This window comes from Adiantum capillus-veneris, chromosome 23, assembly GCF_014529385.1.
Source record: "Adiantum capillus-veneris isolate H3 chromosome 23, ASM1452938v2, whole genome shotgun sequence".
In the NCBI taxonomy this organism is placed as follows: Eukaryota; Viridiplantae; Streptophyta; class Polypodiopsida; order Polypodiales; family Pteridaceae; genus Adiantum; species Adiantum capillus-veneris.
The window spans coordinates 146,240,522-146,312,610 of NC_140953.1; the positions used below are offsets into that span (position 1 = coordinate 146,240,522).

A 72,089-nucleotide genomic window follows, 5' to 3' on the forward strand; every position below is an offset into this window, starting at 1 on the left:
AACTTTAAATACCCTTCTGTTGAACTCACGTGATAGGTTACATTTTTAATAGGTGACCTCCCCGGGGTCGGATCGGCACTACACCTCTGTTGAGTGTACAGTTACACCGACAGGCCGTTCTTCTTTGAGACGGACTAGGCGTCATTCGGGTGTCTCTTCTTCTAGCGGTGGTTGTTGTGGTAGCGGCGCTACCGATGCTTCCACACCACCGAGAGTGCGTCCACATCTCTCTTCAGTAGATATTTCATCAACGGGCACACCATGTACACCTTGGGGATCATATGAGCATGATCCTAGCAAGGTGTATATCACCAGTGATGGAGCTGTTGTCATGGATACAATCGGAAAAGCCATGCGATAGAGGATACGACAGCTCTGTACAGTGCAGTTTGGCCACTCTGTGATGGAGCATTGGGATGCTCAGGATCAGGAGAGTACCGACCGGCAGAGGGGTACGATCCAGTTTCGAATGACTGGATCTTGAGCGTGGTGATTGCCACCATGACACTGTCAGTCAGAGGCCATAGACAAGTATAGGAAAATGAGCCAAAGCCGGCATGGTTGGAAAGGAGTGGGCAGCGATTGCACGGGAGACGACGGACCATCCTGAGAAATTTCAGCAGCAGAGAGATGCAGCCATAGCACTTTTGGAGTTGGCTGGATCATCACACCTTGGGAGTGGAGGTTGCGACACTCTTTGACACGATTTTGTAAGTATCATAAAAACGCTTTAAATAAATGGATGTGTATGTATTATTTTCATATTTATTTATGGTTAAGTGTTTGGTTTTGCAGGAACTTGCTATGAAGAGTTTTCCTACACATCGAGAGGGGAAGTATGGGTACAAGCATGGGCTTGTGACTCTCTTGGCCCAGCTTCAGGAGGAGGGAGAGTCCGTCGACTGGGAGGCCTTGCCTTGAGGGGCATAGACTTCATAGTTGTTTTTTGGTAGTTTTTATGTTATTCATGATTGTATATACTCTGGCATTTACAATTATAGTTAGATGTTGTTACTTCTTATTATATGTTCATGATCGATTAGCAGCTGATATGGTTATGGTCATGTAAATCAAGTTATGGTAAGCTTGTTGGTTATGGTTTTGGCTTGTTGGTGCAATGAGGTTTTGGTATGGTCATGATTTAGGATTGACAAATATTTGGTTATGGAATATCTTTTTCATTGCGCATTTGTAATAAGATTATGGTATAAATGCTTATGGTTTTGACAGAGAAGTTCTTATGTTTATGGTTTTTCTTATATGGTTTTGTAATGTTGAATTGGTACTTGATTATCAATTTTTGAATTCGCTCTTTAGCGAAAAACGCAGTGGTGGAGTTCCGTAGATTTTGCACTCCTCTTTTGAGCAAAGAGAGTTGGTTTATGCTGCTTCAATACATGTAGCAGCAACAACCAATCTTCTCTACACATAAGTGGAGTGCAATTGCTTTTACACTTCTCTTTTGGGCAGACAGTGCTGGTTTATGCTGCTTCAATACATGCAGCAGCATTTAGTACTTCTCTCTGTCCTAAAATCGAAAAGGTGGAGTGCGGTTGCTTTTGCATTCCTCCTTTGGGCAGAGAGGGTTGGTTTGTGTTGCTGAAGTACATGTAGCAGCAGCAACCAGCCCTCTCTGCCCAAAAAAATTTGCAGGTTTTGATGTTGGTACTAGCGTCGGTACTGCCATCAGTACCATGTGTGTAATACGCGTCAGTACAAGCGTCGGAATACGCTTCTGAACAAACATCTAAATAAATATCGGTAAACGGTTTTTATTTTCAACGCACATTTCAACCTATATACCGACGTCTTTTAAGATGTGTATACAGACAGTTAATATATCGATGCCTATACCGGCGTAACCGTTCCGATGCTTATACTGACGAATATTATGAGGCAGCTCAGTTTAAAAACAAGTTCATTTTCGTCGGTACGCGTGCCGGTATTCGCGCGACGTGTTGTAGTGAAAAAGGGGGGGGGGGGGGGGGGTGGGGGACACTATCCGAAGCTCAAGTGAGAAAAACAAAGGAAGAAACTCACTATCATGCTCCTACTGGCTATTTCAGCACCACAAGACAAGGAGGAGGTGCCGAGAAAGCCAACAGTAGAGGACATAAAGATGGGTCAAAACAATTGCATCCAACCATTGTAACATTTATATGAACCTGCAAATATAAATTTCCAAGTGTATTATGTAAGATTTCTTGGTGTGGCTCAACAACTTCCATAAAGTTTGTGCTCATGTCCAAGGGCTTTCATGCTAATTGCTTACAAAGATTAAAGCTTCTAAATTTTAGCCTTTTCTCAAATCCTATGCAAAGGCCTTGCATGATTCAGACATATAGCTAAAAAGTCTAAATTCATCAAAAATTTCTATGCAGTACCAAAATTTCTATTTAAGGGTTCTTTAATTTATTTAATATTGCCATCCATTTTCAAAGCCTTTCATAAGTTTTGTAATTCAAAGCTTCAGAGTAATATATGTTTAATTTAATGAGAGATTGCTCCCCATTGTGGAATCAAAAGTAGGAAGCAAGAGTTATAAAAAGGAAGTTTATTGTATACAACATGTGGTGACGATCTATAAAACCATGATCTAAGATTGGAGTGGACAAGATTTTTTTCTGTTATGGCCATAGAGTTCACTCAAGGGGTACACCTCAAATAAATTAGTGTACATGCGTTCAAAAAGAGGAGCCAAGAGCCTGTGTTTTTGCCATTTTCTGGACAACACCACTCCCATGGCACTTAAAGCATGACTCTGACAAGAATGATAAGAAAGCTAAATACTTACATTTGGAACTTTTGGCACAAGGCACAAATGTCACAAACCTAGCCTACGACGCACAACATGCAAATGTTTGAAATTTCTATGACTTCCTGTAGTTGGGCATCTGTCACCAATATCAGAAGGGCTAGCAGTGCAAGAGCTCATCCAAGGAATGCCAATAGCACAAGTCAATGTGATGAGAGAAATAACAACACCATGAAATATTTTCGTTGTTGCTCCGTATTTGCAGAGCACCAACATAATAAATGTTACTTCACATGCCACACTAAACTACTCCATTTCACCACATTACGTACCTATTATGCCAGCCAGAGTATACCAGAACAATCTTGCCGTCAGGTATATGTCAATGCACTACCCATAACTCCTCCAATCAGGCCCAACATGATTACAGAAACAAAATCTTCAATACATGATCAAGCCACTGCTGATCCCGTACAAACCACAACTACGGCCACTACAAAAATTACTAGCTATTCCAAACACAATAGCAACCATTGCTGTTGCAAAGAACACGCTCCATAATAGATAGCTTTTCCACTTGCAAAAAGCAACCAATCAAGTCCATTTTGGCTTGCAGACAGCATTTTATGAGTTCAACCTTAAGGAAAATACCATGATGCCACCTCTTCTATAGCAAACAAAACTCCAATAACAAGTGCCCTAAAAGCTGCCGCAACCCAAGCTGCAACTCCATAAGTAACAAGATCCTTGAACATTTTGCAGGCATCTCCATGACAAATGATAGTGTTTAAAACCACCTTGATTCCGAAATGCAGCCATACGAACTCCTATATGAACCAATGACCCTCGCTTGCCAGTAGCAAGGCCCCCTGCCACAGATCTTTCAGTCCCAAAAATCTGTACACGGACACAGATGCAAGAATCTTTCAGAGATTGATCTGCCAGGATAGAGTACAGCCATGGTACATGTAGAATTCATAATAACTTAGCAGGCCATTGCTCAATATCAGTAATGTGGATTTCATATACACGCCAATTTGCTACAGGTCAGTAGACTTTTAACTTTCTGCCCCTATTATTATTTGCAAACAGCATGTCTCTGTAGTCATAATCCCTTCTATATAAAGTAGATGTCATGGCTCAACGGAAAAAAAGAAATAGAAGGGTGTGTGCAAGCACCTTAGGTATCACAAAAAATGATTGCGTGCTCTTTCAACTACGATAGCTCCAACATGCCACGAGAGTAATTTGCAAAGTAACGTACAGTAAGAGAAATAATTTAAAGGATAAACCCCCTATAAACAATGGATGGTCAAACTTGCATGCCACCCTCCCCACCCCCGCACCTGAACTTTTGGTGCTTAATTAAAAGATGAAAGAAAATCTAACTAGCAGCAGCCTAAGTTGTCATGAATCACTGTGGATAATGGATAATCAGAGAGTTGTAGTAGACACCAAAATGAAATAAAAAAGTACCACGTTTATGGATGATTTTGGTGAAGAACCTTGAGAACATGAGAGAAGAAGCAACTTGATTTATAAACCATTGAAACCATAACTTCACGAGAAGCGGGGTTTTAGGACCAGAATATCAGGCACATTAACCCCATTGAGATAAGCATCATGCATTCCAAAACTAGCTGTAGGCAGGGGCAATGTATTTACATGATAAAGTAGAGAATAGCACCAGTATGAGATTGCTCGAAACTAGAATGGCGTAGGCAACATCCCACCTGCAATCCCACAATTCAAACCTCAACGTTGGTCTTTTTCTGTATCACAAACACATTCATACCTTTTAATTTCCATATACTGAGTTATCTTCAGAAACTTGAATGACGCGATGTTCTCCATTTCTAGATTGATCGGAAAGCCTGTGATGTCGATTAGTAGCATCCACTTCACCAGTTCAAGCTGAAAAGATGAAATCTGTTATCCTGCTTGTAAGTGCTTCTTGTAGACTTCATTTTCTACAATTCTGCCACAAAAAAAGAAAATTATTTACATGAGTTACTTTTTTTAAAAGTTGCATAGATGTGTGCTACGGGGGGAGATCCACTCCGTCAAAGTCACCTAGGATTCGGATCCAGTCCCTCCATAGGTCATGCACACGTTCTCCTGAAAGGTTGCCCAAGCCTTCCAAGGATAGAATGCTTTTTATAAAAAAAATTGGCATGCAAGCATAAGTCAATCAAATGGCACACACAAACAAACAAAGATACACATGAGGCCATAAAACACGCAAAGCAAGCATATGAAACAAGAAAATGATACAGTATGCACACATGTAGAAACGTGCAACAATTCAAAAGCAAACAAAGCATATGAAACAAGCAAATGATACAATATGCACACATGTAGAAACATGCAACAATGCAAAAATAAAAAAGCCTACCGTCAGATCCAACTATTCCTGCACAAAACACACAGAAACAAGTTACTTTGATTTGTCCAATCAATGCACACATTAAGATCCGCACTCTCAATTTTGCACGATTTGCCTATTGAAATCTGTATATAGTGACGTGCGCATCCTTAGGCCAACTACATGCTGACGCGTCATCGCGCGCCACCTCAAGACCTCCTCCCCATTATTGGGCTGTGGGTCAGTTTACTCCAAAGGCTCCGGTTCACTCTTCAATTGCACATAATTGTGTAATATGCAGCAAGCACTAATAACCAAGGGAGCAAAGGGAAGATTGACATTGAGGTCGTAGAGGATGCGCCATCGATTTTTCAATTTACCAAAGACATTCTCAACCTTAACCCTACCCTTTGCAATGTGTCTATCAAAAACATTCTTTTGTGGCAGGTCTTGCCCACATTTGGATTTATAAGCTTTGAAAAGAAAACTCGTTGGCTTATATGCTGAATCCCCCACAATATACGGCCTCACTCTCAAGCTGCTCACTTCCAAAAGAGGCGTATTCAAAACCTCATTCCGCTTCATTTGAGCATATATTGTAGACCCCTTGAAGACTATGGAGTCGTGTGTGCCTCCTGGTGCACTACAAACCACATTCCAAAATATTTTTTGGAGTCAACGATGCCCTGAAGAAGAATGTTGTGGAATCCATGGCGACTAACATACTGTGCAAGAAAAAAGTCACCCTGAGGCTTGCATGCAAGCTTTATGTAAGTGCCATCAACTGTACCACACATGTTTGATAGGTTCGTAATATCTTGAAAATCTTCTATGATCTTTGCTAATCGCCTTCCCGAAGGCGTCTTTAAGTGGGTCCGGACAAGCATCTCCTGAGTTTTGAGTGCTCTAATGATAAGGGTGGTGTACTTCCTAAAGGTAAAATCTCCTAGTCCAAATAATTGACATAATGTTATTGCGGAATGGCCATGTGCAAGTCTCCATAGCACACAACCAAGTGCTTGAGTGAGCTTGGATGGGCACCCTAGACCATCCATACACATCATGACACGGGGGATGGGGCAGGATCAATTCTTTCAGCTCATGAAATGCTTTGTAAGACATCCTATAATACATCCTAAAAATAGCTTGACAATCTACTTGCCCTGATGTCCAAATAGCCGAGTGGATGAAATTTCAAAATGTCACCTGCCTAGGGAAGCACCACCACATCCGTGGCTCCATCCCAATCAAACCCTCCTCTATCAAACCAAACATGGATGCAATGCAACAAACTACACAACCAATCAAACAAACATACATAGACCGCATTCTATGCCTCCTATGATCCTGCCATGGGTCTTCCTTACTAGGGTAAACAAGATGCAGATTTAGCAACAAGACAAGAAGCAGTTCAGTTGCATCAACATCATCCATCCTACATCCATCCTACATCAACAACATCCATCCTACATTTCCAAAAAACAAAATAACGCATTAAAGAATAATACCAAGTAGAAGTCTGATTCCATTTAATTCCTCCCTCCCTCTACACAATTTTAAATTGATTAGTAAAGTACCTTGGATTTGGTGACAATCTTAACGAGGTCCAGTTGAAATTTTATGTACATCTCCATTCGTCGAGCCTCCTCGTCCATCCTCAGCTTCAACAATCTTTCCTCTTGGGCAGCCCGCTCCTTCTCGCAGTTTTTCATTGTTTGGGCCATCCCTTTGATCCCCTCCCCGAGCACTTTGGTAGTAGATCCTAGAAATGTGTGTTTGGGCTCTTTCACTTTTTGCGCTTTAACTCTTGGAAGGTCTTGGACATGAGGATCCATGTTGCATCCCCTGTATCCACTATGCCAACCACACTTGCAGTCTCCTCTACAATAGTCTCACCATCGCCTCCATCCTTGCCCCCTGCCTCCCCCCCAATCTCTCCCTCCCCCTCATCCTCTCCATCATTGCAACCATCTCCCTCTTGAATTCCCTGACTCCTTGCATGAATGCTTTATGAGCAAGCACTATCAAAGGCTCCTGGAATCCCCACACATCGTGGAGTGGATGACCACAAAGTGTTGACCACCTCAAAGTATTCCCATGTGGACCTTATCCCCCCCCAGTGGTTGTTGTTTTGTACTTTTCTTTTTTATAATTTTTTTCTAAGAGTGTCTATGTAGTTCCTGACCTGCTCTGCTGTAAAGGTGCCAGTGACCTCATTGTTTATTTGCAGTGTAACTTCCTCCCAGTCTTTCGGTCTCAAATTGCCTTTGTTCACATGAGACCATCTCTCTTTGAAGTGTTCAAGCAAGGTCAATGTTGTGGTCTCGTCCCACATTGGTATCGTCACACAAGGGCATTTAGCCCCCTTGGATGACTCATTAAATGAGGTCACAAGAGGACGCAATGGAACAATAGATGGGGCAGTGGGTAGAAGAGAAGGCCTAACATTCAATGTGGGCATTGTCATAGAAGCCCCCATGCGAGGAGGCCTTAAGCCTTAGGGAATCAATGAGGAAAATGATGCAGGTGGGGGGCTTGGCCTTATGAAGGAAACACCCAGAACAACACTCGGTTGGAGAGGGATGGTCGGCTTGCTCAATCCTATGTTCTCAATTGATTGACCCTCACTCAATTAGCCCCCCCCAACCATCCTCCTGAAGCAACTGCATAAACCCTAGGTCTTTGTTCAATTGGGTTTCAAACATTGTTTCGTTACCACCCAACCCACTAGGCTCTCTCGAAAGAACGCTCTCTTGAGGACCACCGGGGCATTTTTTCGCTCACTAGGAGGTTTTTTCTCTCGTGCATTGTATATACGTATATCGTTCTAGGGATATCTAATCTTTCCATTTCACAGTAAGCAATACGCTCTCTATTGGGTGCCTTGAGCTTCTTTTGTCTTCTTCAATCTATGTGCGTTTCCCTCCAACCCTATTTCCAACAATTGGTATCAGAGCAGGTTGTGTCCTCCTGAACACTGTTGCCAGCATCGCCACCACATGCTTGCTCACTTTCTCACATCCCAATGATCTTTGGTGAGCATCGGGAGGTCAACATATACTTTGAGTAATCTCGTAGAGCTTGATCTACTCACATTTTTCATTTGGGCTCATTTCGGCCTCCATTTCCACTACATACTATATTGTGCAGGCTATTTTGTCATTTTGTGCAATTTTTTGTCAGTGCCATTTTTTGCATAACAGGTTACTTACAGTCCTCTTCGATTTTTGATATATAGCATGTGTTCCCACTTTGTTTCTACTCTTTTAAGGCAGTTTACACATCAGGTGCAGGCATTCACCATGGCTGACAACAATACAGATGTGTTCAAGATGTTTGCTGCAGAGGAGAGATTGGATGGGGACAATTACCCTATGTGGGATTATATGATGCAACATGTCCTTGTGTCAAAGGATATTTGGAACATTGAGCAGGGCATTGATGTACATCTTTGTTCTGTGGATACATGCGATGCTGAGATGCATTGTACATATTTGGGATCAAGAAGAATCTTTCGTCTGTATTTGCACTTGTTAGACTTGGTCTTGTAGTCAAATTTGTGGATGACAGATGTACAATACATGATCTAAATTTTGGTGATGAAATTTTTGCATCTGGCATTTTATGTTGTGGCTTGTATAAGCTTGCTTTGTATCACAAGTGTGGGAAAAATTTTACAAACACTATTGTGGATTCAAAGGCTGTTTCAAATGCAAAACTTTGGCATGCACATTCTGGGTATCTGAATTTTCCCAGTTTATTGCATTTGCAGAAATATGGTATGGTTGCTTCCTTGCTATAGTTTGGGTAAGATGCAATGTTTGAAGTTTCCAAATAATGGTTAAGTTAGGGCCACATGCAGGTTGCAGCTTGTGCATAGTGATGTTTGTCAACCCATGCAAACTCCATCCTTGGGCAATTACCTTTACTTCGTGACTTTCATTGCTGATTACACCAGGCATGCATGGATGTGTCTACTTAAAGCAAAGTCCGAAGTGTTTATGTGCTTCAAACAATTTTTGTCTATGGCTCAAAATATCTTGAAATGTATTATGGACACCCTTCATTCACATCGAGGATGTCTCGTGAATTTAATGCATTTTTGGCTAGTTGTGGCATAAAACACCAACGTATAGTGCATTATACGCTCAAAAAAATGGTGTTACTAAGAGGAAAAATAGGTCACTTACGAAAATGGCACGATGTATGGTCAAGAGTCAAGATTTGCTGCATTCGTTTTGGCTTGAGACCATCATGTGTGCCACTTATGTACTTAACATGTGTCCTACAAAAGCTTTGCAATGTATGACTCCATATGAAGCATGGCATGATAGAAAGCCTTCTGTTGAGCACATCCGTATCTTTGGCTGTGTGGCTTCTGCTTTGGTGCCACAAATGCAATGCAAAAAAATGGTTGTTAAATGTATTTTTGTTGGTTATATTTCCGAAAGCAATGGTTACAGGTTGTACTATCCGCAAACAAAGTGTATCTTGGTTTCACGGGATATTGTGTTTATGGAATATTCTGTTCAACCCTTGTTGTCACGTACTAGAGACAGTAATGTACGCTCACAAGACATTTATGACAGTTTGTTGGCTCTTTTTAGTGGTGGAAGCTTGAATGTAAATTCAAATGAGCCAAACGTACAACCTATGGGGGTTCCTAAAAGTGTTACAGATCAGCCTATTACTGTTGTTAGAGGTATACCAAAATAGTAAGTGCATTCTTTGCATGACAATAAAGTGGATGCATCTTTGTCTAGTCGTACCCATATATCTTATGTATCAGATTGGTATGCTTTGGATGTGTCTAGCTTATGTGATGTTGGGGAACCTCATGTTGGTAAACTTGCAATTCCCACCTCTCTCAGTTTTGCCACCACAGTATATGCTACATAGTTTGTAAGGCCCCCATATGAGGAGAAGCCAATGGTGCACATATATTTGGTGGATTCCAGCTTTGCACGCTGACGAGATCTCTATTTGTAATCGTGGATGGTACGAAGCAAATTTAGGGCCAACTTTTTGTTCCTCAAAATATTCCTTTCACCAAAATATCTTGGTTGAATGACGATTGAAAGACAATCGAAAAATGGACATCCGGTGGCCGATTGTTCATGGTCTTCCGTCGGTGTTCTTTGGTCAGTGGTCGGATTTCCTTGGCCGTGGCCAAGTTCTAAGAGGACTTGTCTACCCAAAAGCGGCTACACATGGGCGCATGGGAGAGTCCTATTTGGACTTGGTTATACAAAGGCGGCCACATACATGGACACATGACCGAGTTCTACTTGGACTTGGCTATCTAAGGGCGACTACACATGGGCGTTTAGAGGCTCCCTTAGATCTATATAAGGAGGCCTTCTCATGAGTAATTTGGTAGAATAGTGCGCACACTTGACGCACACAACACATCCTTGTTGAACGATTGTTAGTCCCTTGCATTCCTACTTACTCTAGTTGTCTAAATCTCCATCTAAGCTCTACCTTGAGAGCGCATTGGTGGATGATGCCATCACTTTGTAATAGTGTGCTAATCTAAAGTTTTTGATTTTTCACTAATCTACTTTGCTTCACATCTCTCTCTACTCTCCTTGCTACTAGATCCTTATTGTTTTCCACATTTCTTACATGCTATCAGAGCACCAGGTGCTCCTAGCTAAAAAAGTACAAGAAGTACTTATATTACTTTGCAAAAATAATTATGTCGGTGCCTTCAAGTACTGTTGCCAATGCTACTCCGCTTCGCATTTGTCCACCAGCATTTACCGAAGGAAATTTTGACTGCACCAACTATACAATGTGGAAATTCAAAATTTCCGCAATTCTGGATTCATATGAATGGTTGGATACGGTGTTGGGGCCAAATGGTGCAGACCCAGAGCCTCACTACAACAAATGATTCAACAAATCCAAGCGTTGTTATTCCCCCAGATGCTACTCTTCTACGTGCCAAGAAAACAAGGAATGCAGATGCATTATGCGCCATTGTCATGTATGTAAGTGATTATGTCCTCACTTTGGTTCATCATACCACTAAAGTACATGAAGCTTGGAACATATTGGCTCGCCAATATGAGGCGCACAATCACACTAGAATTCAAAATCTGGAAAATCAGCTTGCGTGGAGGCCTTTATCAAGCGGATTAAGGACCTCCAAGATCAATTAGCTGCTGTTGGTGTGGCTATTTCTTTGGAAGATTAGCCCGGTAATGCATTCACATACTTCCAATGAGATATGGTGGTCTTGTTACGGCATTCAACACTCAAGTTTGTCCAGCCCCTCTTATGTTTAAAGAACTGAGTGCAATGTTGCTTGAAGAGAAGCTGCAAATCAAGACCAGGGATGGTGGAGGCAATACTGCCTTCACAACCAATGCAAAAAGCAAGGGGACTATGTCAAATGCTTCTACGAAGAAGCCCAATAATAGAAAATTTTCAGGTATCGATTTTTACTATGACAAGAAGGGTCATGCTGTTAAAGACTTGCGAAAGAAGAAAGCAGACGAGAAGAACGGCACTATGAAAGCTTCTTGAAAGGAAAGATGCCAACAATGCTGAGATAGACCTTGAACTATGGGCCGTCATAGAGAAGAGGTATGCTCATCAGCACAAACTCCGCTTGTTGATGGTTGTTGGATTCTAGATAGTGGTGCATCCCGACATATGACTAGTAAGAAAGACTGGTATATTTCTTGGAAGCCTCTATAGGAACCCATAACTGTAATTGTTGTGAAGGATCTGGGACAATTTCTTTTTTAGCAGCTACAGGTGAAACTAAAGAGCTCTCTAATGTGTTGTACGTGCCTCAAATCAAGAAGAACTTGTTGTCCATTCCTGCGATCACTGATCATGATCTTGAAGTCCGTTTCAAAAAAAGTGGAGCAAAATCCTTGGATTCTAAAGGCAGCATAGTGGGAAAGCATGTAAGGTGCAACAACCTCTATGAACTTTCTCCACTTACTGTCACTACAAAAGAGCTACAACTCAATTAGATGCAAAAATATGAAAGAAGTTTGAAGCTTGCATGATGGGCAAGCAACATAGAAAGGCATTTCCACAAGAGAGTAGTAATCGAGCTTAGTCTCCTCTAGAGTTGGTACACACAAATCTCTATGGTAAAATGTCTACATCCACCTTGGGTGGATCTTTCTACTTTTTGCTGTTAGTCGATGACTTTAGTAGAAAGATGTAAGTGTATTTCATTTGTGAGAAGTTTGAAGCTTTTGAAAAGTTTAAAATGTGGCAAAAGCTTGCAGAAAATGAAAAAGGAAAGAAGGTGAAGAAGCTTCGCACAGATCGAGGAGGAGAATTCATCTCAAATGAGTTCAACAACTACTCCAACGAGCATGGCATAAAATGCCACCTTATTATAGCTTACAAATCACAATAGAATGGAGTTGTGGAGCGTCGCAATCGAATGATGGTAGAAATGGCAATGTGTATGCTCAAAGCCAAGGGTATGCCATATTCCTTTTGGGTGGAAGCAGTAAGTACAGTATTGTACAGTCAATCGAAGCTACACAAAGGATTTGAAAGGGAAAATACCTCAAGAAGCCTATTGTGGTAAGAAACCTTCGGTCTTGCATTTCAAAACATTTGGTGTTTTTGTTATGCATATATTCCTGATTCACAAAGAACAAAGCTAGAAGCCAAAAGCAAGAAGTGCGTAGTTCTTGAATACAATGAAGAGTCTAAGCTTATAGACTCTATGATCCAAAGGCAAAGAAAATAATCTGTCAAGATGTGGTATTTGAAGAAGGGCCACATGCGGTGGAGAAACCAGGTTCGTCCACTTTCTCATCAAATGAAGAAATAACTCACCATGTACCACATCAAAGTCAGGTAAAAAATCAAGAGGAGGAGTTGTCTCATGATGACAACTCAAATAAATCTAACCAACCTATTGCAGCATCATAGGAAAACCCACTACCAAAGTGGGTTCAAAAAAACCTTTTTGACACTCAAAACCCACAAGTTCACAATCCTCATGAAGAGGAGGGGGGTTTGTGACGGTCAAAGAGAATAGAGAAGCAAAGGAGAACCTCCAAACACATTGTGAATGTGTCTCTCATGATAGAAATTGTGGGCTCTATGAAGGAGCCAGTCTCCGTCGATGAGGCCATGGATGATCCAAAGTAGAAAAAAGAGATGCAGTCTAAATACGAGATTACAAAGAATGACACTTGGGAGGTAGTGGATCGGCCTCCAAAGAAGAAAGTCATTGGCACAAAACGGGTGTACAAACTCAAGCATAAAGCTGATGGCTCTTTGCAAAAGTACAAAACCAAGCTAGAAGCACAAGGATTCTCTCAAGTTGAAGGATTTGATGTCAGTGACACCTTCGCTTCCACAGCTCAAAAAACAACTATTCGTCTTGTGCTTGCTCTTGTTGCTATCTATTTATGGGTTGTTCACCAAATGGATGTTGTGTCTACATTTTTTAATAGACTTTTCAAGGAGGTGGTGTATATTGAGCAACCACTAGGTTTTGAGAAATCTCATTCAAAATAGAAGGTTTGGAGATCGAAAAAGGCTTTATATGGCCTGAAACAGTCTCCAAGAGCATGGTATGTCAGAATTGATAAGTTTTTAAAAAAACTTGGCTTAGAAGAAGTGTTCTGAAGCGAATTTATATGTCCTTAGAGAGAATGGAAAACAAGTCATTATTATCTTGTATGTTGATAATCTGATAATCACAGGTGACCACAAAGAACTCATCCACCAAACTCGTGAGAGTTTGAGATTTGAATTTTGAATGACATGCTTGGGTTTGTTGCATGGGATTGAGGTTTGGCAATCCTCAAAAGGTATCTTCATCTCTCAACAAAAGTATGCAACAGAGATCCTAAAAGCTTTTGGCATGATGGATTGCAAACCTATGAGCACTCCAATGGAGGTAAATGCAAAACTCTCCATGAAAGATTCTTCTCCCTTACTTAATTGACATTAAAAAGTACAGAAAACTTATGGGAAGCTTAATTTTCTTGTGGAACACAAGGCCAAATACTTCTTTTGTAGTAGGTGTTTTAAGCACGTTTTCCAACCAACCAAGAGAATCTCACTAGAAGGCACGTATGCAAGTTCTTAAGTACATCAAAGTTACTTTGGGCCATGGCATTTCCTATGGCACTGGCATAAATACTCTTAGTGGGTATTGTGACTCTGATTGGGCAGGAGATTGTGACTCTAAAAAGTCAATTTATGGATTTTGGTTCTCACTTGGTTCTGGAGTGTTTTCTTAGATCAGCGAGAAGCATCCAACTGTCGCATTTTCTTCAATGGAAGCAGAGTATAAAGTTTCTTGTTTTGGACCTTGTGAAGTAGCTTGTCTAAGGCGAGTCATGGATTTAGATGTTTCTCTTGATTCAACAACAACACTTCAATGCGACAACAAGAGTTGCATGGCGATTGCCAAGAACCCCGTCTTCCATGCACACACAAAGCATATTGAGGTTCATTATCATTATGTTGAAGAGCTAAGTTGAGAATGAAATTGTGGAGCTAGAGTATTGTCCTACTGAAGATAATTGTGCAGATATCTTCACCAAAGCTCTAGGGAGAGACGAGCTACTTCGACATCTTCATCAACTTGGAGTTGGCACACGACCAACATAGAGCATCTTTGGGTGTTCATCGAGGGGGGTGCTGGTATACTTTCAATGCCCACCTCTCTCAATTTTGCCACCACAATATATGCTGCATAGTTTGTAAGGCTCCCATATGAGGAGAAGCCAATGGTGCACATATATTTGATGGATTCCAGCTTTGCACGTTGATGAGATCTCTATTTGTGATAATGGATGGTACGGAATAAATTTAGGGCCAACTTTTTATTCATCAAATATCTTGGCTGAACGATGGTTGAAAGACAATTGAAAAATGCCAGTCTGGTGGTTGATTGTTCGTGGTCTTTGGCCAGTGGTCGGCAACCGGTGGCCAGATTTCCTTGGCCGGTGGACGAGTTCTAGGGGGACTTGTTTGCCCAAAAGCGGCTACACATGGGCGCATGGGAGAGTCCTACTTAGACTTGGTTGCACAAAGGCGGACACACACATGGACATATGGCCAAGTTCTACTTGGACTTGGCTATCTAAGGGCGGCTACACATGGGTGTTTAGAGGCTCCCTTATGTCTATATAAAGAGATCTTCTCATTAGTTATTTGGTAGAATGGTGCGCACACTTGACGCACACAACACATCCTTGTTGACGCATTGTTAGTCCTTTGTATCGTACTTGCTCTAGTTGTCTAAATTGCCATCTAAGCTCTACCTTGAAAGCACATGGATGAACGATGCCATCACTTTGTAATAGTTTGTTAATATAATGTTTTTTATTTGCCACTATTCTACTTTACTTCGCATCTCTCTCTGCTCTCCTTGCTACCATATCCTTATTGTATTTGGCATTTCTTACACGTATCTTTTTATGAAGCAAAATTCAAAAAATTGGTTGGCTGCCATGCAATCAAAATATGATGCACTTATACCAAATGACACATGGAATTTATGTGATTTTCCTCCTGGCAAAAAGTCCATTGGTACAAAGTGGGTTTAAAGGTAGAAATGCAAGCCAGATGGTGAGATTGATCGCTATAAGGCTCGACTTGTTGCAAAGGGTTATGCACAACAAAAAGGCATATATTATGAAGAGACTTGCTCCCACTTGTCGTATGAATACTCTATGTTTTCTATGTGCATTGGCAACTCATTTGGGTTGGGATGTACATTAGTAAGACATTGTTACTGCTTTCTTGAATGGTGACATATTTGAGGAAGTTTATGTAACACAACCTCGCGGTTTTATCAAGAAAGGATAGGAGAATAAAGTGTGTAGATGTAAGAAAGCTTTGTGTGGGTTGATGCAATCTCCTCGTGCTTGGTATGAGAAAGATGATATTCATTTGGTCAAACGAGGATTTTGTTATAGTCCAACAGAAAGCACATTGTATGTAAAGCTCGAGGGTGATGTACTTCTCATTGTCATTCTCTATGTGGATGATTTGCTAATCACTAGACCAAATGAATGAGAGACATATTGTTGAATTTAAGGCTGATTTAACTTGTACTTTCAAGAAGAAAGATTTGTGGTTGCTGCATCATTATTTGGGTATATAGTTTAATCAGTGTGATGGTGGTATTGCCTTTTGTCATACAAGCTACATAGAAATATTGCTATGTAAGTTTGGACTTGAGGATTGCAAACCTATTGCCACCCCCATGGAATAAGGTTTGAAACTGAGTCTTCATGATGCTCGTGATTCGGCGTGTTAGGTAAAGGCAGCGTGCATCATCGTGCTTTGCCCGTGTCCGCCGGTTGTCCACATTTATATCCTTATTCTTTATACATACAAAGAATAAGGAGCTCTCACTCATTCTCACATTGTGCTCATACAATGAGATTTGGGAACTCCACCCACATCCTGTGTACTCTCTCTCTCTCTCCCCTTCTCACTCTCCGCACACACACCGCATTAGCTCACTCACAATTGGTATCAGAGCTTTGGCAACGTGCGTGCGACGGCTTCCCGACGAGACGAAAGCGATGGAGATCGGCTATGGCGGCTTGAGCTCGACGGAGGTGGATATAGCTCGACAATGTCAGATCTCAACTTATGCATGTATATTCAGCTTGTGTAGCAAGCCATTGCTGAATTTTGCAAAAAAAAAGAGCAAGAACAAGAAGTGTTGTAGCTCGTTTTTGCTATTTTTGGCTCTCGAAACGATGTTTTTTGCATATCTGCTTCACAAGGAGTCGGATGGATATGATATAGGAGTCTAGGTTGGGGTTTTGACACATTTTGGACGCGATGTGATGTCCATTTTTTGAAATTCTACTCTAAATTACAAAGGTGCAACAACAACAAGTTTATGTTGCATTTTTGGGCCGAAAACAGATGTTTTTGGCATACACCCGGACTCAGATTCATGTGATCCAGGAGTCTATCCCGGGGTTTTGGCACATTACACACGTGCTGGTCATATAAAAATATTTGAAATTCTGAGTGCTGAATTTTTTGTTGCAGCTTGTCAACAATCTCGACATATCGAGGTTTTGCAGTTTGATTCCTACAGTGTAGAGAGTGATGCGGTTTGTATCTTTGGCTATGTATGGCACACTGTGGTGCTATTTGAGAGAGAAATCACCTTGTTTTTGCGTATACAAGTGATACTTTGGGATGTAACTTTTGGATCGTTACACATCGTGGTTTCATGCGCATTGTTTGACTGTGTGGGGCATTTCATAGAGCTTTTTTAGCACAATCTTGTGCAGTTTCATGCTATGTATGCATTATGCGGATACAATTTGAGCTAGTCATAGCTCGTAGGTAGCAGGTTTGCAGTGTTTTTTCGACAGGTACACATTCATAGAGCTACTCGATCAGGAGTGAGCCGGTTGGCTAGGCTTTTGGCATTACATGTAGACCATTTGTGGATTTTTCTACCGAGACAGTGTCTATCGTCATGCGTATTTGGTGAGATTTTTTGAGTTTTTTCTCAATTTCCAAGGGAAACTCTATTGGATTTTTCCCAAGATTTCTTGCCATGATTTGCGTATTTGCAGTTTTCTCTCTGATGGTATAGTGGTCGATATATTCCCACTTTGATAGTGATCAAGTGTTTACTCTCACTTTGACAGGTTTTGTCAATTTGGACACAGTTTGGTGTTCTTGTACCCACTCTCGCAGGAGTGAGGATTTGCGTATGCTTGTCTGGCTATAATACAGGCTAGTCACAGGTTTTTGCAGATATTTGTTGGTACTTTCTCTTGTGGGATGTGTTTTGAACCAGTTTGCTCTTTACTTGCGTATATGGTTATGCGCTTTACGCTTGGTTGAGCAGTCTGTCCCAGTTTATGCTTGCAAAGTTTGCAGATTGTGGAGTTGTTTTACGCATATGTGAGCATCAATTTTGATGTGACTTGTGCTTTTGAGCGTTGTGTAGTGGTCGAGTTACGTCTCACTTTGTTTGCCATATATTTGACATGGATATGGAGATGCTTCAGGTTAGAGGCGGTTCTTGATCACAATCGCGACTGACATGTTTGCATTGCGGCCATGATGGGCATATTAGTCACCATTGCTTCAGACATATAAGGCAGCAGAAGAGGCAGATGCGTGGTGCTACTATGAGGACATATGCTAGAGAGTATGCATGTGACGGACATGCCACTTTTGAGTCTAGCTTGCCTTCAGACTACTTTGTGTCTTGGGATAGCACATTGTCTACTCGTTTTCTACTACATGAGCATGCAGTCTTTCACGTGACGCCACATCGTGATTTGTTTTGCTCTTTATTTAGTGGGAGACTTGGTTGTGTGCAGTTTGTTGATGGTTCAGCATATGACATAGAGGGTGGTGGAGATGTATGCATGTCTTTACCTAGCGGTGCATTGCTTACGCTACGAGGTGTACGTTATGTACTAGGACTAAGAGAGTCTCATTTCAATGCGTCAGTTGAGAGTAGTGGATATTGTGTATTGCTTAGAGAGCAATCATTTCATATGCATAGGGGATCACTAGTGATAGCTAGAGGTGTTAGGAGTGGTCTAGTATACCCTTTGCATATTTCTGACACACAAGGTGATGTAGTCTCTATGTATTTGCAGCCATGTTTGGAGCGAGAGACGAGGCGTGTCTCTTTTGAGGATGTGCTGCATGGAGAGTAGGTTGTGCATTTGTCTTGTGGTGATGTTCACACTGGCATTGGTATCTTTGGGATGCACAGCTCTGTCGGTCATCAGTTGAGGTGACATCAGTTGAGCCAGAGACCGATGCATTGTTCTATGATGCATCTGATACGTTTGAGGGTGACAATGTCCTTGAGACAGCTGTGTGGGATTGCAGTGGTGCTGATTTTTTAATTTTGCATTCATTCTCAATAGTTATGCCTTTGCCAAATGATGCTGACATGCTAATGCATAGTCAGGTGGTTCCTGATGAGGATTCATATGGCACTGACATTGCTGACAGGGATAGGTTGGCATACATAGTGCATATTTCGTCGGCTTTCAGCTCTCTCATGTCTGACCTTTTGGTCTCGAGACCTGATCTTGCTTATGCAGTTGGTGTATTTGCGGTGGGACTTGTCAATCATGTGATGATTGACACTCGCATTGTGCATTGTGGAGCCATGCAGGTCGTCACTTGATACCTGCATCAGGAGTGTCATTTTAGCTCTAGCCCTAGTGGTATGCATATTGCATCTACACTAGAGCGGTTACAGAGTGAGCCAGTGGGCATAGGTTGAGAGCCGTCTTCTCTCACCTCTTGTATATACTAGTTGTAGGCTAGTCTTCTTGCCACTTATTGGCACACAACCTTTAGTGGGAGAATGGTAGGTAAAGGTGGTGTGCCTCACCGTGCTTTGCTCGTGTTCGTTGGCCAGTGTCGGGCCGCCCACATTTATCTTCTTATTCTTTATACATACAAAGAATAAGGAGCTCTCACTCATTCTCACATTGTGCTCATACAGTGAGATTTGGGAGCTCCACCCACATCCAATTTACCCTTCTCACTCTCCCCTTCTCACTCTCCGCACACGCACTGCATTCGCGCACTCACACTGTCGATGTCACTCTTTAACAAACTATTGTTGGCTGCCTTATTTATGTATGCAACACGGGGCCGGATATTCAGTTTGCAATCTCATAGGTTATCAGATTTATGCATAGCCCAACGTCTAAGCATTGGCAGACTGTCAAGAGGATTTTTTGATACTTGAGTGGCACTTTACATCTTGGCTTGTTTTATCCCAAGGGGGATCATTGCCGCCAAAATTAAATGCCTTTTTTACGGAGATTGGGATGGTTGTTTTCACACGTGAGTGTACACGAGTGATTTTTGTTTCATGCTGGCATTTCATGTATATCATGGTTGAGCAAGAAGCAACCTATTGTGACCACTTTTAGTTGTGAGTCTTGAGTACAAGGCAGTCTTCACAACTATGGTTGAGTGTGTATGTCTCAGACACGTTATGACTGATTTGGGTGTTAGACATGACAATGCCAACACTATCTACATTGATACTCAAAGCGCATTGGTAGTTGCGAGGAACCCATTTTTTCATGCTCACATAGAGCACATTGAAGTGCATTACCACTATGTCAGGGAAAGGCTCTCAGCAGGAGATATTAGCTTGGCTTATGTTCCAACACAGGACAACCTTGCAGATCTTTTCACAAAGGCATTGTCTCATGAGAAGTTTGAAGCTTTTTGAAAAGCTTTGGGCTTACTCCCCTTTGTGGACTTATCATGTACTCAAACATGGAACTTCCGTATAATGTACGTGCCAACTCTCGTTCACCACATCACTCCCAGGGAGATTTTCTTACTATATACTTAGGACCGTTGAGGTATTTTCTCCCTCAATAGGAGGTTTTTCCCCTATGCATTGTATGTACGCCCATCACTCTAGGAATATCTTATCTTTCCATTGTACACTAAGCAGTACACTCTCTGTTGTTGCCTTGTGCTTCCTTTGTCTTCTCCAAGCTGCGTGCATTTCCCTGCAGCCCTATTTCCAACAGGAAATGGAGCCTTTTTTTCCTTGTGAAACCTGTAGGAAGTTTTTAGATGTGCCTTGTATACCAGAGGGGCGTCAATAAGCCCTCTTCAAGCTAGCATTTACAAACTTTGATGCCAACATAATCATTGATTTTTGAATCTTGTTTTTGTGCAAGCATTGCAAAAAGGCTTATCACCTAGGGTGCGTGAGGCACAACGTTGAATCCTTCACACCATTGAAAAAGGCATGGATATAGGGTAATTCCAAACACTATGCTACTCTCCTCTCCTCTCCTCATTGCAAACCATGCATGTTTTTGTGCAAGCACTGCAAAAAGGCTTATCACCCAAGGTGCCTGAGGCACAATGTTGAATCCTTCGCACCATTGAAAAAGGCATGGTTCTAGGGTAATGCCAAGCACCATGCTACACTCCTCTCCTCTCTTCATTGCACACCATGCATGGGAAAACAATCAATGGTGAAGGAGAGCCTTGTTTCACGTGTGATTTTGTGCAAACTACATCCATCAGAGAACTTTATTGAAATTGTTTCTAGCTCTTATGCTTGCCTTTCCTTTTTCCAATAGGATGATTGACATTTCTGCTCAAAGTGCTTGAAACAGCTTAGACTTTCTATGTTGTGTGCCCCAGCTCCTTTTGCTCAAAGTGCTTGCCCATGGTCATTTCTAGCCATTGTCGGAGGAAGCTAGCTTCTGCGAGAGCTGCATTTTTCTCATCGAGTTGATCAAACATCATCATACCTGAAAGAACTTAGTATTATCTATATTTTTTGCCAACTTTTCACATACACTTCTAGCTAGATATTCAAAACAACAACTTTTACCAACCATTGATGTTGTAGAAAGTGTCGGAAGTGCCTTGCACATGAAAAAGCTTTTGGATATAAAGACTTTTTTCTACAAATTTTTCTATTAGTTCAGGTTACCCTCATCATCAATAACAAGAGCAACCATACCTCACCTTCCCTGCACCTTGACACTTTGCTACCCCTAATGGCTCAACCTCAAGGTGTGGTCAATCCAACACCTCTTCCTATTGACAAGACCAGCTACAAGAAGATGACCATAATGATTGCCAACAAGGACCTTTTTTCGCACTCAGCAAGAGACAACTTGCTCAATGAAGTCTCTTCAGTCATTTTCAGGCTAGGTGCAGCCGAGACCCATGCAGATTGTGGGAACCCCAAACCCCTACCAATTGTTGAAAAGCATGCATTCCCTTAACTATCAAATCCACCACACAAGTCCCCAATTGTTCCTTACAACGCCTTTGACTTAAGGACACATTTGATTAAGAATTATGTCCATAAACTATATGAGAATGCAACCAACAGTGACAAGACTATTAGTTATGCAGGTCCCAATCGTTAACAGCTAAGCATGGATTGTTAAGACAAGAGAAGGGCAACCTCTATTTCATGTCATAGTTCTCCTTCTACTATCCCAAGCATCTAAATTGACCTCTTAAGAGCTTTGTGCATCCCCTTCAACTCTAGCATCCTCATCCGCTAAATGCCAAGAGTAGAGCATCCTCTACTTCATATTAGAGTTCTCCTTTTGCTACCCCTAGCATCTAAATTGACCTCTTAAGAGCTTTGTGCATCCCCTTCACCTCTAAAGTCCTCATCTGCTAAATGCATCTCCGCAATATCTACAACCTTTGTAGCTAGATCACCACTAACCACCTTAATCTCCTGCACTTTTATTCCCACAGCCAAACAGTTGAATGCCTCTAATATGTTCTCAGCTACCATGCCTTCTTCATATACAACTCATGAAACTCCCTCAAGAACTTCAACTTGGCCTGCAACAAGCTCTAGGGAACTTTCCAATAGAAATTGTCATCCATTTTTTTCTTGGAGAGCTTGCTTCTCACCTTCAATTCCTTCATAGGCCCACTCACTGCAATGGTGATTGCAAATTTTGAGCACTTTGAAGGTTCTGGACCGGGCTCCAACAATTATGCTCTACGTCCTCTACCTTGAAGAAATTGATGCTCTCCAACGATGGGTTTGTAGGAGAAATTCCAGCAGTCCTCCCTAATTATAGCAAGCTCAATGTGTTGAACCTTAACTTCCATCATCTACATGGTGAGATACCTCGTGAGTCGGGTGCCTCTCAAACCTGGAGACCTTGTCAATGTGGTAGAGTTCATGGGGCATATTTCAAATGAGATACGGCGGTTGTCCAAACTGAGAGTTCTCATTCTAAATAACAACTTACTTTCTGGTATGTTACCTACTAAGCTCTAACACTCAAATGCAATGGCTCATACTCTCCAACAACTAGCTCATAAGGGGCATCCCCACTTTTATAGAGAGCATGCAGCAACTAACAATGCTAGAAATGGGCAAGGCCCTATGTAACCTACTGAGATTCCAAATGCCACCAAATTTCTATGGGTCGATCTCAACAACAAATCCTGAGCAAGCCTATCCCTCGAGGGACTAGATGCCATGTGAATGGGCTTGAAGATTTCCTCCATGGTGAAGTGTTTACATTCATGAAAATTCATGGCAGTGGTTGTAGACCGATATTGGGGACTTTATTGGAGTTTGCAGCCGTAAATGTAGAAGCTCTCACCCCCACTCCATTAATGAATTCATGTAGCTCCTCTAGCTCTATGCAAGAGACCTCTTAAACGATGATCCAACTCTCAAAAGCATATAGGTATTGAACCTCTATTACAACAGAATGGTGGGAAACATGTCCAAAGATATTAGTTATCTCACTGTCCTAATGATGTTGATCCTAGGGCTAACTTGCTCCTGGGTGCCATCCCTCCCAAGTTCTATGCGTCTCAAAACCATAGGAGTTTCAGACCTCTTCTATAACAAGATTTAAGGAGGCCTTTGGTGGCCCAATCCCTTCAATTGGGCAGCTCAACATTGCTTCTTCAGTAGGTTTTGAACACAAACCACGTCTACGTGGTGAACCACTACCAACGTGCACCAATGTGTCAAAAGATAACAAGACATCTGGAAGATACATCAACGTTGCTGCAGGTGGATTATGAATCAATCTTACTAAATTTACTATGTTTCCATGGGCCAATAGCATTGCTATGGGAATTTTCATAGCTACTACACTCATGTGTATGTTGATAGTGTGGGATGTCATGTAGAGGAATAAGAAGGGACAACTAGATACTAGTTATGTACTCAACAATTTTCATGGTGAGAGCTAAGAAGGGACAATTAGATATTTGAGGTGTGCTCAACATTCTTCATCTAAGATCATGCTATGAAAATAACAAGGAGGGGAGGAGAATTCGACATAAATGTGGCTACCTTTGAGAGGCCTCTTAGAGAGCTTACTTTTGTAGAACTCATAGAGATGACAAACAATTTTAGCCAAGAGAGACTAATTGGGATAGGGGGATTTGGCAAGGTGTACAAAGTTGAGTTAAAAGATGGGGCTACAACTGATATCAAGAAACTACTGCATTCATCTATCCAGGAGAAAGAGATGCCTCTAGGAAAGACTTAGCATAGATTAATCTTGGTGCCCTTGTTACGTTTGTTGCAAGGTGGGAAAAGAGAGGTTGTTAGTTTTTGAGTGCATGGAAGGCAGAAGCTTACATGATCGGGGGCATGGAGATGAGAGGGTGAAACAAAGACTAGCATCGCAACACTAGAAGTAAATTGCCCATGGGACAGCTTGAGGGCCAAGCATTCTACATCAAGAGTGGCCACCCCATATAATTTACAGGGATGTAAAGTTTAGCAATGTGTTGCTTCACAAAAATCTTGAGGCTAGAGTGTCTTGACTTTGGCATGGTAAGGCTAATAAGTGCACCGGATACTCACTCGAGCATGAGCACGTTGGAGGGTCACTTGGCTACACGGGCTATGTGTAAAAAATTGGCTCGCTAGCCACCATGTAGGTGGAAGTGGCCAACATGGTTGGTTGCCTCACCTTTTCGTGGGTCACCGATGATTCTCTACATATGTACTACCGTAAATGTATCCACTTCAAAGCACGCATGCCAGCGTAGTGGTAGAGCATTGCAATCCTGAGCAAGAGGTGTTGGATTCGATGCTTGCGTGTTGAATATGTGTTGAATTTCATTTGGGATGACCTTGCTACAACTCCTCGGATCATGGGGGCAATCAATGTAGAATCTTGCAGTACTTGCAAATCACGTGCAATTGTGTTCAAGACAATATCTTGATCTCAAACGAGCCCAATGCATGATCGATAGTCTCTATATGCAAGTTACTGTTACGATGTGATGATCATGGAGGAGGCAACCATGTAGAACTCAAATAGGGATCCAACTTGTTGGAGCTTAATTTTAGAAAATAAGTGCACAGTGATGAACACTGATACTTCTAAAAACTATGGCGGTTGTAAAAACCAAGTAATTAGATACACTTGTATGATGCATAGTTTGTTATTTGGTTTTCAAGACATTAACTGGTTAATATAGTCTACTCATGCACACACTTGTAAAATAAGAGATCAAAAATCTTGCCAAAAAACTTGGCTTCAGCTGCTTTGAAGTGTTTCGAGTTGTCTCGTACGTTCTTTTCCGTTGGCACACGGTGCCTTCATGTTACATTGATATCAGAGCTTCAGGCGTGTGCCTTTCCAAAAGCATACCGGTCCTTCAAGAGCAGTCAAAGCAAGTTATCAAAGAATCTTCGTGTCCCTACTCCTACCTAGCCACTCCCACCCTTAGTCTATCGTGCATGGAGCGCGCTCCCATCTTCATCGTTGTGTCTTAAGGGGCATAAGCGGTACATAAGCCATAAAGAACCCAAGACCACATGGTGTTTATGGATTCGGCAAAGTACCTACTCCTCGACAAGCTTCTCGACATTCTTTCACGACACCCACAGTATCTCCTAAAAACAAATTGTGAAGACTACGTAGCTAGAAACAAGGGAAAGACAAGGGCACAACAATCTAAGCTAGCTTCACCCAAAAAAAAAGGTTTATTTTTGACAAATACTCTCCTCAATGTACAATGAAACAAAGGATTGATAAAATGATAAAGCAACACATCGGTTGATGCTTGGATGAATCAAAGTTGATGACCTTTACGATAGTGCACGGTACTCGGTGCTCTGAGCATCGTTGGAAGTACTCAACTTGCAAGCAAAATTCGGTTGGAGTAATGCAAGTGTTAATGCACTACTTCTGTAAGTATGGAATGTGGCTTTTATATACTCTCTCCCTCTCTCTTTATGGTGTTGTCTTCTAGGAATTATACTAATACGTATGTTTGTTGTAGTTTGATGGGAAAAATGTTTCCGGATGATCACCAATGCCTCCAGATCATCGACGAGCTAGATCGTATGTCATAGCACTTGGAATGGACTATGAGCGCATCCATGCGTGCGTCAACGATTGCATGCTATACCGCAATGAGCAAGCACATGCTACCACATGTCCCGTGTGCAGGGAGGCACGATACAAGAAAAGTGTGAGCAGGGCACACCTACCCCACAAGGTATTAAGACAATTTACATTAATTCCTTGCATCCAACACATGTTTAAAAGAAGGTCCATCGTGGAGCTTCTCGTGTGGCACGGAAACCATCGCTCAAATGATGGAATGATGCGTGTCCCTGCCGATTCACCTGCATGGAGGCACATCGAAACTCAATGGCCAGAGTCTGGGTTGGAGCCTTGACACTTGAGGCTTGGGTTAGCAAGTGATGGTGTCAACCCCTTCGGCACTAAGTCTACTTCATGGAGCGCTTGGCCTGTGGTGATCGTCAACTACAATATTCCACCATGGAAGACAACCAAGAAGAGCGATTTATTTCTTTCCTTGCTTGTGCCAGGGAAGTACAAAGTGTCAAATATGGAAATTTACCTCGAGCCCCTCATTGAGGAGTTGGAGGAGTTATGGAGAGGCATTCCTGTTGTGGATGTCTCACTTGCAAAGGGGGGGAGAGAGGCTCAAGTGAGGGGAATCCTTATGTGGACTATGCATGACTATCGTGGGCTTGGAGAGATTTTTGGTAATCCCCTATCCTCTATGTCTCTCTCTCTCTTTCTCTCTCTCCCTTTAGCTCCCTTTAGCTCACTCTAGTTCACTCATCTCTCTAACCATATGATATGTATGCAGGGTTGTCCACATTGGGCCACAATGCATGTCCTACTTATGGGGCATCGTCGGTGACAGAGAGGCCAGACTCCTTGCGCAAGGTAATCTATCCAAACAACCATCGTTTCTTACCCCAAGGGCATATCAAGCACAAGGCTCATGAAAATGGGAAGGCTCCTCTAAAGCTCACAATGGTAGATTGGGCAACCATTTGGGAGGAACACCATGACAAAAATTGGGCTCCGTGTCCTCCACCAAAAGGTATGTTGAGGTATTCCATATTTGTAAGGCTTCCATATTGGAAGGACTTAAAAATACAACACCTCTTGGATCCCATGCACATATTCAAGAATGTAGCCCAAACACTATGGGACCACATTATTGGCAAGAAGGACTCTTTGGGTGCGAGGGAGGATTTGAGGCTTTTAAAACGTCTCCCTTCCTCTGCCACTCCACGGCGTGCCCCAAATGGAAAGACTGTGCTTCATAAAGCACCATGGATGCTAGCAAAAGAAGAATTAGACAAGGTGAAGGGTACCATTGCCTCTATTCGCACAACAAGAGGATACATGAGGTCACTAAAGGGAGATTTCACAAAAGCGAAGAAGGGTGGAAGCGTTCAATTGTATGGGTTGAAGTCCCACGATTGGCACAAGATGCTTTAGGTATTCTTCATACTCCCTATTCTATCTATAGTTTGTGTGTATGACTATCACTCACTTTTCCTTTTCCTGATTCACATTGTAGTTCATTCTGCCGGTGAGTGTGTGTATATGTTGGGACAAGAAAGTGAGGAATGCTATTTTCAAATTAGGAGAGCTAGTAAGGTACACCACAAGACTCCACTCCACTACACCTTTTTTATGTACACAATAATCTCAACTAGCACTTAGTGTATCCTTGTGTGTTTTCTTGCAGATTTGTGAGCTCCAAGGAGATCAAAATATATGCTATCTCTGCTGCTCAAACACTTGCAACAGAAAGTGTGTGTGCCATTGAGGATGCATTTCCTCGATCGGTCCTTCTTACTCAAATTCACCTCTTGGTTCACGTGGTGGAGGAGATAGCTATATGTGGAGTAGTGCATGCATGATGGATGCTCTTCTTAGAGAGGTTTTTAAAGACTCTCAAAGATTTTGTGTGGCTACGCTTTCAACCAGAGGCATGTATGGCCGAAGGGTGGATTGGTCAAGAGGCATTTGTTTACATATCAAAGTATTTGGCACAAGTTGATCCTTCAATGCCTCGCATGTGGTCAGACGAGGAAGATTCAAGGATGACTTCACACTGGACAAGTGGAAAGAGGAAACTACTTAACATGGATATGAATCTATCCCGAGTGGTCGATAACTTTTTCATTCTCAATGCAAAGATTATGACCAAGTGGGTGGACTTGTGGACAGTGGCAAAGTCCAGGCGTTTGCAAGAGAGGGAAGCATGAAAACAAGCACATGGAGGAAGCAGGACACCCGCAGTGCCTAGATACCTTTCTTGTTTCCCAGATCTCATTAGTGCAGAGTGGATTCATGAGAGAATGACCGAGACAAAAGTGCTCGGAGAAGACATCACCAACAAAGAATGGGAGTATGCACGAGGCTGCGCACCAAAGGTAGAGTACTCATATACCTAAACCATATTGTCTTACTATTTGTTGAAATTATCTTTAATATGTATTTGATAAATTAATATATTTTTCTATTTTGTAGTGCCTTTTCTTTAACTCTATATGGTCAAAGGGTCGTCACTTTTGTACACGCTACATTGACGAGCGTAGAACCACCATGGATTGCGCCATCATGGTAACTTTGACACAGACGGTGATGAAGCCAGGTACTGCGGAACTATTGAAAGGATACTAAAGGTTAATTTTAGAACCTTTCATAGCTTCATCTTCGCGTGCAATGTGTCTAGACGACATGAGAATGGCCTCTACATGGTGGACTCTAGTGTGCGTCACACAGGGAGGTATGACAATTTAGTTTTACCGCACAATTGTGAGCAAGTGAGTGACATGTACCTTTTTAATTCTTATTTACTTGTTGTATCGTTAGTTATACCAATGTTACTCACTTTGAGCTTCTATTTTATAGGTCATCTATATCCCAGCACTCCACCAACCAAAACTTTGGTTCATAATTCCTGTAACAACTCGAGGGAGAACCATTTTTTCCACTAGTGAAGTGGAGACTATTTTCGACCCTCTTCCACCTCCGACTTTGGATGAGGTGGAAACAGAGGAGAGGGAGGTCGATGAATCAAGCTCGGCGGCAGCAAGTCTTAGCGAGGATGATTGTCATGATGATTCTCTTATTGAATTTACACCTTCTCTCTACAAAACGCGATAAAATAGCGCGGGAAACACTTGGAGATTTTCATAGTGTATCATTACCCTTGTTCCCATTTATTCTCCCACATTAAATGATCAATTTAATATGAGAAAATCATTTGGGTTGGTTAGATATTAGAGTTTATGACATTACCTCTCTCTTGAAATCATATTCGTCCTTAACTATGAGGTAGAAGAGATAAAGCCTTAGTCATTAGTCAATCTTACTTAGCGGGTAGAAGATCCCTTTTTTACCCTATGACATCTTTCCAAGATGGATGACTAATCCATTTGGTGCTTGGGAGACATAGCTCCCGCAAGCACGTCTTCTCTTTATTCCATTTTATTCTCCCAAAGTAGAGTGACAAATTCTACTTGGTGTTTGAGAGACCTCGTCATCACAAACATGATTATAAGCATGCATACTATTTAAATTTGTGCACAATTAAGAAAAGAACTAATCTTATAAGACAAAAACATGGGTCATTTAAAAGAAATTTGTACATTTACTTACTCTAATGTAGCATTGTAAGCATTGACAAGGTTCATACTATCCTTCAGCTGTATTCCTTGCATCCATCTAGCATCTTCAAAAGGATAATTTTTGAACTTAATAAGATGATGTTGGATAATCTTACCATGTCGTACTACCTTGTCTTCATGCTAAAGGATATCTACGAGTTGTAGCACCTCTTCTTGGTCTTCAAATTCGGGAGGGTCTTCGATAATTGGTTCACTTGGTGGCTCTCCTTTGTAGGGCATTGTGTTTGAGCCAATGGTTGGGCAACTTGAGTTGGTAAGTTGTCTCATTGATGGGCTTCAAGATTTGGAAAGGACCATAGTATCTTTTTGCTAGCTTAGCATAATACTTTTGATGGCCCATAGGACTTTTGCATGTTGTTTGCCTTAATCGAGCCTTAGGAAACTTAAGTAAGACCCAATCATTTCCTTTGAACGTTAAGGCCCTTCTGTGCTTATCAGCAACAGCTTTTTGCCTTTGTTGAGAGATGGATATAACCCTCCTTAATCTTTTGGAAAGATTCTTATAGGTCACGGCTATACTCATCGACGGCGAAGATCTTCCAATGTACTTTGAGTAGCAAGGGACTTTTAGGTCTTCTCTCAATGATCTCAAAATGTGCTTTTCCCGTAGAAGTATGTGTAGTATTATTGTAGGCATACTCTACAAGAGGTAAGTAATTTTCCCATTGTTGAGTGTTGAGCTACTTTGATAACATAACTCTTGAGTAGATCAAGTATCGTAAGATTGGCTATCTCACTTTGGCCATCTGTTTGTGGGTGATAGGCCAAAGAGAAATTCAATATTGTTCCTAGATTTTCAAAGAGACCTTTCCAGAAATTGTTGGTCATTCTAGGATCTCTATCTGACACAATGGATGTGGGTAATCCATGGTGTTTGAAAATCTAAGATATGAAGAGAGTTGCCATTTGATGTGCATTAATAGTCTTTTTGACAGGAATCAAGTGTGCTGCTTGCTAAAACTGTTGACTATTGTCCATATTTCCATATTCCCATGGATAGACTTGGGTAATCAAAAGATAAAATCCATGGATATACTCTCCCATGGTGAATTTGGGATATGCAATGGCTGGAGTAATCCAAGTTGCTTCCCTCTGTCGTACTTGGTCTTTTGGTATACTACACATTTTGAAACATACTCTTGTATGTCCACTTTCATGGTAGGCCAATAGAAGTACGCCTCTACTCCTTGGAGAGTAGGTTGAATACCTCTATGCCTCGCATAGGGATGAGCATGGGATTCATACATAACTTTCTCACGAAGGGAATGGGTAACACATAGCCTATTGCCGTGGAGAAGATAACCATCCTGCAAGGTGAATGGTTCCTCTTTCTTCCCCAAATCAAGCAATGATATTATGTCTCTAGAATCAGGGTCAGTAGCATAATCATCTATCATAAACGATAAATCATTGTGAGTAGCTATAGAGACCGCATTCACTTTTGGTCATTGTGAAAGTGCGTCGGCCACTTGATTGTGCTTACCACCAATATGAGCAATGTGAAAACTAAATTGCGAAAGAAAATTTGCCCATTTCATTTGTTTGTTGCAGAGCTTGCTATGCATCATGAAATACTTGAGACTTTGGTGATCGGTTTGTAGAATGAATGGAGTCCCCAATAAGTAGTGATTCCATGTGTCTAGAGCTTGTAGACCAGCTAAAAGCTCTTTCTCATAAATGCCCAAGAATCGTTTATCAGTATTGAGCCTTCATCTCTCATATGCTATGGCATGCCCTTCTTGAAGCAAAAATGCTCCAAGGCAATCACCACAAGCATCACATTGGAGTTCAAATGGTTTTGAGAGATTGGGAATCATGAGGACTGGTTGAGGGGTAAGAATTTCCTTGAGCTTGTCAAAAACTTTTTGCTCTTTACTAGTCCATACATACTTAAAGTTCTTCTTAGTTAAGTCATGTAGAGGTCCTACTATTTGGGAGAATTTTGCTATGAAGCTTCTATAGCATGCGCACATACCAATAAAGCTTCTTAGCTCATGTAGATTCTTTGGATTAGGACATGCTTTTATTACCTGTAATCTGATGGATCCATACGGATACCATCTTGAGAGATAATATGACCTAAGTATTGAATTTCCTAAAGAAAAAAATTGTTTTTCTTTTGGTTGAGAAAAAGCTTGTTCTCCCTCAATGCTTGAAAAATCAGTTGGACATGTTTCTTATGTTCCTCCAAAGTCTTGGAGTAGATGATGATATCATCAAATAACACTCTAGTGAATTTGCGGTAAGGTTTAAAAATTTTCTCCATTAGACAATTGAACATAACTGGTGCATTAGTCAAGCCTATGCCTTATGACTATATATTCATAAAGACCAAACGTTGTGCAAAACGCGGTGTTTAGGATATCTTCATCCACTATCTTTATTTGATGATAGTCACTTTTAAGGTCAATCCTACTAAAGTAGGTAGAACCTTGTAGCTTATCAAATAGATCTTATACACGAGGCATGGGAAATCTGTTTTTGATAGTGATATGTTTTAGTGCTCGATAGTCCACACACATACGGTATGTACCATCTTTCTTTTGCACTAAAAGGACTAGAGAAGAAAAGAGAGAGGAACTAGGCCTCACCATCCCTTTGTCTACCAATTCCTATACTTGCCTAATGATCTCCTCTTGTTGAGCTTGCGACACTCGATAAGGAGGCTTGTTAGGCAGTGAGCTTCCTGGAAGGAGCTCAATGTGATGATCATCATCTCCTCGTTTTGGAGGTAAGTCCATAGGGATATCATCGATGAACACATCTTGGAATACTTTTAGAAAATTAGAAACGTCTAACTCTTCTTGATTCCTACCATTCATAATTGATGAAACGTTAGGATCTTTTAGAGACTCTTTGACAAAAATCATGTACGCAGAAACCGAGCTCTTCATTGATCTATCAAAAGTAGAAGAATTTACAAGTGGAATGGTGCAACCATGCTCACTAGCATCTATATACATGTTCTTTCCCATGTAGGTGAAGTAGATTTTCCTTTAAGGGAACTTCATATTGGTAGCCATGCGATCAAACAATGGCGCCCCTAGGAGCATCCTCATGTTGGAGAGGAGAGATGAAAAAGTCTTCTTTGTCTACATAGCTTTGGACATGAAGACTCAACTTCCCAATCAAGGGAGTAACGGAGGCTTGTTGTCCCTTGAAAGTTGTGAAAGCTTGAATGTCCAACTTGGTGGACAACTCCATTGATATGAAGTTGTGAGTAGAGCCAAGGTCAAACAAGATGAAGGCATCATGCTCTCTTACCTTTCCCCAAGCATAGGAAAGTGATGATCCTTTGCAATAAACATCCTCTTTTGGAGCTTCAATGGTGGAAGCCCTAGGACTCTCATTGCGAGCATTCTTCTTGGGGCAAGAACGATAGCCATGTCCTTGCTCCCCACACTTGAAATACTTATGGTCCGTGCAAAAAGCTTCATGCTCTTCAGGAGAGAAAAATAAAGCTTCCTTTATTTTATGGCACCTTGCCACCCAAATGAGCACCTTTATTTTTGACCTGCATAAAACAATGAGAAATCAATTGTTTTTTGGAAGAGTATAAAAAAAAACCAAAGAACTGAAATTGAATTTAGTTTACCTTGACAATTAAAAATATAGAAGATCAACTATTTAAGAAAGTTACAATAAAAAGTAAATAGTTGTATATACATTGTGCCACATTGGGACTTTACGAAAGTTTTGACAAACATTTTTCTATCCAACCCTCCTCTATCTTGTCGTTGTACAGAGGAACATATATTGGATCACTTTGACTCTACATAAACCCAAATCAAATTAAACAATTATCATCAGCTCAAAACAATTGATACAAAATTACTTGTTTAAACTTACCACTTGTAGTGGTCTGACCGCCACGTCGAACTGCTCACGAGAGATATGGTTTTTTTAGAACAACCATCACCAAGTATCAAATTCTATATGTCGCTCCCGATACTTGACCATCTCTCTGGTTGGTTGAGAGAGTGTGATATTTTCCTAAGCTAAAAATAACAATACCAAATCATCAATTACAATCTCTATAATCACTGATCGATGTTATAAATCAATGAATCTTACATATTTATCCTTCCAAGCTCCCTTGCCTCCTGAGCCTTAGTGCGTGGGAGTTTGTCTTGTGCGAGCCCGTCACAGCTTGATCGCTCTTCTCTAGAAGTTTCCACTCCCACTCCGCGTCTACCATGTTGCCACCGCGGTAACTGTCTGAATCTCTGACCTGGTTGGCTGCTGCGCCGCACACTGGACTGCTTGTTTTTTAGAAATGTCTTTATGTAGCCCTCCAACCATTGTTGTGAAAAACGTTGATCGGGGGCGTTTGGAAATCTAGCGAACAGAGAGTCCTCAATGTACCGTGCATTATCAGGCAGTTGGTCTCTAAACTTTATAAAACAGTTCTTTTACATTGAATGTATAAGAATTTGTAGATGGCCTCGAAATGCTCTATGCTGTGCTATGCCGAAATCCACCTCCCCGCCATATTTAACCCTGTAGTAGCACCCATGCGTGTCTGGTATGGGTGCGTTAGTATCCTCGTCCTTTGGGTCACGGACGGCACGCTCTGAAAGTGGGGAATCCGTTCTCCTGCCACTACCAAAACATGCAAAACCACAAGATATGCTCCCGCTTTGTCTCTCATGGTGCTCGCTGCCCTGAGACGAGCGTCAACGCGCGCTGCCAGAGGAAGTCCGTCGACGATGTTCTTGTGAAACAGGAGTGGAATGGAGTGGCATAGGACCCTGTGATGCCATGGGAGTAGGACCCTGCAATGCAAGGGGAGTAGGACCCTACGATGGAATAGGAGTAGAACGATAGGAAGGGAGAGTAGAGGGAGGTGCCGTCTGTGTGAGGCTTTGTAGGTAAGGAGTCGCTCCCTGACTCTCCCATGGTGTAGTCTTCGAAGAATGCCATAGGTTGCAAGCTGCTGCGTAGTGTAGTGGCCAAACTAATCCTCCGTCGAATGGAGGTACTGCTCTCGTAAAGAGATAGCCCGCTGTAAGTCAGGATCTATGACAGGTGGAGGAACTTGAGAAGGGTAGGTGTAGGATGGCCATGCCTGCAAATAACAAGAAACATTCTTTATTTCTTTGCTTGTTCTCACCGACTCAAGAATCGGATGCACTGGAGGTGATGTCGACCCCGGGTGGGAGCCCACCTGAGATTTGAACCAACCAAAAGAAGAGCCAGCTGGCTGCTCCTCACCGGTTGGTTTCTTGTCTGACATCTATATTACAAAGAGAAATATAACATTAAGCTTTCCACCCTACTCACTCATCTATAAATACGTACACAAGTATATTAGCAGACAAATACGTAGATACATATACATACTAGTAGACCTAAGTAGAGGCTAGTAGTGCCAAAGGTCAACTGCACCTCTTTAGATATCATTGCAGTCTCAACCATGGTAAAACCAAAGGTACATTGCGGTAATCCATGCATGAGTGGATCAATGACCGCAACACTGCAATTAAAAAAGGACTATACCCAAGAGGAAGTGTCTAACCTTCAGGTGCTATGCTCCCGTACTTAGCGCCTACATACATGCATAAACAAATATATATGTACACACATATTTATGTTATGCTTGTAAATGTAACCATCGTTTTGTGTTGGATGCACCTAGATTCAACATCTAAGTGATCAATTGATCCTAACATTACAATTCTCTCCCAGAGGATATATATATTAGCACACAAACACATAGATACATATACATACTAGTAGACCTAAGTAGAGGCTAGTAGTGCCAAAGGTCAACTGCATCTCTTTAGATATAATCACAGTCTCAACCGTGGTAGAACCAAAGGTACATTGCGATAATCCATGCATGAGTGGCTCAATGACCACAACTCCATAATTAAAAAAGGACTATATCCAAGAGGAAGCGTCTAACCTTCGGGTGCTATGCTCCCGTACTTAGTGCCTACGTACATGCATAAACAAATATATATGTACACACAATTCTAATGTAATGCAATAAGTAATTCTATTTCTCTCATTGAGTCTCTCTCTCTCTGTCTCTCTCTCTCTATCCCTCTCGCTCTCCCCTTCTTGGTCTTGCAATTGAACTACAAATCGGAAGCTCCATCCCAATGTCATGCCTGTGTCTCCATGTAAGCAAGCACTTCGTTCAACAAAGCGTCCTCGCCTTGAAGGTAATCTTGGTGCTGTTTTCTCAGGTATCCCTTTGGGGCCCAATTTTCCTCTCTCCCTCTTTCCCTCTCTCCCTATATTTCCCTCTTTCCCTATCTCTTTGTATTCCTCTCCTTCCCTCTCTCTATTTACTCTCCCTCTCCCTCTCCCTCTCTCTCTCTCTCTCTCTCTCTCTCTCTCTCTCTCTCTCTCTCTCTCTTTCTCTCCCTCTTTCCCTCACTCTCTTTCTGTCCCTCTATATCTCTCTCTTTCTCTCCCTCTCTCTCTCTCTCTCTCTCTCTCTCTCTCAATCTTTCTCTCCCTCTTTCTCTCTCTCTCTCTCTCTCTCTCTCTCTCTCTCTCTCTCTCTATTTACTCTTTCTCTTTCTCTTCCCTCCCTCCCTCTCTCTCTCTCTCTCTCTCTCTCTCTCTCTCTCTCTTTCTCTCCCTCTTTCTCTCTCTATTCCTCTCTTCCCCTCTCTCTCTCTCTCTCTCTCTATTTACTCTTTCTCTCTCTCTCTCTCTCTCTCTCTCTCCTCTCTCCTTCTCTCTATCTCTCCCTCTTTCCTTCTCTCTCTTTCTGTCCCTCTTTCCTTTTCTCCCTCTATCTCTCTCTCTTTCTCTCTCTCTCTCTCTCTCTCTCTCTCTCTCTCTCTCTCTCTCTATCTATCTATCTATCTATCTATCTATCGCTTTCTCTCCCTCTCTCTCTCTCCCACCCTCTCTCTCTCTCTCTCTCTCTCTCTCTCTCTCTCTTTCCCTCTCTCTTTCTCTCCGTCTTTCTCTCTCTCCTCTCTCCTTCTCTCTATCTCTCCCTCTTTCCTTCTCTCTCTTTCTGTCCCTCTTTCCTTTTCTCCCTCTCTCTCTCTCTCTATCGTTTTCTCTCCATCTCTCCCCCCCCCCCCCCCCCTCTCTCTCTCTCTCTCTCTCTCTCTCTCTCTTCACTCATCAGCCATACACATACTACATCACATGTAACTTTGGTCCCATAGGTCATATTTGACCTCCAAGGACGATAATAAAATCTATCTATCTATCTATCTATCTATCTCTCTCTCTTTCCCTATATATCTATCTCTATCCCTATCTCTCTCCCTCTCTCTCTCGGAGATCTCTCATGAAGAAAATGTGCCCAAGGAGGAGGCAAGTCTCTCAAGCAAATAGGGATGCGTGACCTATGAGACCGAGTTACAATTGAAAATATGCTTTTCGAATTGTAATGGATACCCATGGAATGCGGGGGTTGGCATTGATGAACTAACAAGCAAAGCCGATGTTGTACTTCTTGTTGAAACTTGGGAGCATGATACACAAAGGATTAACGGCTTGGAGGATTACAATGTACATTCATTGATGTGGTCAAAGAATCTCAAGCAACGAAGAGGACAAGGAGGGTTGGCATGTATGGTTAAGAAAGGATTGGAAGATTTTGTATCAATTGTGAAAGATGACAAGTACAAACGTTATGTATGGCTGAAAATTATGACACCAAAAAGAGCACCCATTTTTGTAGCCGGTTGCTACATTCCTCATCATGATTCTCCCTTTTATGCTTGCATGGATAGAGATCAACCATTTTCTGATTTGGAAGAGGACATTGCTTATTTCAAAGGTGAAGGTGATGTTATTGTATTTGGGGATATGAATGCTCGCACAAAAACATTGCAACATGATACTCAACAATTTGATATGCCATACATTTCAAGGGAGTTGGAGGAAGTTCACTCATATGATCGTACTTCAATGGATGAGAAAGAGCCGGATCACTATGGAAAGTTACTTTTACACATGTGTAATAGCACGGGTATGCTCATTGCCAATGGTGTATCTTTGTGGAGTGGAACCAATGGATTTACATGTAGGAGACATAATGGGGATAATGTGATTGACTATATGCTACTCTCTGAAGCCATCATGTATCGCATAAAGAGTTTTATGTTTGGTCAATGGACCCCGGAATCCGACCATCGCACCTTATGTATTGACCTTTCATGTGGAGAAGCAACTAAGCATGATAATCTCAGCCAAAGGAAAGAGAAGTTACCACTATGTATGGATTTCAAATGGGCACCAATGTACATTGAAATGGTTGAGCAAAAATTATGGATGACAAAGCTTCAATGTGATGCACCATTGGAAACTAAATGGGAAGCTTTCAAGAAAGCTATTTGTTCTTGTGCGGAAGAATGCTTTTCCATAAAGCATCTCCATGGTATCAACAAAGATAGATCACGCAAAAGGTGGTTTGATAAAGAATGTCAAGATGCTCGAAAGTCCTTGATAAAGCTTGATGCAACTATGGATAAAGACAACTATCAAAGTCATTTGCATACATACAAGGCATTGATTCAAAAGAAGAGAAGAAGATGGGAAGTAAAGCAACAAGAATTTCAAGTCCAAGAAAAGGCACATGCATGTGGAAGATTTTGGAGAAACTTGAGAGGCAAGCGGGTTGAGAATTTTGGTAACTTGAGTCTAGTGGATATGTACACACATTGTAGGCAATTATATGAGCAAGCAAATACTAAAAAAATTCCATTTTATGGTTCACTCCCATGTATGCCGTCTTTTTTTACTATTGAGGATGTATGCGGTGGGCTTGAAAAGTTGGCCACTCGCAAAGCGGGAGATCTTCAAGGTATCAAGCCGGAGATGATCAAATGGACGGGAGATTTTACCCATGAGTGGATGTGTGATATGTTCAACCTTGCACTTCAACATGGTATGCCTTATGATTGGAGTACTAATTGGGTTAAGCCTTTGCATAAAGGAGGGGATGTAAAGAATGTAAGCAACTACCGGACTATAATGATTGGGTCTCTTATGGCAAAGTTGTTTGGGTGCATAATGGAGATGAAATTGAGTGATTGGGCTGAAGAGAATGACAAGCATGCAAAGGGACAAGCGGGTTTTCGTCGATGCCATAGCACCATTGATCATCTTGTCACTCTTCATGTTCTCATGGAGGAAAGTCGGTTGAAAGGCGAGCGATTGTATTGTTGTTTTGTGGACTTTAAGAAAGCCTTTGATATGATTCCACGTAACAATTTGTGGAGAAGGATGGAAGAACTCCAAGTGCCAAGTGAGTTTATGCTTGCGGTTTCTCGAATCTATGAGAAGGTGATTTGTCAATTGCACATGGGAAGAGAAATTTCAGAAATTTTTGTAAGCACTATTGGGGTTAAACAAGGATGTCCATTGTCACCAACTCTCTTTGGTCTATGCATCGATCAATTGGAACAAATGGTACTTGAATTTATGCAAGAAGAAGGCATTGAAGAGGTCACTATTTGCAATGCGGTAATCATGCTTTTGTTGTATGCGGATGATGTAGTGCTTCTAGCACACACTTTAGAAGATGCACAAAAGCTTATGGTTGTCCTTGAGAACTTTTGCTTGCATAGTGGGCTGATTGTAAATGAATCCAAAACAAAGGTTATGCTTGTGAAAACCAACCATAAGGAGAAGCCATGCATTGTGAACAACAACGAGACACTTGAAGTTGTTGAGAGCTTTAAGTACCTTGGCCTTGAGGTTCCATCCAATCACAAGTGGCATGAATGTGCTATGCGTCATTTGGAAGCGGGAAAGAGAGCATATTATGCATTTGAGAACATGTGTAATGCGGGAAACATCAAGTGTTGGGTTCTCAAGAAGTATCTTTTTGATGCATTGGTGACACCGGTTCTTCTTTATGGAGTTGAAGTGTGGGGCGGGAGCATCTCAAAGTCTACTTGGAAAGAGTTTGAGAATGTCCAAAAGCGTTTTCTTACAAACTTTCTGCAAGTTAAGACACAAATACCATATATGCTCCTACTTCTTGAGTCGGGATCTCTTCCAATTGAGGTTATGGGCATGGAAAGGGTTGTGGAGTACATGATAAAGATGCGTCAAAACCCCTCACATCGACTTCCTACAATTGCATGGGAAGCAAGCAAAAAAGTTCAAAAGACGCATAAAAGCAAGATCTTGAGCACGGGATGGATGCAAGACATAAAGAAGTGGTTTGGGAGATGGGATGCATTACACTTGCTACATGATGCTTCAATTGACTCTCAAGTGAATGAAGCTTTTCTACAACGCCAATATATTACGGCTTGAAAGAAATCCGGTGGGTCACGCTTCATACATTACACCACCTATATTGCCCCCAACTACAAAACCATGTTCTTCGCTGAGAGAGGAAACCGTACTCACACTTACATGCTTGAGCCTATTCCCTTGTCCGCGATACGCACTATCGCAACAATTCGGCTTAGCTCCCATTTCCTTCGATGCGAGATAGGGCGTTGGGGCAATGGAGAAGAGTCAAATCGATTGTGCACATTATGCTCACTGCAAGTTCGAGAGTCTGAGTACCACACACTACTAGAGTGCTCAGCTTTTGATCACATCCGAACTTGCTTCTCTCACATTTTCAGCCATAACTTAGACCTACACACTTTCCTCTCCCAGCCAAAGTGTGGGCTCTCCATTGCGACTCTCATCACTACAATTTTGGAGCATCGAGAGTCACTCATCAGCCATACACATACTACATCACATGTAACTTTGGTCCCATAGGTCATATTTGACCTCCGAGGACGATAATAAAATCTATCTATCTATCTATCTCTCTCTCTCTCTCTCTCTCTCTCTCTCTCTCTCTCTCTCTCTCTCTCTCTCTCTCTCTTTCTTTTCCCTCTTTCTATATCCCTCCCTCTTTCTCTCTATCTCTCCCTCTTTCTCTTTCTCTCTCTCTATTCCTCTCTTTCCCTCTCTCTATTTACTCTCTCTCTCTCTCTCTCTCTCTCTCTCTCTCTCTCTCCTCCCCCCCCCTCTTTCCCTCTCTCAATCTTTCTCTCCCTCTCTCTTTCTCTCTCTCTCTCTCTCTCTCCCTCTTTCCCTCTCTCAATCTTTCTCTCCCTCTCTCTCTCTCTCTATTCCTCTCTCTCTCTCTCTCTCTCTCTCTCTCTCTCTCTCCCCCTCCTCTATTTACTATTTCTCTCTTTCTCTCCCTCTCTCTCTCTCTCTCTCTCTCTCTCTCTCTCTCTCTCTCTCTCTCTCTCTCTCTCTCTCTCTCTATTCCTCTCTCCCCCCCCCCCCCCCTCTCTCTCTCTCTCTCTCTCTCTCTCTCTCTCTCTCTCTCTCTCTCTCCTCTCTCTCTCTCTCTCTATTTACTCGTTCTCTTTCTCTCTCTCTCTCTCTCTCTCTCTCTCTCTCTCTCTCTCTCTCTCTCTCCCTCCCTCTCCTCCTCCCCTCCCCCCCCCCCCCTCCCTCTCTCCTCTCTCCCCCCCCTCCCCTCTCCCCTCCCCTCCCCCCCTCCCCTCTCCCTCTCCCTCCCCCCCCCCCCCCCCCCCCCCCCCTCTCTCTCTCTCTCTCTCTCTCCCCCCCCCTCTCTCTCTCTCTATCCTCTCTCCCTCTCTCCTCCCCCTCTCTCCCCTCCCTCTCTCCTCTCTCTCTCTCTCTCTCCTCCTCTCTCTCTTCTATCCATCCCTATCCCCCCCCCCCCCCCCCCCCCCCCCCCCTCTCTCTCTCTCTCTCTCTCTCTCTCTCTCTCTCTCTCTCTCTCTCTCTTTCCTATCCCTCTTTCTCTATCTCTCTCTCTTTCTCTTTCTGTTTCCTTTCCCTCTTTCTATATCCCTCCCTCTTTCTCTCTTTCTCTCCCTCTATCTCTCTCTCTCTCTCTCGTTCTCTCTCTCTCTCTCTATTCCTCTCTTTCCCTCTCTCTCTCTCTCTCTCTCTCTCTCTCTCTCTCTCTCTCTCTATATATATATATATATATATATATATATATATATATATATATATATATATAGAGAGAGAGAGAGAGAGAGAGAGAGGGGGGGGGGAAGAGAGGGTAGGGATAGAAAAAAAATAAATAAAAAAAAATTAAATATATATATATATATATATATACATATCTCCCTCTATCCCTATCCCTCTCTTTCCCTCTTTCTCTTTCTTTCTCTCTCTCTCTCTATCCGTATCCATCTCTTTCCCTCTCTCTCTCTCTCCATTTATCTCCCTCTCATTAATTCTCTCCCTCTTTCACTCATTCGCTCTTTATCTCTCTCTCCATTTATCTACGTCTATCCCTCTTTCTCTCTCACTCTCTTTATCTATTTCTCTCTCTCTATCTAACATTTCTCTCCCGCTCTATCTATTTCTCTCTCTCTCTCTCTCTCTCTCTCTCTCTCTCTCTCTATCAAACATATCTATCTAACATTCTATCCAAACAATTGTTTTCAAACGTGCTTAGCAAAGCAACCATTTCCTAATGAACGAGGTATGTTATGGATTCTTTATTTTCTCTTTTTTTTGGATTTATGTATGTGTGTGTGTGTGTGTAGTAGTAGTAGTAGAAAAAGGGAAGGAGAGGGGATGTGCTTTGTGTTTACCTCTTTCTCTGTAGCACGGTTGAGCTTCCAAAGACGATGGCAACATACCCCCTTCGCCGAAACCCTCTTCGACGAAACTTGGGAAGCTTGGATAAGGAGAGAGGGGGAGGGAGAGAGGGAAGGGAGAGGTGGGGAGGGGGGAGGCTTGTTGAAGGAGAGAGAGGAAAGGGAGAGGGGGGGTGGGGGAGGGGAGAGGGGGGGGGGAAGCTTGGGAGCGATGGCGGAGAGCAAGAAAGAAGGGTATGCTGCAAAAACGCAGCATACTCTGCCTTCTTGCCTTTTTTAGGTGCCAGTTATTACAGCGGATATTACCGCACCTATTATCGCGATTATTACCGCCTCTATTACCATGGCTAGTCATTTCAAACGGGTACATACAAACCAACCCCTCTACCCTTAGCTATACATTATCTCATTTTCTAGCCTTTTGAGTTTTTTGATGAAGATTTTTAATTTTTTATAGATACTTTATTTTGTAGTACTTTTAAATGCTTATTAATTTCAATTTTTAAATTCTCTTTTAGTTAAAAAATAATTTTAACACTCATTGTCATATATTCCCTTTGACTTTAACTATATGTATTTTTTCTAGAATGGAATTAATTGCTTTTCTAATTGTTTATTTTTTAGGACATGTGAACAAATAAACAAGGGGAAATTACCAAAATACCCCTCTAATTTGAGGAAATTCCCAAAATACCCTTGTATCTATTTTGGTTGGAATGTTCAAGATTTTCTAATCTTCATTCGTTTTGACAATTGAGATCCGTTTTTTAGTGCTCAGCATGTAATTTGTCACCAGTTACGATCGCAAAAAAGGCAATTATGTCTAAAAATAATGAAGCAATTCATCTCCAAAGCCTACGTAACCAACTCAAATTGTAGTTTTAGCATCTTGTACGATAGACAATCACTCTTCTTGTGAAGACCTACAGAAAAAGTTATTTTTTGAGAAATTTAGTCTCACAACCAGGGGTATTTTGGGAATTTTGGAAAATTTGAAGGGCATTTTGGGAATTTATGACAAAATATCAGGGGCATTTTGGGAATTTTTGAAATTTGAGGGGTATTTTGGGAATTTCCTCAAATTAGAGGGGTATTTTGGTAATTTCCCCAATAAACAACTTTTCGCGTGTGAAGTACAGCGACTGGGATGATCATGGTCCTCCTGGAGACCTAGAGTGATATCGTTTGGCTCAAGGATAAACTACATTGTCCTTGCGCCAAGTGCAAAAGGGAAATCCCTCGCTTGAGACGCATTGCTTTGGAGCACATGGAGAACGAAGGGCTTTGGAATCCTTGGAAAAGCGCTCGGAAAGAAGATAGCACGACTCACCCTTCGCTTGAGGAGGTGCCCCATTGGTCCGTGTTCGGTGGTGGTGCACCGGTGTGGAAGGCCGAATGGCAGAGGCAAGAGTGACTGGGCAATTTGGGTGCATCGCAAGGTGATCCTTCCGTTGGCTCTACGTCGGCAGCTCCTATGGCATCTTTGTCCCACTTTGAGGCGAGGAAGAGCACATGTTCGACATGTGTGATGAGTTACTAGCTCATGAGCGGGACGTGTGCGAGGAGGATTGTCAGCCCTGCACTAAATGGGCTACCAAAATGGAGGATATATTGATGGTGAGTGCTCGAACACCTCTTTACGATGGTGCACGGTACTTGGTGCTCTGAGCATCGTTGGAAGTACTCAACTTCCAAGAAAAATTTGGTTGGAGTAATGCAACTGTCAATGCACTACTTCTGTAAGTATGGAATGTGGATTTTATATAGTCTCTCCCTCTCTCTTTATGGTGTCGCCTTCTAGGAATTATACTAATACGCATGTTTATTGTAGTTTGATGGCCAAAATGTTGCCAGAAGGTCACCACATGCCTCCACATCATTGACAAGCTTTATCGTACGTCACTGCACTTGGAATGGAGTATGAGCGCATCCATGCATGCTTCAATGATTGCATGCCATACCGCAATGAGCATGCACATGCTACCTCATGTCCCATGTGCGGGGAGGCACGATACAAGACAGGTGTGAGCGAGGCACACCTACCCCGCAAGGTATTAAGACATTTTTCATTAATTCCTCGCATCCAACACATGTCTAAAAGCAGGTCCATGATGGAGCTTCTCGCGTGGCACGCAAACCATCGCTCAAATAATGGAATGATGCGTATCCCGGCCGATTCACCTGCATGGAGGCACATCAAAACTCAATGGCCAGAGTTTGGGTTGGAGCCTCGACACTTGAGGCTGGGTTAGTAAGTGATGGTGTCAACCCCTTCGGCACTAAGTCTACTTCATGGAGCACTTGGCCTGTGGTGATCGTCAACTACAATATTCCACCATGGGAGACAACCAAGAAGGGAAATATATTTCTTTCCTTGCTTGTACCAGGGAAGTACAAAGTGTCAAATATTGACATTTACCTCGAGCCCCTCATCGAGTAGTTGGAGGAGTTATGGAGAGGCATTCCTGTTGTTGATGTCTCACTTGCAAAGGGGGGGTGAGAGGCTCAAGTGAGGGGAATCCTTATGTGGCCTATGCACGACTATCCTGGGCTTGGAGAGATTTCTGGTAACCCCTTGTCCTCTATCTCTCTCTCTCTCTCTCTCTCTCTCTCTCTCTCTCTCTCTCTCTCTCTCTCTCTGTCTCTCTCTCTCTCCCTTTAGCTCCCTTTAGCTCACTTTAATTCACTTAACTCTCTAACCATATGATATGTATGTAGGGTTGTCCACATCGCGCCACAATGCATGTCCTACTTGCGAGCCATCATTGGTGACGGAGAGGCCAGATTCATTGCGCAAGGTAATCTATCCAAACAACCATCATTTCTTACCCCAAGGGCATATCAAGCACAAGGCTCCAACAAATGGGAAGGCTCCTCGAAAGCTCACAATGGCATTGGGAAACCATTTGGGAGGAGCACCACAACAACAATACAGCTCCGTGTCCTCCACCAAAAGGAATGTTGAGGTATTCCATATTTTTAAGGCTTTGATATTGGAAGGACTTAAAAATACAACACCTCTTGGATCCCATGCACATATTGAAGAATGTAGCCCAAACACTATGGGACCACATTATTGGCAAGAAGGACTCTTTGGGTGCGAGGGAGGATTTGAGGCTTTAAAACAACTCCCCACCTCTGCCACTCCACGGCGTGCCCCAAATGGAAAGATTGTGCTTCCTAAAGCACCATGGATGCTAGCAAAAGAAGAATTAGACAAGGTGAAGGGTACCATTGCCTCTATTCACGCACCAATAGGATACATGAGGTCACTAAAGGGAGCTTTCACAAAAGCGAAGAAGGGTGGAAGACTTCAATTGTATGGTTTGAAGTCCCACCATTGGCACAAGATGCTTTAGGTATTCTTCATACCCCCTATTCTATCTATAGTTTGTGTGTATGACTATCACTCACTTTTCCTTTTCTGATTCACATTGTAGTTCATTCTGCCGGTGAGTATGTGTATATGTCGGGACAAGAAAGTCAGGGATGCTATCTTCAAATTAGGAGAGCTAGTAAGGTACACCACAAGACTTCACTCGACTACACCTTTTTTATGTACACAATAATTTCAACTAGTACTTAGTGTATCCTTGTGTGTTTTCTTGCAGACTTGTGAGCTCCAAGGAAATTGAAATAGATGCTATCCTTGCTGCTCAAACACTTGCAAGAGAAAGTGTGTCTGCCATTGAGGATGCATTTCCTCGATCGGTCCTTCTTACTCAAATTCACCTCTTGGTTCATGTGGTGGAGGAGATAGCTATATGTGGAGTAGTGCACGCATGATGGATGTTCTTCTTAGAGAGGGTTTTAAAGACTCTCAAAGATTTTGTGCGGCTACGCTCTCAACCAAAGGCATGTATGGCCAAAGGGTGGATTGGTCAAGAGGCATTTGTTTACATATCAGAGTATTTGGCACAAGTTGATCCTTCAATGCCTCGCATGTGGTCAGACGAGGAAGTTTCAAGGATGACTTCACACTCGACAAGTGGAAAGGGGACACTACTTAACATGGATATGAATCTATTCGAGTGGTCAATAACTTTTGCATTCTCAATGCAAAGATTATGACCAAGTGGGTGGACTTGTGGGCAGTGGCAAAGTCCAAGCGTTTGCAAGAGAGGGAAGCATGCAAACAAGCACATGGAGGAAGGAGGACACCCCCAATGCCGAGACACCTTTCATGTTTCCCAGATCTCATTAGTGCAGAGTGGATTCATGAGAGAATGACCGAGGCAAAGCGTGCGGAGAAGACATCACCAACAAAGAATGGGAGTATGCACAAAGCTGCGTACCAAAGGTAGAGTACTCATATACCTAAACCATATTGTCTTACTATTTGTTGAAATTATCTTTAATATGTATTTGATAAATTAATATATTTTTCTATTTTGTAGTGCATTTTCTTTAACTCTATGTGGTCAAAGGGTTGTCACTTTTGTACGTGCCACATTGACGAGCGTAGAACCACCATGGATTGTTCCATCATGGGCAACTTTGACGCAGACCGTGATGAAGCCAGGTACTGCGGAACTATTGAAAGGATACTAAAGGTTAATTTTAGAACCTTTCATAGCTTCATCTTCGAGTGCAAGTGGTTTGCAAATGTGTCTAGACGACATGAGAATGGCCTCTACATGGTGGACTCTAGTGTGCATCATAGAGGGAGGTATGACAATTTAGTTTTACCGCGCAATTGTGAGCAGGTGAGTGACATGTACCTTTTTTATTCTTACTTGTTGTATCGTTAGTTATACCAATGTTACTCAGTTTGAGCTTCTATTTTATAGGTCATCTATATCTCAGCACTCCACCAACCAAAACTTTGGTTTGTAATTCTCGTAACACCTCGGGGGAGAACCATTTTTTCCAACAATGAAGTGGAGGCTATCTTTGACCCTCTTCCACCTCCGACTTTGGATGAGGGTGAAACAGAGGAGAGGGAGGTCGATGAATCAAGTTCAGCGGCAGCAAGTCTTAGCGAGGATGATTGTCATGATGATGAAGATGATGAGATGGAGGATGACGAACTCGAAGATGATGAAGCTGGCAATGCATCCACAAACAACAATTCCATTTCTCTCTTTATTGATTTAGGAGCCATGGGCTTAGAATTGGATGATGCTTCATGTAGAGATCTTTTGGAAGATGATTCATAAACATTTTACAATTATGAAGTTTTTTGATCGTGTAATCCATTCACCTCTCTCTTTCTCTCTTTAGATTTGAGAATATGCTCAATTATGTTAATCAATTGGCAATGATTATTTTAGTTGTAAACAAAGGTAATCTTAGGCTGGAGGAAGAAAGGCTTTCTGAAGGTCTACTACCACCTCATCTAAACGGTGTTGGAGGAAGAAGAGCGAAAAACAGAGAGAGGTGGAGAGAGGGCAGCAACTCTTCCGAGTGGCGGGGGGCCGGAAGAAAAATGGCGGGCCCGGAGGAAGGTGATATCTACTGCAGCAAATAGGCTTTTGCCACGTAACTTAAACGCCCCTGTGGACCGGGCGTTATATCCCTTGCCTCCTTCTCCCCCTCTTTCTCTTTCTCTCTCTCTCTCTCTCTCTTTTTCTCTTCATTTTTATATTTGAAAATTATATACAATACTCTTTAATTTTTATTGAGAGGATGGAAACACCAAAATTTGAAGGGGGGGGGGGGGGGGGGGGGGGGGGGAAGGGGGAGTCAATCCAAAATTTGAAAGCTTAGGTGCTAAATTTGGGCAGCGGATAGAACGATGATAATGGATGTGGTAATAATAGTGGTAATAACAGTGGATACAGTCACGGTAATACTTTAAACACAAAAAAAACCCCGCCCTCCTCTCTCTTAAGCTTGTTCCTCTCATTGAATTTACACCTCTCTACAAAACGCGGTAAAAGAACGCGATAAACACTTGGAGATTTTCATAGTGTATCTTAACCCTTGTTGCCATTTATTCTCCCACATTAAATGATCAATTTAATATGAGAAAACCATTTGGGTTGGTTAGATATTAGAGTTTATGACATTACCTCTCTCTTGAAATCATAGTCATCCTTAACTATGAGATAGAAGAGATAAAGCCTTAGTCATTAGTCAATCTTACTTAGCGGGTAGAGGATCCCTTTTTACTCTATGACATCTTTCCAAGATAGATGGCTTATCCCTTTGGTGCCTGGGAGACATAGCTGCCGCAAGCATGTCTGCTCTTTATTCCATTTTTTTCTCCCAAAGTAGAGTGACAAATTCTACTTGGTGTTTGAGAGACCTCGTCATCACAAACATGATTCTAAGCATGCATACTATTTAAATTTGTGCACAATAAAAAAATAACTAATCTTAGAAGAAAAAAAAAGTGTCATTTAGAAGAAATTTGTACAGTTACTTGAGCCAATGGTTGGGCAACTTGAGTTGGTAAGTGTTGGAATTAGGGTTGCAGAGAAACACACACAGCTTGGAGAAGACGAAGGAAGCTCAAGGCACACAATAGAGAGTGTGGTACTTAGTGTGCAATGGAAAAAAATAGATAGCCCTAGAGTGATGGATTTAGGGTTGCAGAGAAACACACACAGCTTGGAGAAGACGAAGGAAGCTCAAGGCACACAATAGAGAGTGTGGTACATAGAGTGCAATGGAAAAAAATAGATAGCCCTAGAGCGATGGGCATATATACAATGCACGGGGAAAAAACCTCCTAAAGACGGAAAAAATGCCCCGACGGTCCTAGTTTGTTCACACACATCACTACCACATGTATATGGTAACAAATACCCCCTGGAGTGATGCGGTGAATGAAAGCTGGCACATGAGTAAAGGGAAGTGCCATGCCCTGAGGACAGGATCAGTCCACAAAGCGGAGTAAGCCCAAAGCTTTGTGGAAAGCTTCAAGATTCTCATGAGAAAATGCCTTTGTGAAAAGATCTGCAAGGTTGTCCTGTGTTGGCACATAAGCCAAGCTGATCTCTCCTGCTGAGAGCCTCTCGCTGACATAGTGGTAATGCACCTCAATGTGCTTTGTGCGAGCATGAAAAACTGGGTTCCTCGCAACTGCCAATGCGCTCTGACTATCAGTGTAGATAGTGTTGTTAGTGTCCTATCCAACACCCAAATCAAAAATGGGCGTCTGAGCCATACACACTCAAACGTAGCTATGAAGACTGCCCTGTACTCAGCCTCACAACTTGAAGTGTCCACAGTAGGTTGCTTCTTGCTCAACCATGATATACATGAACTGCCAAGCATGAAACAAAAACCACTTGTGGACACTCGAGTGTCAAAACAACCAGCCCAATCTGAGTCCAAAAAAGCATGTAAGTTTGGCCGCAGTGATCCCCCCTTGGGACAAAACAAGCCAAGATGTAAAGTGCCACTAAGGTAGCGGAAAATCCTCTTGACAGCCTGCCAATTCTTAGACCCTAGGCTATGCATAAATCTGCTGACCTATGAGACTGCAAACTGAATGTCTGGCCTCGTGTTGCATACATAAATGAGGTAGCCAACAACAGTTTGGTAAAGAGTGACATCAGCAGGATCGTCAGCATCATGTAGACTCAACTTCAAACCTGTTTCCATGGGAGTGGCAATAGGTTTGAAATCCTCAAGTCCAAACTTAGATAGCAATGTCTCTATGTAACTTTTTTGACACAAGGAAATACCACCATCACACTGATTAAACTGTGTACCCAAGTAATGATGCAATAGCCCCAAATCTTTCATCTTGAAAGTAGCATTCAAATCAGCCTTAAATTCAGCAATATGTCTCTCATTTGGTCCAGTGATCAACAAATCATCAACATAAAGAACCACTATGAGAAGTACATCACCCTCATACTTTACATACAATGTGCTTTTTGTTGGACTATTACGAAAGCCTCGTTTAACCAAATGAGTGTCAGCTTTCTCATACCAAGCACGAGGAGATTGCTTCAACCCATACAAAGCCTTCTTACATCTGCACACTTTGTCCTCTTGTCCTTTTATGACAAAACCGCGAGGCTGTGTTACATAAACTTCCTCAAATATGTCACCATTCAAGAAAGCAGTAACAATGTCTGATTGATGTACATCCCAACCAAAATGAGCTGCCAATGCACATAGAAAACGTACAGTAGTCATACGACAAGTGGGAGAAAAAGTCTCTTCATAATCTATGCCTTTTTGCTGTGCATAACCTTTTGCAACAAGTCGAGCAAAATCACATAAATTCCATGTGTCATTTTCTATAATTGCATCATATTCTGATTGCATGGCAGCCATCCACTTTTTTCTGTGCTTCATCAAAAGACAGAGGCTCCTCAACATCATGTAAGGTAGACACAGCCAAAGCATAACAATCTGATGCATAAGATGCATGGTGAGAGCCTGAACGAGTACGACTAGACAAAGGTGCATCCAATTTACTGTCACGCAAAGTGTGCACCAGCCATTTTGGCATACCTCTAGCCTGCTCATTTTCATCCCTTTCCTCATCAAGTACATCATGTACATCTGCATCAGTAATAGGCTGATCTAAAACATTTTTAGAAACCCCCATAGGCTGTACATTTGCCTCATTGGAACTTACATTCGTATTTCCACCACTGAAAAGAGGCAACAAAGTGTCATAAATTTCCTGTGAGCTTACATTACTGTCTCTAGGACATGATGGCAAGGACTGAACAGAATGTTCCACAAACACTACATCCCAAGAAACCAGAATATGTTTTTTTTGCGGATGATACAACATGTAACCTTTGCTTTCAGCACTATAACCAACAAAAATACATTTGACAGCCTTATCATCCAATTTTCTGCGCTGCACTCATGGCACCAAAGCATATGCCAAACAGCAAAAAACACGCATGTGCTCAATAGAAGGCTTTCTATCATGCCATGCTTCATATAGAGTAATAGACTGCAAAGCTTTCATAGGACACCTGTTAAGTACATAAGTGGCACATAGGATGGACTCAAGCCAAAAAGAATGCGGCAAAGCTTGACTTTTGACCATACATCGTGCCATTTCCGTCAATGACCTGTTTTTCCTCTCAGCAACACCATTTTTCTGAGGTGTATAAGGCACTGTCATTGGTGTTTTATCCCATGACTAGCCAGAAATTCATTAAATTCATGAGACATATACTCCCCCCCTCGATCGGAATGGAGGGTGCCCATAGTACATTTCGAGACATTTTCAGCCATAGCCAGAAATTGTTTGAAGCACATAAAAACTTCGGACTTCGCTTTAAGCGGAAATACCCATGCATGCCTGGAGTAATCATCAATGAAAGTCACTAAGTACAGGTAATTGCCCAAGGATGGAGTTTGCATGGGCCCACAAACATCACTATGCACAAGCTACAACCTGCATGTGGCCCAAACTGAACCATCCTTTGGAAATTTAGAACGCTGCATCTCATACATCCCTAATAGGTATTCAATGCAGAAACCTGCAGTTTACAGAGAAGCAAGTACAATAAACTGATCACTGACACACAAAACTGCAAAGTAAATTAACAGGAAACACCATAATAGAGAGGAAAAGGTACTACCATTACTATGTATTCATAATCATCATCAAACATCCAAACAAAATAGCAACACATAGTCAGAAGATAGCAAATTTCATCGACAAGTACATCCCAAAAACTGCCTCTCGCCATGAGGCATTACGAGTATTCATATAACTACCCAAAATATAAGTACTTGTGTAAAGATGTCCCTAAGGTTTAAAAGTCAAGATCTTAATTACAATTCAGAAAGTTAATGCCCTGAATGTTCTGACAAATCAGGCTCTAACACCTGGCACACTTGTTGGGCAATGTTTCTCAAACATTGTGAGAACCCACAAAATCCCTTGACAAAACAAGCTTGAAAATCAAAATAAAGTTCTTCTGGCTACTGCCCCTAAATACCTGAATCTTCAGTTTCAACAGGATCTCCTGACTGTTCCTCCATATCTTGAGTAGCTTCAAGTAATGTAGCATCAATAGCTAGATCTTCACACATTGCTTCAACACTCTTCAACAAAAGATCTTCTGGGTTCTGTTGATCCTCTGTATCATCAACCTGTATAACTAGAACTGTAACTGCAACTTCATCCTGAACTGCAGAGTGAACTTCAATAGCGGTAATTCCTGCAGACACCTCATCTTTAGTTGCTTTTATTGGATTCTCAGCATCCTCTACATTGAGTAGCTCATCAATAATAGACAATATTGGAGCTTTAAAATGTTGTGGTCCACCTGCAACATCTGCTTCTTAAGCTGCAGTTGTAATTGAAACTGTGACTGTATCTACTGTTAACTCTTCGTGAACATCAATTTCAATTTTATCCAACTTTATAGTATCACTTTGAGTATGCAGTTGGCACAATTACTAATGCAAGCTATGAGTGCACAAAATCAAGCCAAGGACAAGTAGGCATTAGGAATCATAATCACTACACTACATGAAAATTATGTACACTTTATTGATGATTTTGATACTTTATCAACTGCATGGGAAGCACTAAAACAAAACTTTGGAGTTAGGAAAAAGAACAGCAAAGTGAGCTTAAAGAAAGATTTATACAAATTGCAAATGGAACATAACAAAGATACTGCTAGCTTGGTCAATCGCCTCAAAGAAGTACCGCACATCTAGCTTATGTAAACTGTGCAGTACAAGAGGAGGAAAAAATCAGAGTTCTTCTAGTAGCTTTACCACCTAGCTTTGACCAGATCATGACCATTATTGAAGAGAAGGATCCGACACCATATTTTCAAGATGTCATCAACTCTTTGACGTCCGAGGAGAAGAAGCAAGGGAGGGATGCTTCTTCAGGGGGAGGAGCTTTTGCAATTAGCTCTAGCAACAAAACTTGTTTCAAGTGTGGCAAGGAACGCCACATAACAAAGGACTGTCTAGCATCAAAGACTTGCAGCATTTGAGGGAAGAAGGGTCACTTTCTTCCAAGTGTTTCAAAAGGGACAGAGGTAGCGCCAGCAGAAATCCAAGGCCCAAATTTTATTTGGTAGAAGAAGACAAAGATGAAGATGAAGAAGAGGGCGACAATAGCCTTTTGGGCTACAACGACATTCTCTAGCTTTTTTGCCTTCCCCCTTTAGCTGTATTTTTTTGGAGATAGCATGGACTAGCTTGGTCTCAAGTTTATACATTTATTTGAGGGGAGGTGTTTGAGTGTCCCTTAAATTAGAGATAGTTTGTCTCATGGATTGGGGATGGTCTCTTGGATTCGAGATGTTCTTTTGCTCTGGATTGGACTATGCTAGAGATGTCAGTTTGTGTTTTTTTTTCCTAGTCCGAACCTCAAGGGGAAGATTGTAAAGTGTGAGCTTTGTCCTAAAGTGGGAGTCAAGGAGAGAAGAGTGGAATTATCTCACATGCAGTGGTGCAAGGCTATAGAGATACTTAAAGATTATTTCATGAATGACAAAACACAAGTCTATTTTGCATTACATCTCCCTTGTTTATGGTGACATCTTGATGGCTTAAGATCGTGTTTATGAGTCCAAGTTAGTTGACCTTAGAACCTAATTTGCTTGAGTGATAATCTAGTTAACACACACTTACTCGTGTGCACGATGTTTCTCTTTCATCCACCCTAGCTAGCATGAGCGCATTCCTATCATTGTCTAGACCACTTCAAGATCTACATACCCAAGCAAGAATCTAGCACTTAAAAATTCCTTCACCGGGCATCCCATCTAGATCTTTTTGGAGCCCTTTTGGCCTAAGAAACCTCTTCAAGCATATGTGCAGCCGCTACCACTTGCCTGCCCAAGATCTTCCCACTTGCTTCAGCCATTCACCATGCACCTGCAAGGCCATCCATACCTAATTGTGCCCTCTTCTACGGCAACACACTTTAACTACACCAGGGTTGGTGCGTAGAGGAATGTGTAGTCCATCTAGTCGACATCAAGCTCTCAAAGCGCATTGATCACTCGGAAGCAGACAAAGAATCCGAATGAATGAACAATGCGCATATGAGCCAATGTCATGGTGAACATCGCACCACCTCCTCTGCTCGGGGTTCAAGGAATCATCAAGATCATTTGGATACATACCTGCATTTTAGAAAAAACACATTGAAAGTTAAAACATGCTAATGATAAAATGGGAAGGAAATTCAAATCGGTTACAATATGACTCACAATTTAAGTTTCACAAGTTTAGTACAGAGACAAGAGGGGCAAAAGTTTCTCAAATAAAATCTCTATGACAAAAGGGAGAAAAAAATCTTAGATAAAATGTCTATGACTTTAAGAGGTCTTTCTCTCATCCTCGCATAACTCAACATAACTCCCTATGTCTATATAGAGCTCTCCGTCTAAGAGACTGTCCTATGTTTCATATAGGAGGTCCTCTGCATGCATCTCTCTTTCAAAAGCAATTTTGGGCTCATTTGGTGCCACATCCATGGATTCTTGTTTGTTTTCCTCTCTTGTATCCTCTACTGATGCCAAGGTGACTGGCCAATTGTAGCGCCCTCGTACACCCGTGCACTACGTGAGGCTACCTCGATAACATACCACTAGTCTCTCTACGACTTCGTAGGATGGAATATCACTTACAAGAGCAATGTATCTTACATGAGTGGTTAAGATACACAAGTCCTCTAAAGTTGGATGAGGCAAAATTTACCAATTCACTTGTTCACAATGCACTATGAAAATCTCCAAGTGTTTACCGCACTGTTTAACCGCATTTGGTAGAGAGAAGGTGCAATCCAGGTAGAGAAAGAAGAGAGAGGAGGGAGGGTTTTTTTTTTGTTTTTAGAACATTACCACAACAGTTTCCGCGTTTATTACCGCGTTTTATTAGCGTTGTTATTACCGCATGTATTACCATTTTTACTTCCGACAATAAAATTTAGCACCTAAACTTTCAAATTCTGGCTTAAAATAAACATCCTCCCTCCCCCCCCCCCCCCTCAAATTTTGGTGTTTCCCTCCTCTCAATAAAAAATTAAAGAATAATGTATAAAATTATTAACTTTAAAAAAGAAGAGAAAGAAAGAGAGAGAGAGAGAGAGAGAGAGAGAGAGAGAGAGAGAGAGAGAGAGAGAGAGAGAGAGAGAGAGAGAGAGAGAGAGAGAGAGAGAGAAGGGGGGGGGGAGGAAGAGGGAAGGGATAATAAGATTACACTTGGTTACAACTAAAATAATCACTATCAATTGATTAACATAATTGAGCATATTCCCAAATCTAGAGAGAGAAAGAGGAGGGTGTTGGACGGATACGCTGCGACGGACGTCAGCATACTGAGAACTCACCTAACATATAATGTCAGTTAAGGACGAAGCTCGACCCGCAGGCACGTGGAAGCAAGCATAAGGTCTCAACCTACACTCGACCAACTCCTAACTAATTCATACACAGGTCTCTACCAATTGTCTAAGTCACAGCCTTCAAGAGTGCATAAGAGGAAACTTCCTACAACGCTTTCTAGAGCCGAACACCCATCAAACAATCTCGAAACACCATAGAACTTGAAGGAGACCCTACTAATACCAATAGGTCGCTCTCCCTAAGGTCTATGAACCAAAACCTTAACCCAAAACACCCGATGCAAAATCATGTAGGATGTCTAGCCGAAATTTGCAGGTCTTTGTTTCCGAAATCTAAAGTGCCTAATGTGTAGTTCTACTCAATGTGGACGCGTGGATATGCTGCAATGCAAAATCGGACAACGTATGCTCACCAAATCACCAGATGAAGCTCATAGAAGGAGCTCGCAAAACCGGACCGTACGCGCGCAATGTAGGTATCGGCACGTAGCTCTTGTCGGGGGCAACACGCTGCACTTCTCCGCACTCGATTCCGACCAGCGGTGCACACGTAGCGTCAAGATGAAGCTCACACTCTCTCTCGTACTCAGTACGCCCACTCACAGACTTCAAAACTTGTTTTTAAAAATGACAAAAGGTTCTTTCATTAAGGTCAAAAAGTGGTATATATACCTTACAATTCTCAAACCCTAAAGTTCCAAATCAACCATCTACTCCATCTAACTATCAAAACTGGGATACAATCTGGAAACTTCTGTAAGTCCCATTATTTACAAGGTGAAAAATCAGGTTTCCTCAATAAATGAATAATTACAAAAAATGATAATCTTCCGAGTAGTTAGTTGTCGTGGGGTGTGTCCAGCTTCTAACACTCCCCCCCTCCTTGCTCATGTCGTCCCCGACATTGCCGCTAATCTGCTTCTTCATCGTATGGTTTTGCGCATCTTGATCAATGAGTCGTATCTTGCATGCATATTCATCATTGTTGGGCCGAAAATATCAGTGTTTATTGTGAAGAAGCCGGTGTAGAACGCTTCTTCAAAGGCCTGGAGGTGATAGGATGGTAGAAACATTATCCTTTAAAAAAGCGCATGTATCACCTCCTTGGAAGGCTGACGAGACAGATCATAGGCACATCTATAAGTATCTTGGAAGAAGAAGATACTGTCTGTCACCTGGCCTGGCTTGAATGTCTCAAATACTGCTAAAAGGGTTTTGTAGATTTTCTTCATCATGATGCACGTAAGGTCAGGTGAGCCAGTGAAAAATTTGATGGCGCCCGTTAGGGTTTTCACCATGTATTGGACACTTATTCTCTCACTTGCCTTCAAGCCCGACAACTTAGGGTAATTTAGCTAAGTGGATGGGCTCCTTTGTAAGATCTCCTGGGCCTTCCACGTCCTGATCCTTGGTAGAGGACAAAAGCTGAGGTTGTCTCTGATGTTTTTTGGTGCCTCTACCAAGTGGATTAGGTATTGTGGGTACTTTGTGAGCCAAGCCTTCCTCCATTTGGGCTGAGGGTCAACTATAAGCCTGACCCCTTCTGGTTGGGAGATATCTGCATTGTAGAGTGGCACGGTCGGCTCTTCTCTAATCCTCTTATTGATGGTGGCTGCTTCATATTTCAACAATGGATATGGGAGAGAAGGTTGAAGCCATTCGCGCCTGAGGCTGCTAGTGTCAATCTTTTGGATGGTCATGGACTTGAAAACCCTCCGCTCCCACTCCAAGGCTTCCTTTGTTGTCTCTCTTATTTCCACCTCTATTGCCTTACGCAGCTTCTCTTCCTCCTCCTGTGCTAGATCCTGTGGCTCTTGAGAGGATCTTTTTAGGATTTCCTCTTGCATAGGTGTGTCCATTGGATCTGCCACATTTTCTAAATCTATGCCTTCATTGGATGCTGGCCCTGTGCCCTCCTATTCTCCGATCTGCTGTCCTCTCAGCTCCTCAATCTGCTTTAGGAGTTTTTATTTTTCTGTTTCAGTTTCTTCGCCCATATTTACAAGGAGGTCATTCAATTCAGCGTTTATCTTCTCCACCTCCTCGGGCTTTCTTTTGATACTTTCTAATTCTTCCTGCAGGGCTTTTTGGTCTTCTTCCATTCGTGTTTGCATGACAATAGACCCTTCTGCCATCATCAATCTTTGCTTTTTCTCCAGATTCAGCTCCTTCTAAAGTTCTTGCATCTGTTCTTCCTAAAGTTGACTTTTCGTAGTGATGTGAGTCGAGCTAGTAGCTTTGACTCTGGCAGGGGATGCTCGCAGCCTCTGGATGGTTTGATCTTTCACTTTGAGCTGGTCCTTGAGCTCAAGGACCTCATTCTGGCTGGATTGTTGATCTATCTCCGCCTTTTCTTTGGCATTTCTCATAGCTTCAACTTCTTTAGATTCCTCAGCCAGCTGCAAGGTCAGGTTATCCCTTTCCCTCTCGCATCTATCAGTGATTTGCTGAGCTGCTGACATTCCTCTTCAACTCCTTTCATTCTTTGTGCTGCTGCCTAATTTTCTTCCTCCATTGCCTGGCATCTTTGCAATGCCCTTGCTAGGCTGGCCTCTAGCTCCGCTTCTCTCTCTTTTTGCCTTTGACTTTGTCCTTGCAAAGAGTCTACTTCCATCTTTATCTTCACTTTAGTGGCCTTGAGAGCTGCTATCTCACTTTCTGAAGCCATGGACTGCACTCTTAACCCGGTTAGCTTTGTCATCACCACATCCCAACCGTTGGGGGCGGGTGCAGGTCCACTGTATCTATGGCCATTTCTTTTAGTTCTAGTAACCTGATGCCTTGCATTTGTTCTTTAGGCCCTGTGCTTGCCAAGTCAAATGCAACTGTGGCAGCCTCTTCTTTTGTGTATCCTGTAGCTAGCAGGTCAAAAAATGTGTTATATGAATCATTGGACTCTTGTTGCCCACTTCAAGGTTTAGCCTCCTCCTTTGGTTCAGTCTCCTGGCTCTGCTCTTGCTTGGCCTCTTCTCGTTCTTCTGGTTTGTCTTCAGTCTCTTTATCTTCTTGTGGAGGGCTGCTAGGAGGTGGTGAGGGCTGTGGGCTGGCCGGTAGAGATGTAGGCTTTTTCTTTAGATCTCGTCTACCTTTGTTTTTCTTTCTCTCTCTTGGCTCTCTTGCTCATCTAGCAGTTTTTGCCGTATTTGCTCCACTTCCTCCTCTGTGAAAGGTACATACGGGATATTTTTTGATGCGGCATCAAGAATCTCAAAATTTTTAATATAATCCTCGAATCTGTCCCTTTGCACTCTTTGGAATGATCTCAACATTGCCTCTAGAGATGGCTTCTAGAGTTCATTCAAATCACCTTTAAGGGCTCTCTCTTCTCTGAAGCTTTCTATCAGCCGCTCTAATCTTGCCGCTTTTTGTGACTTTGTCTCTTTCATCGGCACTTGGGCAAACTCTTTCTTTCCTTTCTTTTGCTCTGGCTGCTCCTCTTGAACAGACTCTAGCCGTCTTTTCAATCTTGTAGCAACCCTTGGTGCTCTTGGTGGCTCGTCTTCTTTGTCTTCTTTTAGCCTCAGCCAGTCGTTCTGAGACGGGGGGTCAGGCCATCTTCCTTTTGCGTGTAATGCCCCATAAATCACCTTAGTGATTAGTTCCCCTGGCACAATATATGCTGGCTTCTTGTTACCCATCTTCACTAGGTTGTCATGTATATATGCTGCATAATTGATTATCTTTGGGGTGCCTTTCATCATTGCCCAAGTGAATGTCGTGGCAATTGCACCTGGTGGCATTCTGTACTTTTGTGGCCTCTTCGTACACATGTGGAAGTATTGGTTGTACAACTGACTCTTGACTGCCACTCTTGGGTTGGTAATATCTTCAAAAGTGTAGTTTCTTTTCTTCTCATTGTATACCTTTACATCATCCCTTCTTTTAGTTACACTATCCCCTTTGTTGGAGAGGTCTAGTGCATCTGCTAGGGCTTGCTCGGTGATGATTATTTCTGTTTCGGGCCTGCCTTGTAGATTGGTTACTCTAGCCATTCCATCTTCCTTTATTGTTGTTACAAACTCCCAGACTCTCTTTATGTCAACCCCTGCTAGCACTGCTTCAAAATAGTTGTGGAGATCGATCTTCTTCAAGTATCTGGCCATCTTGCTTCTTACGAACTCATTGAGTTCTCGCGGCAACATTGGTAGCTCGATCACATTGCCTTCAGTGTCTTTGAAAACTCCTTGGTAGATCTTTAGGTCGTTTGACTCTAACAGATCTTCTTGGATCCATGTACTAGTGGGCTTTAGTGTTCCTTCTGGTATGACGAAGGGCTCCACTTCTTCTAGGTAGTCCTTAATGGTCATTATTTTCTTCTTTGTCGGTGACTTCGCGGCTGCCATAGATCCTGTTGCACTCCGTAGTTCGAAGTTAGTGTTTTTTGCATATTAGCTGAGAAACTTAGTTTTAACTATCCAAATGACTTGAAAATTGAAAATAAAGCAAAAGGAACTTGTGAAACTGTGCATGTTCTCACAGTCCAAATCTAGGCAAAATTTTCCATTTAGACATCCTACGCGTAGGATGTCTTTTTCATTAGAATTGGTTGATACTTGACATGCTGGTAGTGCATGGCTTATGGAACATGGCTATGTGCCTGGATATGGATTTGGGCATCAAAAAGTGGATTTTTTGGCTGATTCAGGTTTCAGGTCACAAATTGGGTAGAAATTCCATAACAGGTAGCAATTGATGTCCAAATGGGTAAAATTGGTATATGGGCTCATTGCACCATGGTATTGGCCCCCATGATGTCACTCTTTGAACAGAAGGCCTAAATTATGCTGGAGACATCCTACGTGTAGGATGTCTATTTCATCAAAATGACATGAGATTTGTTCTGTGGGTAGTCCTTGGCCTATGGAACATGGCTATGCTCTCAGATTTGGATTTGGACAAGGATTGATGCTTGTAAGAGCCTGTGTAGTGTTTTTGGGCTCAAGAAGTGTATCTTGAAGGTGTTGGGGGTCAAAAATGATTAGAATGGCTTCAAAATTGGTATATGAGCTCTTGATGATGATGGGATTGGATCTGGAATGGACAAACTTCCTCTGTAGGCCCAAAAAGTCAAATAGACATCCTACGCGTAGGATGTCTACTTCACCAATTTTTGCTTCTGACCACACAGATTGGTTGGTGAATGTGTTGTGCAAGTTTCATGTGATTTGGACAAGATTTGGTAGGTCTATGGCCCATTATTGCCTCTATGCCCTAACTTCGCATTTTTTCATGCATATGAGGTCAATTCTGGTCCAAATGTGATGAGACTTGGTGGATAGCATGTAAAGGTCATTCAGAAAATATGTATGATGAAAAATGTTGGGATCTGTGCCCAAAAATTCCCTTGAGACATCCTACGCGTACGATGTCTCCTGATGATTTTTTCATGGATTGTGTCCCTAGTGCCTGCCCTTGGTCCCCCTGAGTCCCTTTTAAGCCTAATTTCAACAAAAAAGTCAAATGGATAGAAATTAACTCCCTCTGTGGACTTCAGAGCCTCCGAGCTGTTTTCTGACTTTTGGAGTGCTTTTTGGCGATGAAATTTCTTGATGTTGGTCTCCATAGCTTCCCGATCCCCTGGAGATCCTTGCCGTATGGTTTTTGTCGACTTTGGCTTCACCGGAGCTTCATTTGGCAATTTGTAGCTCTAGAAGCACCCGTGGTTGCGTTTACATATCTTCGATGATTTTTGGTGGTCTACCACCATAGGACTTGGTTGTTGATGGTCTCGGAAAGCTGCTCGTGAAGTTTGGTGGCAAACGGGCATGCGGTTTGGTCGCGAGAGCAATTTGACGCTTTGTGTGTCTGATGCCGTTTCAGAAGTTTAGTGCCACTTCGGGTCACTTTTTGGTCATGTGGGTCACATAGACTTGTCGAGCATGTCGAGATGCTCCTATCAATGAAATTTGGTAGCAATTGGGTGCCTTTTCGCCGATTTCTCATTTGGTGGTCTCTTGCGGGATTCTAGGAATTAGGGTTTTTTCCGATGGTTTTCTACTGCCTTTGGACATCCAAAACTGGTCTCCTATGCTAGGGTATGCTGCCGATGAAGTCTCATTGCTTTTGGGTTAGCCGTTAGGTCGCCACCTCTACTTGTAGGTCTCTACCGTCCGCTTTGTGTGTGAAGCCTACGCTAGTTTTCGCGAGAAAACGACAAACATGCGCGAACATCTCAAGGTGGTGAGCCTACCTCTCATGTCTGAAGCTCGTCGGATAGTCGTGCGTGTTGTAGAAGCTGCTGGAAGGTCCGTCCGCTCTAGGTGGCAGAAGCTCTCTCCAAAAGGTCAATAGTGAGAATGAGTTAAAAATGAGGTGAAAATTTCTTATAATGGAGGTCTCCGAACCACTTTTCATGGAATTTGACATGTGCTCCCAACTTCTTGCGAAATGCAGTTTAGGCTCAAAAATTTCTTGATTTGGACTCCATTTGCTCTGTTTACCAGAAATTTGGCATTTCGGTCAAAACCTGGCCAAAACACGCTTTTCGCTCCAGTTTTATAATTGAACCCCCACTGTACCATAGGTTGTTCTATAGTCACTGATCATCCCCATATTTTTTGTTTTTCATTACGATCGTTTTTCACCTGCTTTTTGTATTTTTGAAGTTTTTCTACTGAAAATTAGCAAAATTAAAAGAAAAATATCAAATCAAACCCAAAAAATCCCCAAAAATCATAATAAATCAGAAACATCACCACAAAATATTATATACACTCACATGAAATTTTTATGGCCGGATTTCTCCGTTTTACCAATATTTTGTCTGAAAAATGGCTGTTTCTACTTATGTACACACACCTGGGGGCTTGATTTGGTGTTTGGCCCCATATACCTATAGATACATGCTGTATAAGGGCATATGTACTTGGGTTCATCCAAAAAATTTCGCAATCAAACAACAACCCTTAAAATAGTCAAAAATCATGCCCTTTTTTGCTCTTTCTGCTATTGCTTCCGCACTTGAGAATGCCTCCCCCCCCTCCTAGCCGGAGTCCTCCCAGACGATAAGGTATCGCCTAGGAGTATGTGTCGTGCATAGGTTGAAAAATTTGTGCTAATGCTTGGCCGATTAATGTGGCCCTAATTTATGCATACTCGGTCAATGCATGGAAAAATTAATGCTGTGCAAGAGAAGGGAATAAGCAAGATGCTTATTGGCATTCACCGTCGAGGTTTCCTATTTTCTTTGCAAGTAACAGTTGTAACTCTACTGCTCTCTGTTTAATTGTATTTTTTGCAAAAGGCAATCGCTTTGCCGCTTCTGTTGAGATAGCCGTAGTTGTTTTTATGGTTAGGATTGGCTTGGCTGGAATGGCCGTGGACCGTATTTCCTTTGCTTTCCATTGGTAGCTTGTTTTTTCCGGTTTTTGTAGATGTTTTGGTACTTCCTTGGTTGCCACTAGTTTGTTGCGTATTGGCAGCCACATAAGTCGGCTGTTCTTTTTCAAATGCAGTTGTCTGCCTTCCGTTGTTGCTTGTACTGAAGGGAGTTCCTTTTTCTTTTGTTTTGGTATCCAAATGCGAGTAACATTTGGGTTATTGTTGAGCATTTTCTTTGGGATCCATGTTTGTTTTATGCCTGTGGTTTTTGTTTGAACTATCTGCTTCGGTTGAATTCTTTCTTTGCATTGTTGTTTGTCTGCCATGTCATTTCTATCCTTCCGCATCCATACTTGTTTCCCTTGTTTTGGTAACCTAGATCTTTGCACTGTGGTCGGTGACTTTGTGTGTATGTAGTTAGCATGGTTGGCTTTTACCTGTCTGTTGGCCTTGGGTATCATGTTGTTCTTTGGTGGCATTCGTGGCTCTTTTTCCAGTGATTACCTTGCTTGCAATTTATTATTCCGGTATTGCGGAGCAAAGGCTATCACCTATTGTTCTTGTGCATGCTGAATTTTGACTGCATTTGCATTCCAATCTATCTGCACATTGTACTCTTTTTGCCAAGGTTGTCCCAACATCATTGGGTGTTGTGTGCTTTCATCCTCCACCACATAGAATTTGTGTGGGTAAATATATTGATGTACTTGTACGTGCAATATAGTCCATCCCAATGTTTTCAACGGGTGTGATGTACTACTTTCCAGCACTTGAGGAGTAGGATGAAGTTGTCCTGTGGTTTTGAACTGTTGGTATAATCCGTAAGAGATCAAATTTGCTTGAGCTCTAGAATCAAGGAATGCCGTCGATTCAACTTGATTGCTAGCCACTTTGACTGCAATTATTGGCTCCATTGTGTCTTCATCCAACTTCGTCATTCGAATGGCATTGATTTGTAATGGTGCTTCCCTTTGTTGGTGTTGTCGCAGAAGTCTTCTTTTTGCAATGCGTTCTTGTGCTTCTGCTTGAGCTTCTTCTCGTACTCTCTGTTTTTTCTTTATTCGTTGTTCTCCTTGATGAATTTATTGGAGCATATCCTGTGTGAGTGGTAGATGATATTTCTTTAGTCGACATCCACTAATCCAGTTCGGCATTTCTTCACCTGCTAATGTAGCAAGCTTGACAGTCCGCTTTGTGATAGATCCTGTTTTTAACTCTTTAGTGCGCACATGTTTGTCAAAAAACTCTTTTTGTCTTCTCTTTTTAGCATAGATTGAAGCTACAGCTCTCAAGCGGAGTTCATCTAGCTTTTCAAGATCATCTATTCTTGAGGAGAGCTCATGCCCTGTCAATTCTAATCGTTTCGCTACTTGTAAAGTTGGAATTAAAAACTCTATGGGTAGTATGGCATTTAGGCCAAACACCATGTTGTATGGTGTTGTTCCTATAGATGTTTTGTAAGCTACCCTGTATGCCCATAGTGTTGAGTGTAGCTGTTGATCCCAATTTGTTCGTGGCTCTGACACTATTTTAGTGAGAACCGTGCATAGTGTTTTATTTGTGGCCTCAACTTGTCCATTTGCCTATGGATGGTATGGAGCAGATTTCCTATGTATGACCATGAATTCCTCTAGCATATATTCAATGACTTCATTAAGAAAATGTGTCCCACGGTCACTGACAATTTCTATTGGTAACCCGTATCGTACAAAAACATTCTCATACAAAAATTGTGCAGTGGGTCGTGCATCTGCTTTTTGCGTTGCCTTGGCTTCCACCCATTTTCTGAGATAGTCCGTAGCCACAATGATATATTGGGTATGGGTGCAATATGCAGGGGGTGAGATAGGTCCCACAAAATCAGTGCCCCATTTTGTAAATGCTCTTGCTCCCATCATAGGCCGAAGTGGCATCTCATCTCTCTTTATCGGCACCTTGGTGCGCTCACATGCGTCACAATGCTTTACAAACTCTTCAGCATCCATGTGCAATATAGGCCACCATATACCTGCGGTTAAGACTATTTTTGCCGTCTTATCGCCCAAAAATGGCCTCCACTTATTCCGCTGCATGTTCTAGAATCAGCAGGTATTCGCTTTCACTTGCACATATTCTAAGTTGATTGTCCTTTCCTTGCTTATAGAGTTGGTTCCCAATTAACTGAAAGTCACGGGCTTCCAGCTCTATAGCTTTTTTCCGTGCTCTTGTTATGTTCTCAGGAAACGTCCTGGTGGTTAAGAAATCAATGATATATTGACTCCATGCAGGTGCAATGGTTACCTGAAACAATGTCGCATGATCCATTGGTCGTTTGGCACTACATATAGTACAATTGGTAACATAAGAATGTGTGTCCGCATACATAGTTGGCCAATAAACCCCTAACTGTTTCAGTCTCTGGTATGTTTCCACTGTTGAACAATGAAATGCACAATCCTGGACATGTGGTTCTTCAAGGTAGCACTCGAATTCTTCCGGATCTATACATAATCGTAGGATTTGGTCCGAGCCTAGATGATACAGCCGTCCTGCTATCAACTGGAAGTTTTTTTTTGTCAAATTGTTTGTTGTTTGGATCTGTATTCCGTATTATCAAACCTACTTCCAAAGGAAAGAATGCTAACAATTTCTTGAGACCATTTGGGTATCATTTCAATGTTGAAAAGATAAGCATCTGGTATGTCATCATCTACTCCTTCAGGAGCTTCCCCGTTGTGTATCCTTGAAAGATATGATCCGCTCGTAGATGAGTTTTACCCTTTTTGACCACCACTGTGAAGTCAAACTCTAGCAATATAATAAACCAGCGTACAATTCTCCCTGTATTGCATGGTTTATTTACCAGATACAAAAGAGCTTGATGATCTGTGAAGAACACAAATTTATTTGCGAGCACATAATGCCAAAATTTCTTTACAGCATAAATCATTCCTAACCCTTCTCTTTCACTGGTTGTGTAGTTCTTTTCCGCATTGTTTAACTGTCGGCTTGCATAACAAACTGGAAAATCCATTGTTCCGTCTCTTGGTTGAGCCAGAATACTCCTGATTGCATATGCAGAAGCATCAATGTGAACATGGAATATCTTTTCCCAATCTGGTGCTTTAAGTACAGTTGCTGATATAAGGTTTTCCTTCATCTTTTGGAATGAAGTTTCACACTCCTCGGTCCAATCGAAATTGACTAGCAAACGATACAGAGGTTGTGCAATGACTGCATACATGTATATGAATCTTCGTTAATATCCACAGTGTCCCATGAAGGATTGCACTTGTTTAGCATTAGTAGGCCTGGGTAGGTCTACTATGACTATGACTTTTTCTAGGTCATTGGTTATGCCATTTCTTGAGACAATGTGTCCTAAGATGAGGCATTGCTTAACCATAAATATACACTTTTCCGGGTTAAGGCAGATTCGATATGTCCTGCATTTTTCAAAGACCTTTTGCAAATGGTCAATATGTTCCTCTCGTAGAAGAGAGTGTACACAAAGATCATCCATGTAATTTTCTAAGAATATTCTTAGGTATTCTTTGAACGCGTGCGTCATTAACCTTTGAAAGGTGGCTGGAGCATTAGTTAAGCCAAACGGTATAACTCGATACGCATAAATTCCCCATTCTGTGGCAAACGCTATTTTGTGTTGATCCTCCCTTGCTATTGCCAGTTGGTTATATCCTGAAAACCCATCCAGAAAGGAATAAGCCCATTTTCCAGCCATCTGCTCAAGTACATGTTCTGTGATTGGCAAGGGATAATTATCCCTTATGGTGGCTGCATTTACCTTTCTGAGGTTTACACACACTCGCAGTTTTCCGTTCTTTTTTAGAACTACCACTATATGTGACACCCAATCTGTATATTCAATCTCGTAGATGAATTCAGCTTCCATCAGCTTATCAATCTCTTCTTTGATTTGTTTAGAAAATGTGTCATTATAAGTATAAGGACGTTGTTTGCTAGGTTTTGCATTTGATTTCAAAGGAATTGTATGTTGGCATATCGATGGATCAACTACTTTGAGGTCTTTATAGGACCATGCAAACACATCTTTATACTTCTTGAGAAGTTGTGTTAGCCGTTCTTCTTCTTCAGGATCTAAATCGTTTGCTATATAGACCGGCTAAGGTTTTCACCTGGTTCCGCAAGGTCTATTCTTTTTGCATTTTCTGGCCCATCATAAGATTCTTGGTTGGTTCTTTCCCTGACTCAGATGGTAACTTTCCGATAATGTGATGGTACATTCATGTTTCCCTTTTCTGACTCCCCTTTACCATCACTATCTTCTTCAGTAGTCCATATCTCACATAAAGACCGTTTCAGTTCTTGGTATTTCTGTTTACGGTCCAGTTTGGTCCACTCTTGGTCTTTTGTGGTTTCTTTTTTTGATTTTTGTAATTTTGTTTCTGTTTTAGCTTTTTGTTCCTGTTTTATTTCCTCTCGCGTTCCTTCCCTTCGATCTTTTGAGAATCTTCCTGATATTTGATCTTTTACACAATCCTCTGCTTTTACAAGCATCAAATAGTGAGTTTTACCTTTTGTCCTGGGCATCAGGTTTTCTCTTATTTTGTTTCCTGCTCGTTTACGCCTATAGCGTTCCTGGCGTCTAGGGTGCTGATTAGAAAAATCATAAAATTTGATATTCTTGGTTTCTCTTCCATGCTCACTTGAGGTGTCTGAACACTATCTGCATCATTTACTTCCAGATGTTTAGAGGATTTATAAAACTCTTCTTGTTCTGGTGGTTCTATCGTCTCTTCTCCTGGTATAATGCTTACCATGTAGTGGGGTAGCACTCATAGCCATCCTTGTCGCAAAATTTTGTTGTTGGACTATCTGTAATGGTACAGACATCCAATGTTGCTAGTATGTGTTCCCATTCTAGAGGTTCCAAGGCATCTTAAGGGAAAGGTTCCGGAATATACTCCTTGTCCTCAATTGCTCTTTCTAAGACGCATTCCTCTCTTCTTAAGCTTCCACAATGTGAAGCTCCGCACATCCATAGCTCTTTTTGTTGCCCTAACCATGCTGGGAATTCTGATCCTGCTACTGTAGGTGAATCAAACTCTCCCACAGGTGTTTGGTTCACATCTTTGTAACTATGGTCTTTCAGGTGTATTTTAGTTGTTGTCTCGCCATGTCTGAGGTATATGTGGTCTTAACCCCAATCTTGTACCATCGTCAATTGTCGCATGAATGGTATTCCCAAGATGATCTCATAATTGTTCTTTTTGTCGAAATCGACTATCGCAAATGTATGCTCATACTCGATCCCGCACGAAGTGACTATCACTTTTTCTAAGAGTCCTAGAGGCTTCTCCATGAACCTGTCTACCAATTGCAATTTCATTCTGGTATCTCTCAAAGCTGGTTTTTCCCATTTTTTCCAGATTTTCTTGGTGGCGATAGCAACTCCCGCTCCACTGTCAAGAATAGCTTTGGAAACTACTCCTTGGAATTCTACCGGTAGCGTGGTGTTTCCATCTTCTCCTTCGCAATACTCTCCAACCTTGTTTAATGGTACTGGCGTAGTGTTTATTTGAGGCCTGTCCAACTCTCTGATCCCTTCATATAGCCTCAAGGTGGGGTCTCTCACTCCAAATTTTTCTAGGAATTTACCTACTGTGGTCCACATGTTTGGTCGTAACCTTAGGAGTTCGGCTAATGTGATTGTGCATGCCATCGGGGTGGACAATAACTCAATCAATCCTTGCAAATCCATCACTTTGTTAGAAGAAAGTCTTTGAGATGGGATTGCTCTCACTTCAGACTTGGCTTCATACTCTCCTAGGTAAGAGGGTAAAGTTTTCAGCGAGTCTGGTTGGCTGTGCCCCGAACTAATTGATCCCTGGTCTCCCCCTTATGAATTTATCTCAAAGTTCATTTGTGACCTTGCCTCAAGTTCTTCAATAGGAGGTAAGGTTACATTTTTCTCTTTTCTTGTGCTATTCATGTGGTTACTCATCCTATTAGCCTCATTGGCCTCACGGATTTGCTTCCACAGATCGTCTAGACCGTTATAGTCCTTACCCATTTCTGTCAATGTTTTAGGCTGGAACCCGTCACTTGCCTCATCTGTTGTATTTGGCACTATGATAGGCTCTCCTCTGGACTCATAGACATGAGTGAGTTTCTCCTTTGTTTCTACATGTTCCTCTAAAGTTGGTTGGATAGGGGTTGGAGCTGGTGCCTCATGCCAATTTGCAGGTTTTCCCAGTGGGTCTTCCATCAATGATTTAACTGTTTCGATCATCTTTTTACACATTTCCAACCTTTATTTTTCTATTTCCGCATATGGATAGGTCATCCACCTTTGCTCATGGGTTTGGTTCTTTTTGAGTCTGGCTTCATAAGCTCTTAGAAGTGCATCTAACTGATCATTTACCTTGTCTACCAGTACAGATCCTCCTGATCCTGCACTTTTGGGCTCTGATATTTCCTTGGGTGCTATGGTTGCTATGGTGTGTGAGCTTAAGCTAGCTAGATTCTCTAACTGCTCTAATCTATCCTTTGTATGTTTCAACTCCTCGGATAGAGCTGTTTGCTCTCATTCTTTCCTGGCTTTCATGCGCGCTTTTCTAGCTTTCCAAGTGCTTCTCTAATTTTTCATTTCTGCACTCTGGGCATCGGTTTTTGGCTCTTCAAGTATGGGTTCGTTCGTCATTCTATGAGCTTGGGCTTGTGTTAATGCCTGAATAGGTATGATTGTTTCATTTTCTGACCCTCCACTGGAAGGTACTGTTTCTAGCATATTCAAGGTGGTTTTTGCTCCTTTGCTTGGGTTTTTAGGGCAATCGGGAATCAAATGAGTAACTCCACACTCAGTGCAATATGCGTTGACTCTAATGATTTCATCATGAGGACAGTCTCTTAGCCAATGGTCTCCACCGCACTTGTAGCAGGGTCCCTTGGGTTGTTGAGGTGCTCCTTGAGCTCCTCTTTGTTGGTTGTCTCTGTCCGCCCGTGCCTCTGTTGACTATGAACAACAATGTTCGTTCATCCAAGATATATCTTCCTTCTCCTGCTGCCTGTGCAGCTATTGGTGGTCCTGTACTTCCTATCATGCTCCATGGTTTTGGTGTCGAGGGTTCATTCGGTGGATAATAGACAGGGTTTGTCGCATATCCATTGGGATATTCATAATATGCATGCATAGGAACCAAAGCCTTATCCTCTGATTCGGTTATGGTTGGTGTATATCTTATACCAACTGGTCGTAATCGTGGTAGGGGTGGTTGCTGCTCCAACACTGGTTGTGGTCTTTCTACACCTACAGGTCCTGGTAGGTTGCCTGCTTGATATCTAGGCATCGGTGGAACTTGAGGAGAAGCTACCTGAGCATGGGGAGCGTAAGGTCTCTCTCTCACATACCCCTTGTTATAATAACATTCTTTTGTCCCATGGTTTGTCCATTTTTGTTCAATAGCACACCACTTGGGCTGTTTAGCCTAGGGTTTGGCGTACAAGTTAATATTTTTTAGCACTTCATCTACAAGCTGCTCTTGGTTTATAGCTACTTCTCCTTTCGGTGTTGTCTTAGAAGACTTGCTTCCGCTTTGTTGTGAAGATGAATTGTCGTCAAGGTCCTTGAACTCCCTCTTTGTAGACCGCACAATTGTCCACAAGGTAAAGATCCTCCTTGGTCAACTCATTCAACGTCGTTCTCCTCTTCATATGTTTTTGAAGATCTACATTCCTTAGTCCTTGGATGAATATAAGCATAAGTCTGGACTGAGTTGGCAGTTCTTCCACCGGACAGAACTTAACATATCTTTTTAGTCTTAGGGATGCTTTTCGTACAGATTCCCCATCTTTCTGTTTGAATTTATGGATTTGTGAGATGTTATTATGAGCTATCTCCCTTTGTGAGAATTCCTCGATAAATTCATCAAACACTTCCTCCATAGACTCAAAGTCTCTACGCTCTATAGAGTCAAACCAAGTAGCAGCGTCATCCTCTAGGGTTAGTCCAAACCCTGCAAATTGGGTAGGGAAGTCTAACACCTCTTCGGCTCTAATTACACGCACAAAGGCTACTATATGATCTCTTGGGTCTCTGCTTCCTGTGTATTTCTTGCTTATCCATTTTTGCACTTGCAAAGGTCTAATTCTCCGATGGTCTACAAACCTCATCATTGGATCTCCACGTCCTAATCGATATACCTCCTCAGGTCTTCGGTAGTAGGCTGGTTCCTCTCCCAGTGGTGCTCCTAAGCCATAATTTCTAACAGTTCTCATCAGAGATGGTTCATCTCTTTGAACTCGTTCTAAGGGTGGCCCTCCAGGCTCGGTTGACCCTTGAGTCTTTGGCTTACTCTCTCCTTGATACCTTGAATAGACTGGTGGTTCTTGCAAATCCATTAGTCCTAGTGCGGCTTGATAACCATCTCGACTTTGGTCTTGTTCCATTGTAGCACTCTGTCGAAGCCATGCCAGCAATGATGGTTGGTTTGCCAGTTGGTTTTGGCTGTTGAATACATGCGGTCGGGTGGAATGTGAGGTGGCGTCATAATCTTCTGAAAAAGGATTCGTTAACTTGCTTGGGGTGTAGGTGGCTCTTGGCACTTCCTCAGGGGCATATGCCAATGCTCCTGGACCTATTGCCCTTTCTACCTCCTCTGGGAGAATACGTTGGTATTCTTGCCCGTATCTATGAACAAAAACTATACCCTTTCCCATAGGTGTTTCATAAGAGAATAAGTGAAGAATCTTGTCTTTGCTTAATTCGTTTACGTATGGTTCTTTGCTGCGAAAATAAGCGACTATGCCCTCACTCTCATGCTTGTAGATTCCCACATTCTCATTATAAGTTGGAACCCTGGTTGTTTTCTTATCATACATAAAAATATCTCCGGGCCGATCAATGTTTGGTGGCGGTTCTCTAGCTTCTGAAACCATTTTCCCTATCGCCACATTATCTCCATATCTGTTGTAATCTTTAGAGTTAGTGACTATTAGATAGTGGTTCCCCTTTTCGTCTCACAATCTATCTCCATCATCATAGACTCGGATTATCTCCAATCTCTGAGCTGGCCTCTCTTCGATACAAATGCACTTGCATCCTTGATAGTCAGAATAGACTAGGGCTCCCCTCGAGTTTGTTCCCGCTAAGAAGATCACAGTGAGCTTGGAATCATTCAAAGGATTTAGGGAGGTGCTTCCTCCTGGCATTGGTTCGTCATAGGTGAAACCTCCTGGCTGTTGAGTACCCATCATGAAGAAAGATTTATCTGACGAAGTGTCAGTATCACTACCTTCCTCAATAATTGGTGCTAGCGGATCTATCCTTGCCTGAGTTACACTCTCCTCGATGGACACTAAGCTACCTTGGTCACCTGCCACCTTCTGGTCTCTAACAATGTATCTTCTTGATCTTAAATTCATCAAACGTATCAATGCAATTTATC

General features: G+C 42.1%; 3 pseudogenes; 1 reads left to right on the forward strand and 2 right to left on the reverse strand.

Annotated features, from left to right (window-relative positions):
• Positions 1-2,824: 2,824 nt before the first annotated feature.
• LOC147428775 (putative chloride channel-like protein CLC-g) lies at positions 2,825-4,854 on the reverse strand (annotated as a pseudogene).
• Positions 4,855-5,366: 512 nt separating this feature from the next.
• LOC147428776 (uncharacterized) lies at positions 5,367-7,405 on the reverse strand (annotated as a pseudogene).
• A 14,991-nt stretch (positions 7,406-22,396) lies between these two features.
• LOC147428777 (brassinosteroid LRR receptor kinase BRL2-like) lies at positions 22,397-24,519 on the forward strand (annotated as a pseudogene).
• The last annotated feature ends 47,570 nt before the right edge of the window (positions 24,520-72,089 follow it).